This window comes from Grus americana, chromosome 1, assembly GCF_028858705.1.
Source record: "Grus americana isolate bGruAme1 chromosome 1, bGruAme1.mat, whole genome shotgun sequence".
NCBI lineage: Eukaryota > Metazoa > Chordata > Aves > Gruiformes > Gruidae > Grus > Grus americana.
In genome coordinates this window covers 51,182,301-51,237,127 of record NC_072852.1, presented here as the reverse complement: position 1 = coordinate 51,237,127, position 54,827 = coordinate 51,182,301, and the positions used below count along the sequence as shown (strand labels likewise).

At 42.8% G+C, this 54,827-nt stretch overlaps 3 protein-coding genes and 1 long non-coding RNA gene across 12 annotated transcripts in view; 1 reads left to right on the top strand and 3 right to left on the bottom strand.

Annotated features, from left to right (window-relative positions):
* Positions 1-391: 391 nt before the first annotated feature.
* SOCS2 (suppressor of cytokine signaling 2) lies at positions 392-11,456 on the bottom strand. 2 transcript variants are annotated; one of them, XM_054827139.1, is made up of 3 exons: positions 11,271-11,456; positions 9,438-9,733; positions 392-8,482 (listed from the first exon to the last, which is right to left on the bottom strand). In XM_054827139.1, the coding sequence occupies exons 2-3, from the start codon at positions 9,592-9,594 to the stop codon at positions 8,034-8,036; spliced, it is 606 nt and encodes a 201-aa protein (XP_054683114.1). In that variant the 5' UTR covers positions 9,595-9,733; positions 11,271-11,456; the 3' UTR covers positions 392-8,033. The 2 variants fall into 2 exon arrangements, with proteins under 2 accessions (XP_054683114.1, XP_054683105.1); XM_054827130.1 differs by lacking the exon at positions 11,271-11,456 and having other exon boundaries at positions 392-2,034; positions 8,040-8,482; positions 9,438-10,468.
* A 16,414-nt stretch (positions 11,457-27,870) lies between these two features.
* MRPL42 (mitochondrial ribosomal protein L42) lies at positions 27,871-36,890 on the bottom strand. 6 transcript variants are annotated; one of them, XM_054812646.1, is made up of 7 exons: positions 36,745-36,890; positions 36,051-36,247; positions 35,117-35,279; positions 31,609-31,672; positions 30,545-30,629; positions 29,110-29,273; positions 27,871-27,986 (listed from the first exon to the last, which is right to left on the bottom strand). In XM_054812646.1, the coding sequence occupies exons 3-7, from the start codon at positions 35,196-35,198 to the stop codon at positions 27,941-27,943; spliced, it is 441 nt and encodes a 146-aa protein (XP_054668621.1). In that variant the 5' UTR covers positions 35,199-35,279; positions 36,051-36,247; positions 36,745-36,890; the 3' UTR covers positions 27,871-27,940. The 6 variants fall into 6 exon arrangements, with proteins under 6 accessions (XP_054668621.1, XP_054668619.1, XP_054668623.1 ...); XM_054812644.1 differs by having other exon boundaries at positions 35,117-35,275; positions 36,113-36,247; XM_054812648.1 differs by having other exon boundaries at positions 35,117-35,223; positions 36,117-36,247.
* Positions 36,891-43,824: 6,934 nt separating this feature from the next.
* Positions 43,825-48,530, bottom strand: LOC129207619 (uncharacterized). 2 transcript variants are annotated; one of them, XR_008577487.1, is made up of 2 exons: positions 48,446-48,530; positions 43,825-47,310 (listed from the first exon to the last, which is right to left on the bottom strand). It is a non-coding gene; the product is annotated as an uncharacterized LOC129207619 (long non-coding RNA). The 2 variants fall into 2 exon arrangements; XR_008577488.1 differs by having other exon boundaries at positions 48,420-48,514.
* Positions 48,531-48,563: 33 nt separating this feature from the next.
* UBE2N (ubiquitin conjugating enzyme E2 N) overlaps positions 48,564-54,827 on the top strand; it is an 18,934-nt gene continuing 12,670 nt past the window's right edge. Inside the window, exon 1 of one of the 2 annotated variants that reach the window (XM_054828815.1) lies at positions 48,564-48,672. In XM_054828815.1, the coding sequence (XP_054684790.1) occupies positions 48,643-48,672 (30 nt within the window). In that variant the 5' untranslated portion in view covers positions 48,564-48,642. Of the gene's footprint in view, positions 48,673-49,065; positions 49,348-54,827 lie in introns of those variants that run through there. The other variant, XM_054828804.1, reaches the window with a different exon arrangement.

The following is a 54,827-nucleotide window of genomic DNA, read 5'->3' as shown; positions in this document are numbered from 1 at the left end:
AAGCATGGCCCTCCCCAATGCCAACATCCAGCCCTCCCGCACCACCCACTGAAAACCAGGCTGATGCCAAGGCAGGGAAGGTTTTGATATGGAAAGGCTGCCCAACTTGTAGAGCGACCTTAGGTGTGCTGCGCCGGGTGCCGGACAGTGCTTTGGGAGGGGGTGTCACTCGTCAGGTGGCATTTGCTACTCCAAAAGTGGTTCCTTGTCGCTCCTGACAAAAGGTGACTGGCAGGACTGAAGTGCGTCACTGAAGGGGATCAGCCCCTGGGTGCTGCTTAGATTGTTCTGGTACTCTGTCACTTCCCATTCGTTGGAATTATAAGGGCTTTAAATTAAATGCAGTTCGAAGAGAGCAATGAATATAAAATGTAGGCGACATGTCATGAACTTGCTTAAAAGTATTATTTTATTAAAAGGCATGTCCAGCATGTAGGTAAAATACAGCACAGAAAGTTTCAAAACATCTTAAACCGTGGGGTTTGAAGTGACTATGTATTGTCTATTCATTTACATTTATTTCAATAATAAAAGTGTTTATTAGCAGTACTGTAATGAATTAAAATGAATTAATTCTTAATGCTGTTTACTTTGATACAAATCATCTCTAGCCAAAGGTGAATACAGAATAGTTAGAAGAAAAGAAGCAGGCATCAAATGTGAAACTTTTGTATTGTTTCCAGGAAAAAAGAAAAAGAACCTCTGCAATGAATTCTAATAAAAGCCCTGCAATTAATATTTACAAAATGTGACTCAGTATTTCTCAGAATTTTTAGTCCATTTTCTTTAAATATATAAATTAATGTAGTTCTCTGTTTTTGAAGTTCAATTTAAAGCTGCTTTGAGGAGACAGATGAAATACTGCAAGCTTCTAAATATTCATTCCAGACATATGAAACTTTTTTTAAATGTAAAGCAATCATTTTAATAATGTGAGAACAAACAAAGAAAATTCACAAATTAGCATGAAAATCAAGCATTGAGAAATAAGTAAGAGGAATTTAAGATTCAAGTCTAAAACCTTTTCACAAACCCAACTTTTTTTGTTTGCAAATTACAGCATACAAAACGGTTGTCTAGCATTTTAGATAAAAGACTGGAAGGTTGGTTTTATTTAGGAGGAGAATAACTACTGCTTTTTGTAATCTTCTGGGTTTTTTCCCAGGCTTTGAACTGGACAAACTCATATACAGTACCTATATTTTTAAAGGTTCTTACTTCCAGGTTAAGCTTTTCAGGAGCTAGTAATGATTTGTGGAAAGCGTTTACAGGTAGCCTAGCAAGAGATTTGCCACTGCTTATACTTTTTCCATATATCCCATTTTCAAACAAAAAAATACCCTTCTATTAAAAATTAACTTACTCTATTTTGTTCCCTTTCAAAGTGAAACCCACCTGCATGCCTGGTTACAGGGGGCTAGTTAAGCAGCCTGCAGCAGGGACTGCATCCTCCATCAGGGGAGTTAAGAGAGACAGATGAATTTCCAGAAAACAGTTATCTTCTCGCAGGCAGTTTCCCTCGCAGAAAGCATGCGCCTGAAGTGCTTCAGCTCATGAAGGAGCTGCGATGACACTTCCACTGCAATCTAGTTAGACGAGAATCTCACATTCCTAACTTACTGTCTTCTCTCTTCCTAGCAATGAAGCCATTCAAAGATATTAACATCATTGCAACTTAGGTTCATATCAATGTTAATTGAAATATAAGTGACTTTTCACCCCACGCTGATAAAGTACAAAATGTTAAGTCTACTGCCCACTTTACAAACAGGTAAATATAGACTCAGTCTTCTTTAATATTGTCTACCTAAAAGAAAATGAACCAGCTTAAAATCCCATAGACAGCAACAGTCGATCCGCAACTTATTCTGTCCCCCAGACTGTGTCAATAAGCAGCACCCTAAGTAAGAAAAAAGCAAATATATGATGTGTAATACAGGTGTCCAGAACAACCCCTCAAATTTGGAGATTCCCCCTGAGACAAACCAAGGGTATGGAGATTCAGCTGAACGGATCCTATTTCAGGGCTGCAACCTAAAGGGATACAACTAAATTGTAACAAAGCATTTTGAAAAGTGATTTTACAGCCTTCAGATATCAGTCTATAATTCTTGTTATCAAGCCTGATCCAAATAACCTCAATAAAGTCAAAAGAAGAATTTGCACTGGGCTTTGAATCTTTTCCCGCGTTTAATCTACCTCTGCATTTCCTATTTGTTCACCGACTGCACCAAATTGCAATCCTCAGCTATGAAACATCAGCTATGAAACAGTTTGACTGAAAACAAAAGGATTTACTTACATAAACCCTGCCTGCCAGTGAAAGAATAATTAAGGCAGGCACATTGAATTTGGGCGTTTTTTACATGTATTCTGTTCTTTGCAGCACTCAGCACTGAACTTTTCCTGGGTATAATCTGTTTGAACTTTTTCCTATTAAATGCCAGCTTGTTTCTTATCCTAATATAAATAGCTTTTGTTCCTGCATGTTTTTACTTCTTAATATAATAGAAAGTAATGATATTATTTTGGTTCTTCTGTTCCTGGAGAGTTAATGACTCCAACTCTGGAAGCAAAAAAAACTGCAACAAAAAACCACCACAGGTGCAATTTTTTTTTTTTTTTAAATAGGATTTAAGTAGAGTAAAATCCACAATTGATCAGGGAGATTAAACACCATAATTATGGTGATATGTTTTTACATTTCCCTAGATGTTCTCGGAGGCACTGGCTACTTCAAAGCCCTGTAGATAACCCAATTAATAAACACAGTTAATCCCTCCTCCCCCCCCCTTGGCAACCCTGGGACCAGGACAGACTGATTTCGCTATAAGCTTATTTTTTTTCCTGAAATTCAGTTACCTAGCCAGACTTTGTTTACATGTGGTTTCAAATTGTGTGCTGATACTAATTACTCCCCTGGACCTTTAAGCTCTACTAATATGCCTTCCGGTGTCATACTAGTCCTGATGGTTAGTTTTTTGATACACCTTGTGAGAAGTGCCACCTCTCCTAGGAGCTGCAGACTTTTCCATGTTCTTTCCCTTTAGTCCTTTCTCAGACACCAAAAGCCAGACAGCTAATTCCCTCCTCAGCAAGCAGAATAGCTTCTCATCTGGTTTCCTGGTGGTATTTTGCCCAGCTTGTAGCATGCCCTCTGTCCAAGACAACAGATAATGACCAGCAATGGTCGGCACCGATGTCCTTCACAGCCCCTGGCAGCGCCAACACTGCCTCCCACTTCCTTTGACTGATCTTCAGCCCGTTGTAGAAATTACCCAATTTCAGCAATACTGTGGCGAACCACCATTTGTTGTAAAGCGAGCTCAGAGGCTGGTGATCTGAAGTTACGTGTCGGTGGAATGTTGTTTCCAGGCACTTTCAGTCATGCTGAGGGCTTAGCAAAATACTGAGACCTGCTGAAGTTAACACTAACAAAGAAGCGGTTTTCAGGAGCTAGGCTGAGATACCAAAGTAGCTTTCTGTATACAGCACTAACCAGCTCAGACCTTTCAAGTGATTTCTAGTTCTTCTATTTGGAAATTTTATGGTTTATGTACAAAAAGTTTCCTTTATTTCTATTGGGTTTTTTTAAAATAAAATTTCTCCTTTCAACAGAAAAGTTTCTTATAATTACTGAGATTCAGTAATACAACTGTTAGAATGCCTCAAGCTATTACTTCCTCTAGCAGTCAATATGATAACTTAGATTTATTTTAATGACAGCAAAGTCAGCAAAAGTTTTGTTTTACTTTATTTTAAATGACTGTTAGACATGACACCCACATCTAAAGGTATCTCTCTGTTTCCATCATGTGTTGTGGCTTAAAAAGAACAAAGCCTTGACACCACTCAACTTACTTTCTGCTAGATCCTAAGCTTATAGCCAAAGGAAAAATCCATAGGAATTTTATTAGGAATACAAGAAAAAAACTCTTGAATAGAACACATAAGTAAATAAAGCTTTTTTATGATCTTTAACATGGTAATTTACCTACGGGAACACTTTGCTAAGACAGGAGAGATGGCTAAGACACAGGCATTCATGCAACTACAGAACCCTGTCCATAGTATCGTATGCAGATTCTGTTTTCTTAACATAATGAGACTTATTTTAATAAGAGTCTCAGATTCTAGAGCTCCACAGTTTTTAGTGAGTAAGTTCCAGATTGTTTTCAGATATAAAAATAAACCCCTCTCCTCCCATTTTTAGTGAACAATTTTTCCTTCTTGCTAATAATTATATATTGTTTGTCTAGAATGTGGTTACATAAAATATAATTAGGACAATAGTGACAAGGTCAGATTAAAATAAAATTACTTCTCATGCAATGGGCACAGCTGCTTCGTTACATTCCCACTCAACCCACCCATTTTGCACTTGAACCATTTTCCATCTCTGGTGATAATACTAGCAGCAGGGAAATACTCATACAATTAAAATGGAGCTATAGTTCACACTTCTGCTGGGTTTAGTGCTAAATTAAATACACTCATCAATTCCACTTTCATCATTCATCTTGCAAGTTATTTTTTATTGTTTTTTTTCAAGCATCACCTTTTAGGATTGTGGGATTCTCACCTTTCCTTTAATGAAAACAAAGAGGTTTTCAGCAACTAACATTCCAGGTATAAGGTGGAAAATCTGAATCCTCAAGACTCAAAAATTAAAAACCAAACCAACACATGGGATGAAAAAAAAAAAGCTTAGGATTAAAGTCTTTATTATGATATTCAGTTGACTCATGGGCATTGAAACTGTGAAACTGGCTTTACTGAACACTGTACTAGCAATTCAAGATGACATATATCAGTTAGAAGTAATTTTTGGAGTCTGAAGGCCAGCAATTTAAAAGCTAGTGCTGGGAACAAGCCGCAGCAACACCCATAAAGTAAAAAAAACCCAACACCAGAACTTTTTAAAAAATATTTGGACAACATGATCGTGCCTGAAAATTCATGAGGTCTACATGCAAAATTTTTGCACCACTGTAATCATGTGCTATCCTCGGATTTTTTGTACCAGAACAAGTCATTCCTCTGTGCTGCCTTAGAATGAAGCCGAGCTTTCAGCAAGCTATAGCGTGTTTAGTTTTACTAGTGCGATGCATCAACCCTAGGGCTGGCATCCTAATGAGCACAAGAACTATGCTTTCATACAAAGAGGACTAGTTCCCCCTCCAGTCTGTTCAAAATATTGTTCACTGCTTCAAGCACACCACAGCTACAGACCCTACTTTTCCTCACAGTAACTACTACAAATGATACAAAATATAAGTCAGTATGCTCAACATTTAGTGACTTGATTCCACATCACAGTAACTACTCTTGATTATTTACAAGAATGACCACCTTTCGCTTTACTAGCACTCCTTGTCTTCAGCCCGCCACTTGCCCTTGTGCTTTGGAGAACCACTAGCAAGCCCAGCGAGCTGCCCTGCATCTGCCCCGTGTCGTTCCTCAGAGCTTGGCTCTGCCCTGGGGGATACCTGGCCTGTGACTGCTTACAGGAGGCTGCCAGTAAGGAGCCATAAATCATTTCTGATATGCACAACACGACTGTCTCATTGCGCTCCAAAGGTCTTATCTTCTCAGTCTGCTTGTTCCAGCATCAGTATTCGTGATTTTAATTCCCCAGGCCAGGGGCGAGCCTCGAGGGAACTTATTTTAAAGGACCTTAGTATAACATGTTCACCACCGAGACACCAAGCATATCATGGCTAAGTATCACCTTTGCTAAAAATGCCCAGTAGTAGGTTAACGTAGCAGCAGGTTAGAATTTCCTTACTGTAAAAGAAGTTATTCCAAAGAGCAGCTATCTCATCGAAAGTAGAGCTAGACAAGAACTGTAAGAGAAGAGATTCATCAGAATGAAAAGTATTCCCAGGAATATGGTTCTTTCACATGCACTCATTACAGGGAAAGCTCCTCAGCTTCAGGATGGCAGATCCTAGCAAGACAGATGACAAGCACAGAACCACCATGTGATTACGGCACACACCTGGAATAGAAGGAAGAGAAGGAAGACCTCTTCTGGGATGGGAACCAGAGGGTGGTTGCTGTGTTATGTGAAAAACTTCCAACAATCTATGTTTTGGCAGGGCATGGGGAAAAATTTTACATAACAAAAGCTTTTGTTTTGTTTTTCAGGAGAAAACTTCCCCCATTTCTATACTAAAGCTTGCATTAAAAACAGGGAGAGAGAATTGAACTCATGGAGGAGGAGGGAGAAAAGCCACCTTCTCCATAGAGAGAACAACAACATATCAAGTATTTGCTACAGCAAGGGACCATCCCCCTCTGCGCTGGGTTCTTGGTGTCTTCCTTGTCTCGACGGCTGTGCTATTCATTTCTGCCAGCATGTTAATAACAAAACTGCATGCATAACACTGCATATTTTGTTAGATGCAACACAATAAGCTGGTCAGTGCCCCAGAGTTTATGGGAAGGGACAGCATCTTGACAGTGCTACAGAGCAGTTAAGTCACAAGGAAAACAAGATTATTTTATGTCGTTTCTATTTCGGTCTGGGCAGGGCTAGAGTACAGCAAGTCTTGACAACCCTCCTTGTTCAAACACATGTCTATTTGCTTTAATTAAAAAGTAAGCTAGGGAAAGAGTTAAAACTATGAAATTGTTGACTGAGGATGAATCTATGTCCTTGTTTCTCTCTTTACTGCTCTCCTATTACTCTCATCTTGAATATTTATTCTGTTAAATACTTTACATTTAGACTGAGAAATGGGTACTGAAGGTCTCAGTCCCTCCTTCCCATTTGGAGGGCTGTTGTAACAGAAAAAGCAATGTCCTATGCTAATACCTAACTACGGGAATTCAGCAGGCAGCCTCTAAACCACTAATCTGAACATAATCCAGCTATACCTTTGAGCAGCATCACAAAGGCAAAGCAGGGGTATTCATCCTCGCTGATACATATGCATTTATTTGAGTATTAGCTAGAAAATTATATAGGTTCCTAAGATTGCTGTTTCCTGAATAGTAGCAAATCCATACATACAAAGATTGGGAAATCATTGTGCAATTTGATTTACTTTATTGAGTAATAATCTGATCGCTACAATGGTGAATTAGAAGAAAAAAGAAAAAAAAACAAAGGAAAAAAACAAACCAACCCCCTCCAAAAAAACCCCCAAATCCATATGTCCCCACATTTTGGGAAACAAGCTGAAGAAAACATTCTACACTGTAGAAGACAGCTGTAACTGCTGATATCCATGTTCTGACATTGGAACTGAGCAACTGCAAGCCTGCAGTGTACAGTCCCAAAGCCTCAACCAAAAGAGACTTAATAGTAATAACATGGATATATCACCACTGGGAAGATGTTAACATGTTAACAAAGATTCTAGGATACCAATCTGGTATAATCAGCAACATACTGGGTTCCTATGAAAGATGCGGCATTCCTCCTTACGGTCAGCTTTTAGAGAACTTCGAAAAACAATGTTTTAAACTGATTACTTACAGTATTCCTTTGCTTGCAGAAAAGCACAAGAATTATAGTTCAATAAAAACTGAATAGATGATCACTTTTTTGACTGGATTTGATTAGTTGCATAACTTTGGCAAGATTAACACCATGTGATCCAGTTAAGCTTTCGGGATTATACGAACACCAGCACCAAATTAATCTTGGAATCAAACAACTGAGATACTTATGAACTCTCATTCGTCTCTGACCACTTTTGCAGTCTCTCCCGGTCCCACTGCTTCAGGTAGCATTTGATAGTGCAGTATTTTATGCCATTGACACAATCTGAACAGATTCCTGGCTTCTCTCTCCTTGCAAGAATAGCATACCACCTTGTCAAACCCCCGAGGATGCAAACTGGGATTATTCTACATAAAGTCTCCCTTTGTGGCATCTGAAATAAAAACCTTTCCCCTAGAACTGCCACTGTTTTGATAGTGAATTCCATGCTGAGTTGTACAACTGGTTACTCAGTTCTTTGGCTGATTTTAAGAACTGCATTTAAAAGTTACTTTACATTGGAGGCGTTTAGAAAAGATATTTATACCTGGTATTGGTACTCTTTCAAGTACTCTTTTAGTCTTGTTGGTAATGGCAGCTCCCAGATCTGATTTGTACACTTGTTTATAGTTATTCTGCAGCGGTGTTGCAGAGATGGAGCGGACGTATAGAGAGGTTTGTTCAAGTAAAGATGAACTGTTCCATTTGAAGGTGTTTCGGTTCTGTCCTTGCACATAAGAACATAATATTCAATCAAATGCACAACGCTGTCGAACTGTTTAAGTCTAGATCTGACACAAGTGATAGAGTCCAGTCTAAATTTGCCATCTTGATATTCTATACGTAGATTGGTCGGTCCTGCTGATGTTTTTACTGAAATAGTCAGTAGATACTCTGAATGTGAACTGTCCCTAACCAAGAAGGTCCCTTCGGGGGCATCCAGTAATCTCTCTTTGGCTTCAGCAACAGTCATGTTGCCCCAGTACCATCCTGTCAAAAGAGAGAAAGAAGGGGCTTGTTTATTTGCGTTTGTTTGTTTGAAAAGCTGCTCTTTGGCTGTTGTAATAGCCCATTTCCTTTGTTGTTTGAAAGCTAAAGTCCTGCAGGCATTGTAAACTTTTATTTGCTATTTAAATTCATTTGCTTTGCAATGCGTTCCGTTTTGACAGAGCCTTCCAGGTCATTGGGGCTTTTTTTCGTATCTATACATACACACGCACAAACTTCCCTGCAGGTTCTGCGAGGCTAACGCCGAAGCCTCCCACTCCACGGGCCGCCCGTAAGGTAGCAGGGACGCGCCCCGCGGCTCCGCGCTGCGCACACGCCGGGGCGAGCGCTGCGTCCGCCCGGCACACGCTGGCAACCCGCAAAAAGCCCGCTTTTGGTAACTCTAGATAGGCTGTTGTTGAAATGAGCTTTGTCTAGCAATCGGAAGCAGAAAGGGATAAGAAAACAACTTCGGCAGTGCGGCTGCCGTCCTAGCAGGGAGGCGATGAAGACAAAAGCCCTTCCCTCCGTCCGCGGCCAAGTCCCACGTCCTGCGGGGCCGGGCGAGCCGCCGCCACGCCGGCGAGCGGGGCGCAGGTACGCGGGGCCATGAGGATGCGGCAGCCGCCCCGGCCGGCGGCAGCACCCGGCCCTCGCTCGGCCGGCCATCCCGGGCTGCCGCCGGGGCGCGGCGCTGCCGGTGCTTTCGCTTCGACCGCTACAATCCGCGGAAGGTCGGAGCCGCCGCCGCCCCTCGCCTCCGCGGGGCTGCGACCCCGCAGCGCCTGGAGGCGACGGCAAGCGTCGCCCCACCGCCCGCTTCCCCTCTCGGCCCGGCGAGCTCCCCGCCGCCGCACTCCGCCTCTCCCGGGACCGCGGTGCGGCGGCGAGACGGGCACCTAGGCGAGCGCCGCCGCCCCAGGCACTCCCCCCTTCCCGGCTGGCCGCCCGGACTTACCTGCCCGCTGCAGCTCCTCCATGGCTGTGGCCAGCAGCGCCGCCTCACAAGGCTCCTCGGCAACAGCCGCGGGTGCCGCCGCCGCCGCCCCGGGATGTCCTCGGCGCGCCCGGGCGCCCTCCGCGCTCTCCAGGGACTCGGCGGAGCGCAGGGTCATGGGGGGCGGCGGCGGCGGCGGGCGCGGCCCCGCTCGCACGTAGGTCGGGGGTTTCCCGCGGGGAGAGAACTCCGCTTCGCCGCCGCGGTGCTCAGCGCCGCGCCGGGTGCATGGCCCCGGCCCCCGGCCCGGGCGCCGCCTGCGAGCGTAGAGAGAGCGTGGTTAGCGGCGAGCCCCGCAAGAGAAGCTCCCGACACAGCCCATGCGCTTCTGGCGCTCCCGCTTCGGAACTTCCCAGCATCCAGAGGAGGGACCCGAGACGAGAGATCACCTCCCGGCGGAGCGGGGGAGGGACATCTCCTCCCCCCACCCCCCAGCCCGTCCTCGGCGGAGGGGAACCGGGGACGACTCGGAGGCGGCGGCCCGCGAAGGTGGTCTCGCTTTATTGCAAGGGCAGACCCGCTGATGCGCCGCTCCCTCAGCTGGGGTAGGCGAGCCCGGCCGGCAGCGCTGGGAGGGCGTTTAGGGAGGGAGGAGGTCGCGGGGGAGAGCCGACCACGTAAAGGTACGAGTGGGGAGGGGTAACCACGGAGCGGGGCAGGTTCCAGACCCGGTGCTGCCCGGGTTGCACGCTGCCGTGCGTAGGAACGACACGGTACGCCTTTGCAGTAAGGTCATACACGAAGTCGTACCTCTAGGAACGGGAGCCCGCCGTGGGCCGTGCTGCCGGGGTGGGAGCGAGCCTCTCCCGGGCAGCGGCACACCCGAGGGGCTGCGGGGCGGGTGCGCGGGCAGCGCCGGCTGCCGCGGCTCGCTGGCCGCTTGGGTACGGGAAGGGGCAGCGCGGTGGAGGGCGCGATATATTTAGCGGGGGGCAGGAAACGTGCTTTTCCCGTTCTATTAAATACTGATAGTATAAAAAAATATCTTTCCGCTCCGCTGAAGCGAACGGGAGGGACAAAAAGAGCCTCTTGCTCGCCCACCGTCACGCCGGGAGCGACACGAAGTCGAGCAGCGCCAGCGAGGGGGAGCCTAGCCGGCTTGGCCGGGGGCGGGGAGTGGGCTCACGGGGAAGACCGAGACCCCCGCTGGTGCTTGCGAACCGTGCAGAATCTCAGCCTCCAGGTGCGCAGCAGCCGCCAGGTGAGGGGTCATGCCGGGGTGGCTCCTCGCGTCACAAGCTCCGCGGCGGAGCTCAGAAACTTTTCCAAAGTAAACTTTACTGGCAGCTGACAGGTTGCTCTGCCGGGTTTCTATCGCAACATATGCGGGCACATACGCGGCAACCTCCCGGCAAAGCCCATCCCCGTCCCCTTATCCCCCGCGCAGGACCTCCCGCCGCCGGCTCGGGGACCGGGCGCAGGTGCGCCTATCGCCGGAGCGGGCGCGGGGCCGCCGGCCGTAAAGCCCCAGCGCAGGTGGGAGCCGGCTTGCCGGAGCTGGCCCGGGCGCGACCCCTTGTGAAGGAGAAGCGCCGGGACCGCCTGGCCGCCAAGTGCCACGGCCCGCAGGAGCTCGGCGGGGATGGAGGGTTTGCAAGGCGGTGGCAACCAACTGCAGCGGGGCGTCCCCCGGCAGGGACAAGGAGCGCCGGAGCAGCCCGCCTCGGGAGAGCCTGCATTCCCGCCTGTCGGCAGCTCCGTCGCGGGAACCGGGCGGCAGGCTCCCTGCTCTCGAGGAGCGGCAGGGCACCGGGCGCAAGCGGTGGGGGGTACCACGACGACGACGGGACTCACCAGGGCTCGGCGGGATGGGGCTGGGGCCGCCGCTGCCGCCGCCTGGAGGTGGCGCGGTCAGGTTGTTCTCGCTCCCGGCGGCGTTAGGGGGCCGGTGGGGCACGGCACCCGCCGCCGGGGAGAAGCGTCGGGGCTGTGCTCGGGCAGACAGACAGGCTGCCGCTGCCGGAGGAGGATGGTGCTCCTGGGGAAACAACACCCTCCGCTTCCCGTCTCCCCGGCGCGGGCGGTCTGTTCGCCTTTGATTGCGAAGCGAGGGCATCCTCCCCCCGCCGCTCCCCCCTCCCGGGATGGCTACATACAAAGGCTGCTTTCCAGGAACTTTCCAGGAACCGCATCATGTGACAGGACCCGCTCCGGCGCCTCCACTGCGATCGCGGCCAGCCGGGGCCGACGCACCGAGCCGCCGCCCCTTGTCACGCCGGGGCAGCGGTCGCTTAATCCTTCTCCGCGGTTCCCCGCCCGTGTTCCCCTTTTCCCCTAACCTCCGCCCGCGGAGCCGCGGGAGACGCGCGGCGAGCAGGTCAGTGGCCGGGGCCGCTGAGGTACCGACGCACGGGCGGCCGTTGGAGCCCGCCGGCGCGCGGGCCGTGCCTCGCGGGACGGCGCACGCCGCCCCGCGAGGCACGGCCCCGCCGGCCGGCTCCAACGGCCGCCGGCGCGCGGGCCGCGCGGCACCTCCTGAGGTAACCGGACGAACGCGGGAGCGCGGTGTGTCGCCCCCCTCTCCCCCGCGGTGGAGCGGGGGCGACGGGTTAAGGGCGAGGGGCGCTCGGCCTGCCCGGCGCCGTCAGCTTCGGGCACCTGAGCGCGGCGGCGAGGCCCGCCCTCAGGGCCGGGAGCGAGGCGAGCCGGTGCCAGGAGCTCCGTGCCAGCGACTTGCGGCGGCCGAAGCTCCTGGGACACCCCACCCTGGTCTCCACCCCCCTTCACCCTCCGGCGCTAAATACCTCGTTGCTACAAACAGCCATTACCCGCCGATGCGCGCGCCGCTCTCCCCCCCCGCGATTTTTTTTTTAATTTTTTTTTTTTTTTAAATAAACTCGAAGCTGTTTTTCGGCGTAAAGATGACTGATTGCGCCGCGGGTGCTGTTCGGTAACCAGCCGCCTTCCGCCGCTGTCCGGGCGGCCTCAGGCCGATTTTAGAAAGATAAAAAAAGAAATAGGAAAGAAAAGAGGGGAAACAAAGCGATAGTAGCCGTATTAGTCTCACCCCAGCCCCTTGGCAGCAGGTCAGGGCTCTCTGCAAATTGCACGGCCGTGTTTGGGAGGGAGTATTTTTCGGGTTTGACGGGCGAAGGATTAAGGGGTGTCTTTTTAAAGCCCTCAGGAAAACAAAATATAAAATAATACAAATCTCTTTAAAAATCAGGAGGTGGGGGGGAAGCCTTTGTTATCAAAGAGATAAATGAATATGTATGAGGCTGGACGGTCTGGCTGAGGGAGCGGGGCAGCACAAGCACGCCAGTTCCCCTGCACAGAGAAAGCTCCCACAGGGAAGCTTCTGCCTTCGGTCATACTCCCCAGGAACTCCGAAAATTCGACGTTTCTTAAAAAAAAAAAAAAAAGAAAAAGGACCGTGGAGGACAGTTCTTGAAGGCTTTTATAATAGATGTTATTTATAATTTTTAGACATAAGGGAATGGATGAAGAGCATTAGAGTTAATAGTTCTCTTTAACAATAAGTGCTATATGTAGTAATTAAGCAGATTCATCTGAGAAAAAATCTACTTTGTTAAGTGAATTGGTGAATATGGTTTAATCTGTTTGCAATGCCTGGGTGCTTTTGAATTTAATTTATTCAGTTTATGAAAAAAGGTGGTTTTAATCACTGACAGCACCACAGATTTAAAATGAGGTCTGAGGAGCAAACATGGTCTTTCTTACTTAAGCATTCTCAGAAATTGTTTAAAACAATTTAGGTCTTGAAGGTCATTCTTGTTCCTGTTTTTGTCCATGCAGTTCTGATAGCCTCAGATTCAGCCTCCAGTGACTCTTGTGGAATTCTCACTAACTTTTTGTTGGATAGATATGAAGAGGGGGGAGAATATGTCTGTGTCCTTTGAAATTTAGTTGACAGTTCTGCTACCGATTATATGAGATCTTGCATAAAATCTGATTTACTTTTTCAGAATTGCACTGGCTTCACTCAGTTCAGAAGAGCAAAAAAAAAAAAAGGAATACAGATCTACTGTTATTACTAAAATAATTCCTTACATGTATATGCAGACACAGAGCTTTTGCTCAAAATTATGTTATTTTGATACAATAGTGTTCAAATTAGGGCTATTCCTTTAAAGTTCACTAATTCATCTTAGAGAAATGGAATGCATCTTGTCTAGATAGAGAGCTGCTTTTTTTACGGCTTAGCTGTAGTTCTCTTTCCCAATGTTATTTATTAATGGCATTTTTATGTGGATAGTATCTCAAGACTTCCTTTGCTTCTGCTGTTTATTCGTCACTTGAAGTCATAATAATTTGTTTCTAAAACCACAGCTGGCTGCTATAAAGGCAGAGAGAGGAAGACCATGATTTATGCGGTGAACAAGAAACAAGAACAGAATAATGTAATAAATACTTGTTACTTAAAACTTCAGATATTGTTATGAAAAAGGTAGAATAAAAATAGGCAGTATATCAGCAGGATCTTTCCTAAGCAGAGTTCTGTTAATTTTTTTTCATGAGAAGATAATGTCTTTTAAAAATAGTACTAAAGATCTGATAAATTTACAAGAGTAATGAAATTCAAACTTAAAAACTGCAAATCGATCTGTAAATGACACTTTGGTACCTCATAAGAGTACTTTGGTTCACAGTTACCTTTATTCTCTGGTATAAGACTTCCATAAGCACTATAGGCTTGATGGAATAAGTTAGTATTTCACTGTTTCCTTCAAAAATGTTAGTTAGCCGGTTTTCTCCTCTGTGTGCGTGAGTCTTTCACACAGTCACAGGGGAGAAAAAGAATAATTTTAAGTGTAAGAAAAGGTGATTAAATTAAATTACTTTTGGGATTATGGGCCACATGTGGTGCATTAAACTACTTTAAGCTACTTTTTAGCTGCTTTGGCATTAGGATGTATAATACATACTTGGTCTGCCTTAAGTAGTTTACTGTATAAAAAAATAGAGTGGGGTAGGAGAAAGATGAGAAATGGAGAATGAGAAAAGAAGCAGCACGGAGATCTCAGACTCTGAAAACTTAGCTTTCCATCATGTAAACAAAATAAGGTTTTTTAATTTGCCGTGTAACAAACAGTAATTCTTCTAAACAGACTCACTAGTATGAAGAGAAAATTAGTTTATACAAATGGGGATTTAAAATTTGTAAGTACAATTGAAGCCAAGTGCTTTATTTATTTTCAGTCTGTATGTTTTGGGGTAGCAATTCTAGGAAAAATCATGCCTGGATGTATACAGTTATGAATTCTTCTGAGCCAGTTTTAAAGGCGTATCATCCGACTGGAGATGAAAGGCACAAACTTAAGGAGTCTCTGATTTCTTTTCCAGATACTTTCTACCGTGCATGAATGTTTTGATTTGGACAGTATATCATCTATATATTAGATATTTTAAATCGAGATTTATATTAGTAGTGAAAACGTGAACATTAAGAGTTCTCAAAAATCACAAGCAGAATATATTGTTTCTGACTTGTTTTCAAATGTATGTGCTCAAAAAGAGAAGGGGAGGGATGAGTGGATTTATTTTTTATTTTTCCTTTAGGCAAAAATCCCTTTCATGACCAAGGAAGGAGGCAGCAACATTTTTACAATACCGTGAAGTGCCTGTTGCTAGAAATGATTTTCACTTTGTTCCTGAAAAGTATGCCAAATTTACTGGACAGCTAGCACACTGGTTTATTCGTATAATGTGACGTGAGTGGAGGAGGGGGTAATGCATTTTTGGCCCAGCTGGTTTTGCTAAATTTGCTTTGATTTGCTGAAAAGGTTTACTGATTTATTTAGCTAGATTTATCTAGCTACCTGAAAGAATACAAGGGGCCTCTCCTTGCTCTTTGCATCCTTTTTTACCTGAAGATGCAGCACAGTATATCCATTATCCATGACATACCATTTGGTCAGATAAAATCCACTTTAGTTAAAAGGCCAGCTGTTGCTTATCACATATGTTTGTTTATTGACCATACTTTGACAACTGTTTACCCAAACTGACCTAAATAACAATGTATAACTGCCACGGTTCCTCCCTGCCCCATGATTACAGTGGTCAGGCAGCATGTCTGGTTCTTGAGCAAAGAAATATGAACATTGAGCCTTTATCCCAAGCAAATTAGAACAAGTTAATTGTAGCTCCGCACCATGAACAGGGTCCGCAATGCAAGCCCTTAGAGGTTTTCTCACTCAGCAGTCAGGAGGAAGGTTTGCTTATTTCACAAAGAGTTCCTAAAACATAATAAATACAGCAGAGAGAAGACAAGTATTTTCATAAATGGGATCACTCTGCTCTTTCCAGCTACCCGAGGAACAGAATGTTTTGATGAAATAAATTATGATGTATACCAAACAATTTTACTCTTAACCAGCTGCCACCTTATTTCCTGCCATTTTTATCTATTCAGATGTGGTTGCTTTATCTTTCTTGAGAAAATACATTTGGTAAAGGAGAATAATCAAAAATTCAGTGAATAATTTCTATGAAACAGTTGTGTTCTAAAAGAAAACCAGCACTTGTAATTTAAAAGCAAACCATCGAGAAATAGCACTGAGAGGAGTACTTTGAAATAACATCCAGATTATTTTCTTTCAGGGATGGTTGAGAAAAAGAAGGGTCATTTCCTTTAGTTCATTGACTAGGTAGACGGATAATCACCAGCAAGCATGAAACTCGGACCATAAAAAGGTGGCATTTAAATCCTTGTCTTATCTCATCATGTGCTTTATACTTTGCAAAGCTCACGGTAGCATCTAAAGGCCTCAACTGCATTGAGTAAGAGGTTATCTACACATACTTAGGATCTTTAATTAATAACATTAAGTGTAGTGCTTTTATAGTTTCTCTAATTTACTGTTTACCATAATTTTGCTGGACTTGTCAAGGAAAAGTGGAATGTGACGACACAGGGTACTAAGTATAAAAATGGTAATTTATACAGCAGTTTTCACCTTATACCACGTTAACCTTCTTTAAGTGAGCAGAATTCTGTCACTTTGTTATTTTGTGAACTATGTGATTTCACTCTGCCTAGAACTAGCTAAATATTGCTGAAAGTTACCTGAGGATAATTTGTAAATACACATGCTTTGACAGCATTTTCTTCCGTGTCACACTTCCTTTCTATGAACACGCTAGAAAAAAAAAGATGACTGGCAAGAACTGTTTTGATAGCAGTCATTTTAAACAGCTACTAGGAGAATAATTGCTATGGATTTTAATATTCAGATTATAGCATAAGATACTGTGACTGTAATATTTATTTACCTTGTTTGTTGGCTGAGAAAATGTGTATATGCCTGAGAAAGTGCGTATAGGTGTATATATACACATACACCTATACATACACTTGTTCACAACCACGGTCTTTGAAGTTCTGGATTTTTTTGAGAAATATACACTCTTGTCTTTGTTTTAGAAAAATCCTAGAGATAGCACAGCTGAAAGCACTCTGAAATCTTGCATTCTCGTTCTACATGCTGCCAGAAAAAACAAGCCTTTTATGCTTGAGGAGGCTTGAGATGTTTTCTTGCCAGTTATGAGTCCTACTTCTCAAAGCAAAAGAGAGCAAGTAATGTCTGTGAAAAAAGTTTTCGTGACAGACGGCATGCAGGCAGCTCTCCTGTGCTCTGTCAAGCCATAAGTAATTAAAATTCCTTTGTCGGTGAAGAGTCAGTTCTGAAACTAATAAGGAAAATTAAAACAGGTGATGCAGTGGCTATCTCCAAAGGAGAGAGTTTTGAGTGCAAAATAAAATGAAGATGAAGAAGAAACCAGGTTATATGTCTCTGAATAAATGGTCTCTGATCAGAAAAAGATTAATTTTAAATCACTGTTCTAGTTCTTATATTAAAGATGGTTTAATTCACCCAGAGCTATTTGGCCTTGAGGATGAATTCCTACAATTAAGTGTTTATGATTGAAAGTGCTGCCATGGAAAGCAGACAGATGAATATCATTTCAGGAGTACTGTGAATCATTAAATGAGTTGTAGAATCTTTTCCTGGGCATGAGCCGCTTTTAAATTTCTGACTAAGGCTATAATAGACTTCAGCATAAGGCCTGATGTGTTGCTGTATTTAGGAGTTCGAATAACAGGATAATCAACACTTACTAACATGTTAATATAATTTTAAACTTCTTGCAGTTAAATGAAAATATGCTGACCATGGTATGTGTATATGCTGCTCGGATCAAATACCTTTTCCAGATTAGTGCGTTGAGTGTTAGTGTCAGGTAATGAACTTAACCTGCCCCTGACGTATTGGTTTCTTTTGGCTCAAGATAGGCATGGCTGCTTTCCCTGCCTCAGTATAAAGAGAGGCTGGACGTTGAATGTCATACAAACCTGAACAGATGACAAGAAAACAGTGCTAGCTGCCAACTACCTTCTCTCTCTTTATTTATCATGATTAGTGCTTGATTTTTGTCAGGAAGGCTCAAGGCGTCGTCCTGTAACTGGTTGGCATGTAAACTGAAATACAGGCCAGACAGAGACTGGCATTTTTTTGGGCTCAATGGAGGAAACAGACACAAGGCTACTCTTCCTGGTTAGGGAAAGAGCGTTGGTCCACAGCTCGCCTTTTCTTGGCACTGCCTGTCCATTCCCAGGATTGCTTGCCCCTCCTGTAAGCAGTTTTGCTAGGTGTGTGGATATTAAAGCTCAAACAGTAGTAGATAAAATTGGATAGACTGCTTAAGGCAGTTACCATTGCCCCTCATACTGTACCTGAACCATCCTTCCCGTGGCTCTGCCTGCAGCAGGCATGAGAAATTAACTTGTGCATCTCCTCCTAAACAACTTCAGCTTTCAGTTTGGTGTGTTAAAATCAACGCCAGTTTCAGCATGGCTCAAAACTGGAGTTGCTCAGGAACGGCTTCATGAGCTGTTTGGTCATGAGGTGGCAGATTCTGTCATGGGGTGGGGTGAATGGTTGGGGATGAGAGTGGTAACTCCTTCAGCCATCTGATTTTAATCCCTTACCATATGTGACTTGAAGTCCTTAGATGCCCTCTACTGTCATACACCAGAATTAACAGATGGCTCTGTGTAACCAAATTCAGATTTGCTGAAGTTTGTTATTATCTCTCTGTCTTTGTAAATGAATGGGGGAGGGGAAATAATATCCATAATTATTACAAAATATGCAGTGTCTTTTATGAAGTGTGAGTTTGGGCTAGACATGTTTTCTGACTTTCAGTGCCATTGTCCTGTATTTCAAAATTTTAACACTATTTTTAGCATTCTCTTCAGAGCTCCTTTCTCTGATAAATTATCCCTCTGGGAATAAATTTGATCCAGAAAGATGCCTGAGGCACAGCAGAATTTTTCCACAGCATTTCAGGCCACATCATGCTAGATGGAAGGAAGCTGCAAAACCTGCTGCTGTAGATCAGTCTCTGTTCTGGGAAGGAATTAAAGGATGCATTTAGCCATTGGATGTATTGTTTGCGTACGACAGACCAGCAGGCAAGAGTCTATATCTAAAATGGAACAAGAACAAAATTTCTGTCCCATGTTTGCCTGTGTTATGACAGTTTTGTGTGCTGGCAGGCACAAAGCAATCCTAAGTCAAACAGAACTAATCCTGGAGGGAATCACTCTACAGGCTCTAAGATTCAAGTGTTTCCGTGGTACTTGAGCTTTAGTTGCCTTGGTTGTATCAACTCCTTTTCCCTTCTATAAGCAAAACCCAGCAAAACAATCCCACCTTTAATTCCCCAGTGTAGGTTCCTAATGCTGATTTGACTGAGTGGGTTTGGTCCAAATGAAATCAGCAGCCACGTTTTGTGTACATTTTTAAACATGCCTAACCTTTTCTGAGGACAGTCTATTACTGTTCATTCTACTCTAGGTGGTTGCCAGGGATGTTACAGATAGAAGCAGGTACGGTAGGAGGGAGCGCGAACTTTGCAGTGGAAAATGTGACAGTGGGGATCTGCTCCGGGTAAGTGAGAGGGGACATGTAGAGAGGACATGCAGGAGGGCCTCTGCCAGGCTAGTAAAAAGGTAAAGCTTGGGCTCATTGTAGGGGTGAGCTTTCACACTCTGCTTTCTTTTCCTTCCAGCACAGTCCTCCACTTTCAGGCACACTGGTCTAGAATATACTACGTACATTTTTCAGGACCTTTTGTAATTTTTCCAGAACATAATCTCAAACTAACAGAAGTCCATAGCAAAATCTTGTTGTGAATGGGAGCTTTGTTCTGTGAGACTATTTCTGAAAACGCCTGGTTCTCTGTTAGCCATTGCATAAAAGGCTGAAACATGAATTTGTTCATATGCTTTTGTTTTCAGCATGTTCATTGCTTCTAACCCCCGTGCCCCCTTCCTCCAAGAAATACGTGAAGCTCTTTAAGTTGTCCTGGCAAGTGGACTATATATTGTTATGGTGGCAAACCTGTGAAGCTATACCAATTTATACCACCCGACAATGTGGTCAATTGTATATATTTTTACTATATCCATATTTTTCCAATTTCTTCATGTTCTTTCAATGGCTTTTTTTTTTTCTGTCCATCAGGGAGTGGAATCCTGCATCCAGAGAATGTAAATAACAGCTGTTTCCACTCAATTTGCATTTATCTACTTAACACTTCAAAATAGATTATTTCTAGAAGCTTTCACAATCTAGTCAAAATTCCTACTTAGTCAGAGGTACTAGTGAGATGTTAATGAAATCCCTTTGGACTGGCTGATGGAAAAGATGCAGCAGCAACAACAAAATAATTCCCCAAACAAGACTGATCAGTTATGCTTCTGACAGTTATACTTCAACAATCAATTGAAGCATATCTTTTAATCTCCTTGGGCATTTTCAGGATCAGTTCCTTCGGCTGTGCTAAGGGGGTGAGAGTATGCCAGCTAAGGAGATGAATTGTTAAAAAATCTGTGCTGAACTGGTAGTGTATTTCTAGCAAAATTATTTTCTCATATGAATACAGCTGAAAAGGAAAAAAAAAAAACCAAACCCAAAACAACACCTGGCAAGCTATTTAAAGTGAATAGCTTATTTGCCACTGTCACAGATTTTTTAAATAAATAAACCCCTTATGTCCTGCAAATAACTGAAAAACAGCTTGGTTTTTATACCACTATTTTCTTTTGTTGACATTTCACTAGCCATGAAATGGAAACACAGTATTTGTATTTAGTAATGCCTAAATGAAGATTTTAAGAATTATGTCCAATTACTGTTTTTTTCTCCAGAAAACTTTGAAAGCTTTTCACCTCATTATTCTGCTAAATGCCTCAACTTGAACCATTTCTTTAGATTTCTTTGATCCTCGGAAGGTTGAGAGTTACAGAACATTGACATTTAGTGACCTTGGGTACGGTTCATTTACTCCGATGTGGGCTGTTGAAGAAGATGCTTGCTCCTAAATCCAGATTTTGTTTGAAGTTATGGAAATGCACTTTCTTCTCTGCATATTTAATTTTGTTTATCCAGAAGAAAAATCCTTTTATTTTTACATGAGTCTCAACTGTGGCATCTCTTAACTGGATTGGACAATCTTGATGACTCAGGTTGTTTAGAGAGAACAGTAATTACGCATGTCTCGAGAAACCTCATTCAGACTTGGTAGGTCTGAACAGACAAAGACAACCTGAGCTCAGTTTGTCTGTAAAAACAATGTGCATCCCAAGTACCTGATTTCAGAGGGCATGCTTGTATTTCTAAAGTAAGTCCCTGATGCCAAGAGGCTTGGCTTATATTCACTCTAGCTGGGGCTAGTTCCCTTGAGGGCAGGCTCCTATGTTCACATCCCACAGCACTCCTTGAACTCCTTCTCGTGCCCCTATGGACCCAACATGTAATTCTGATTTTTTGTGTATCTTGCAGTTTGAAGTATCTGAAATTATGTGAAACCGTACTGCAGCCTGTGAGAATGGTGCTTTTCTAGCATGAAAGTGAGGGTATGTATGATGTGTTTTGGGAAGCAGTAATGTTTGAGGGTGCAGAGTCAGCTTGAGCAGTTTAGAAGAGCAGTAGGGTAAAGTCCACCAAGACGTGATCCTGGGAGCAGAACTCTCCCTGCAGGGCTGTGCAGCTGTTGATTTAAAGGGGGCAGGCTGGAATGGGGGAAGTAAGGAAGAGGTGTGGGGATCAACAGCTGGAGCTCGCTCCCCAGCCTGCAGCAATAAGGACATGCTCAGAGGGACCCAGCGTATCAGTCTGCTACTGGGGACCACCTCTGGCTCAGGCAAAGTGTAGACCAAGGTATTTTGACTGCATGATAAATGCTTCACTCTTAAAGAAATGTAAGGCTTCTCATGTATCATTTCCACAAAGTCATGAGTTAAAATCTTGGTCGTATTGAAGCAAAACACTCACCAGGTTCCAGCGACTCAAGGTTTTGCCCTCAGTCTGGACAAGGACTGGCTAAGCAGCTTGTAGGTACTAACCACAGCTGCTCTCCATCAGGCCTGCCGCTGCTCTTCTCTTCCCATTGTCACCTTTCAGCCTTACCAGTGGCCTCCTTGGGCTCATTTCACATCTTTGTCTTCAACAAATATGGCCATATAAAGTCAGTAAGTTGTAACCCACACAGCCAACATAGAGCATGTTTAGTTTAGTAGATTTGAACATGCAAATACGTGCTCTAGAATTTCTCTGCCATTTTTCTTATCTCTGCTTATGGTGAACTTGCCATGAATTTTGTTTGCACTGTGCCTTTACTCTGGATAGGAAATCCTTTTTCTTAATCCAGTTCTAAAATTTATGGAACTTGCTGCCACCCTCAGTTTCCCTATCACTAATGCCAGGATTTTAACTGTGTGAAAACTGGTGTGGGGGAAAGGGAGTTGTATAAAGATAGGAGGTATTATTGGAAAATAACAAGTGAACCCACACTTAAACCAATCAGGATTAAAAATGACAAAATATCAAAAAATATGAAAAGGGATGTGAAGCCTTACGCTTCTAACCAATGGTTAACTAATTCGGTGTCAAGAAAAAATTTTCCTGGCGTTAGTGTATTATTCAGTTGAAATCCTCAGCGCATCTTAACTAAAGCAGAAGGTGAAGATCACTGCTGCAGCACAGCTCTGATCCAGTGTAACTCCTATAGGTGTTGACTTCAGAGGAACGCTACTAGCTTATTATTTGTTTGAACAAATGCAACATAAAATTGAATAATGACTAGCAGTATTTAAGAAACATTGATCTTTACATGAAACTATAAAGCTCTGTTTTGTTAGCATTAGCGAAGAGGAAATATGTTTGTATAGTAGGATCATGCTTTAATAGCTTAACCTTTTGCTTAAGTTAATTTTTATTCTATGTGATAATAGTTTAATGCAGTAGCCTAATTTAACAGTCACTTTTCACTGTTCATTTGAATTTTCTGAGATACTTACATGGTTAAGCTTTCATTAGTTTTGGCAGGAGAGATGCTAAAAAACAGCTCTTCCAGAATTCTTTTTCTATGATTATCTCATATTTTGCTGGTAGGGAGATTCTTTTGCTGAGGAATTGTAAACTTTAGTAGCAATCAAAACTGGCCTTATTTAATATGGTAAACTGCCTCTGACCCAAGGCTCTTTTCCATCTTGACAAGCAGAAAAGCTGAATATAAGCACAACTTTTCTGTATTTATTACTTACTTGATTTTTCAGAAAGACCACTTGGCAAAGTTTCTCAGGTCTGTTGGCCATTCCAGCCTCCTGGTGCCTCCAGGTGATGAAAAACTTTGATACATTATTATAATTTCTCATCTACATCATGACACTTAATAACATGGTGCTCCATCCAGGCCATAAACTTTTACTTCTCTAGAAGCCATGCAATGCAAAATTGCTGACCAAATGGCCTGCTTGGTTCATGCAGCTTCCACATGGCTCCTACCTTTGGACATGCAGTGTCCTAAAAGCTGTACTTAAATACAGTTGGACTAACATTCTGTGTAAATGTTTTTCAATTTTTTAGAGAATTCTGTGCAAATTACCCAGGAAGTTGTCATTTTTGTGTTCATTTTTCTAGAAGTACCTAGAGGTAACAGTTGGGATCATGACCTCATGAGAAGAGGTGCTTTAAAGGTACATAAGTAACTATCTTACTTCTCCGGTGACTATACACTGGATGAAACAAAAATATAACAGCTTAAGTATTATCTTTTAGCATTGTAGGGGGTCTTTAAGGAGGTGAGATTAAAATCCTATACACAGTTTATTCAAAATTAAAAATTAAATGTGTGTGAATAACTCTATATAGAAAAGAGAGTTCCTATATATGGACTACATGCTATTGAAGGCTAGCAGAAACAGCAAAAATGTTTTTAACTTAATTTTAAGTGGAGTATTTTTCTTTTACATTTATGCTCTCTTAAATAAATAAAAGGTAAGAGTGCTTTCATTTGCTATGATACAGTAATCTGAATCTCAACTAAGCTTCATCCTCCCTTCACAGATGAGAAGGAAAAAGCACCTCCACAGAACAATGTGTGACATACTCTAGACAATAAAATCTTAAAATAAGATCAACTGCCTTGTGTAGGTACTTTTTTTTTTGTGTCAGTTGACTATAAGGGCAGCCTACAAAGATTAACTCAGGTATAGATGACTAATTAGTAGCTATCTCAATCTTAGAGATGAATCCAGCTTTTATGTATTGTAGGTGCACAATTTGTCTGATGTTTATTCTAGTGAATGGTGGGCCTTAAGTCAATTTTATTATATAGTAGCATTAAACCAAAATATACATCATCTATTACAGAAGAGGAATGCAGTGTGTATTTATTTGATCTCTTCATTATATAACTTGTTACTGGTTTTGAGGATGGAATGAGCACGTGAGGAATTACAGAAGAGCAGATTGGAATAACGGAGAAATGCAGTGTTGGCCTTCAACAGCAATCATTACTGTGACTACAGGAGCAGTGATTTGTTCCGGCACAGCAGAATTTAGGCATGGCAGCTGAAATTCAGACCTATTAAGACAGTAAATGGACCAGAAGGGAACTCTCCTATAGGGCTGAATAACTGGAGGGGTGGGAAGGGAGAGATGGATGAATGGATGGATGGGTGGGTAACTGCTCCCTCCATTATAGTGACAAAGAACAGATGCACAAAGACATGAGCTTTGTGGCAGTTGGGCCCCATTACTGCTCCACTGTTGGCTCATTTTTTATAAAACCGGGAGGGTGGGGCATTTTTTGTTGAAGTGTGAACATACACCTCCGGTACACACCACAAAAGTCACATCACTCAAAGCAAACGGGCAAAAGAACCTGTGACCCTTTGAGTCCAACCACTTTCAAACCTGTGAGGAAGTTCCTTTTTCTTAAGTGCTTACAAATTTAATTAAAGAGCAGGGTTAAATTTGGTTGACAGGGTTAAATTTGATGATACAGCTAAATCCTCTATGGCTTTAGACAAATCGAGTTGTTATTGTGCAAGATTGCCTCCTGGTGGTAGTACCAAGAATCTGCAGAACAACATAATTTGCAGAGAAAAGGCAAAAACCTGCTTTAAAAGCATGCTTCCTTTTTTAATTCCGGTCTAACTAGAGGAAGTGAAAGAATTTTCTTTTCACAAAGACATCAAGATCAATTGAGCTGCGATTTAAATGGTCTGAATTGAGGACAAACATTCTGACACTTGACTGAAGCAGAGTTTTCTAATGGTATGCTAGCAAGCAAAGCCTGAGAAAACTTTTAGTGAGACATTAAAAAAAAAAAAAAGTAAATAAAGCCCAGTAAGATGCACTCAACTGTAATCATCCACAGCAACGAGCCTAGTAAGGTCTGAAAACACTTAATAAGTACTGGATCCAAAGCAAATGGCTAAGTGCCTAAAAGCGGAGACAAAGACACCAGAGCAGACTTAACATTCAGTGAATTCTACGCAACTAAAGTTTTCAATTACGAAGAACAAGAGCAACAGAAAACAGAAATTCCAAACTAACTTTCAAATGGATTATTCTTTTGCGTAGAAGTGGGACAATAATCAAATGGATGGATTTCCAGTTCCAAGTTTTCAAGTGAAGAGAAACAGGTAAAGACAGCTTTATGTAGTTGTTCAAGGCCTAGAAAATTAGGACAGCTTGGAGTTACTGTGAGAGTAGGATTTTAATTAGGTTATGCTTCAAGTGACCCAGGAGAAAGATTTCATATAAGAGGGATTTTTAAATATCAATTTTATCTATTTAGTAACAACATGGCAGAGGGTATGTGTAATGAACACGTGTTTTGGACTCAGTTTCCAGCAACTGGTCAGGAGAGGAAGTACTTTAACGATAGCAGTCCAGCACATCGTAGACTCTCAGCCCTCAAAATGCCTGAAAAGCATCCAAAAATTTTTGGGAAACATTGAGAAATCGAACATTTCTACAGTGATCGTGGCTGTTTGATCATAAACAGGGTTTGACAGGCAAGAGCAGAAAAATGTGAGAACAGAAGGTTTCTGTAAAGCAAAATGTCTTAATAGTATTAGGCAGCAATAAGGGAAAGTATTGGGGAGAAGAACGGGGGGAAATAATTGAAAGTTTAAATTAATCCAAGGATATCTTTTCTTACGCTGGAGTAAAGTCAACCAATGACAAATTAGGTCTCCGCTTTCCAAAAAACAAAGGGGGCTCAATTTTATGCAGTGGAACATAACAAAACACTAAAAATGAGATGTAAGCTGCTCACTTATGGACCAGTATCAGGTATCATGAATTGATGAAAATACTAAAATTTGTTGTACTACAAATTAGTAAAAACTATTTTAAAAGTTACAGGCAGAAAAAAAATGGTTATTTTCATGTGATTGAACTTGCAGAGTAAGCAGCGATCCTTTTCCTAGACACAATAGACATTCCTTCATGATAGCATGTTTGTTATCACACAAGCAACACATCATCTAATATGGAGCCAAAATGACTTGGCTGATGTAGACTTAAACATGGACTGAGATATCTTACAAGCATAACAGAGAATAAGCAAAAGGATTTCATGCTCTGCCACGATAAACCGTTATCAGCTAACTGGCATTCAGATTTAAAAATACATTTTTAACAATAACACCAAGATAAATACTTGAGTAAAATTATCCAGAAGTATTTAAAGGCAGTCTTTTTACACACATCCAACATTGCTTTTTTCACAATTAAAGGAAATTCAAGGAAAAAAGGTTATTTATTAATAACTTTAGAAAAGTAAGTGTTCTTTATGCTAACAATGACCAGGATTAGAGACTTCTAGCAAAATCTGTAGATAACACACGCTGACAAAATGACACTAGACTAACAGAAGAAACAAGAACGTTCCCAGCTTATCCAAGTTGCTTTGGAAAGGAAATACAATCAAAATGTATGACACATATGGGATAATTATTTTCTGATTATTTATTAGGATCTGCTAAGAAGACTTAATGATTAAGTCACTGGGATCTCTGCAGAGGCACTATGTTCCAAGCTAGCCCTTTCTATCAGAAGGCTGATGCCTAAAACTGTAGGCTGGAGTAAAGAATCTCCTTTTCCTGAGGAAAAAAATGCTAGATGACACAGCATGTTATAATAGCAGAATCATTTAAGCACTGCAAAATGTTAAAGCTATGAAGTATAATCCACATTCCTTTAATTTAAAGCATTTTATATAATAAAGGGCCAATCCTTCCCCCTACGTAAGCTAGAAAGAGCTGGGAGTCTTCACCGACTACCTTGCCGAGACCAAGAACTCTTCCTCATTTTAGCCATAGGAAAAGCTGACCATGACCTGAGCTACAGCTACTCCGATTTATAACGAATACAGCATCCTCACTGAATGGTAGTTGGGGTGGGGTTAAAAAACAAAACCAACCCCCCCCCAATGAACCACAACCACACACAAGTTATCTCAGATATTTGGGAATGCTGGGTGATTTAGAAGGGTGAGTTACTATGCCTTGGAAGCCACAATTTAACCAAGTTGGCCAGTTTTCGGTACATGAAAATAGCCTTACATACAATCACTTGGCTGATGTAGGCTTAAACATGGAATCAGATATCTTACAAGCATAACAAGCAGCAAAACTATGTCACTGTTTTCATAAATACCTCATATAATATTTTTCATCAATACTATTTCACTGACACCTCAGTATTCAAGCTGACCTGCATTTCAGTTACTAGATTTCTTAAAAAAAAACCCCAAACCTCAAAATAACACTGAACCCTAACGTGTCCAGTTCTAGACTTCCCATTTTGACATTCTACTTCTATGCATTCACTTTACCAACCATAAGCCTCCGACCGAGTTTAATCGGAGTGCTCCATCACCTGCTACGCCCAGTTCTAAGAGTCACACATTTGCTGACCGCACACGTACAAAAGCCTTCACTGGATCCTTGTTTCAGTAGTGCAGTTCTGCTGGTTTTCTGTCAAACTAGCTGGAGTACGAAATAACAGTCAAATTTAGTTACGCATGTTTTCGTTATAGCACTCACACAGAATTGCCAAACATCTCACTTTCTGTAATTTTTATTTCCAGTACAGATTAATAGCAAAGCACTGATGATCAAGAAGTTATCTTAATTATCTGTCTTTAGGAGGATTAGGATTCTTGCGTCTTCTGTGATACCTGGAAGAAAAAAAGGCTGCAGTGAATGGAAGCTTTGGACAGTCTTTGATTCTTCTGATATTTCCCCCCGCCAGAGAGTGGTCTGGAGGTTACACAAGTAAGTAAAACACAAGATACACAACCATAACCCATCACCATTCGTTAGATGTCATCTCTGTGGTTCCATGGAGTTATGTAATGCTACTCATTTCTATTGCTATATCTGCTACAAGCACACAATAATCCAATCAGTTCTACAGCTGAATAGGTACAAAGGCTGCTGTTTATTCTTAATGCTTTGTGTAAAGTTAATTTTATTACATGGTCAGCTTTTCCTATGGCTAAAATGATTGCTACAGAACAAAGAGACTTGATATTTAAAGGAGTTATGCCAGACTGTACGTTAAATAGTGTAATATTTTGCAGACAAACTAAAAAGAAAACGCTTCACAACAAAAATGATCCCTACTTTCCTCTTAATTGCCCACCCTAAAACAATTAAGATCCTGTTTCATGCTCATTAAAGTGACAAAAGTAGAATGCCATTTGTTTCCAGTGGTATATCTGAATGTCTAAGTTCCTCTTTAAGCTCAATCATGCATATTTGCACCTCTCCTCCTCCTGGCTTTCTGAGTACAAAGCACACCAAGGTGCGCTTTTCACCATTTCACATGAAAACCCTCTACTATCCTTAAGTCCGAGACTCATCCCATTCAGTTTTTGTCTGAAAAGTTTTTAAGGAATAGACAATGCACGTTTCCAAGCTGTATTTGGTTATGTCCATTAGGGTATTTTACATACTAGATTGTCTTATGCTGACTTCACTTACGCAACTCTAATAAATCACCTGAACCAGTAGCTAACTAGATGGTATGAAAAATTCCCACTCTGTGACATATTTTACCAAAAAAAAAAAAAAAAAAAAAAAAGGTTGCAAAGGCTACCAAAGGGCCAGTGTTAAAAAACCCTTATGAAATACAGTCTTCCATTTACACAACACTGCATTTAAGATTTTATGTCGTAGCCCATGTCCTAACAGTATCTGCTCTCACATGACTTACCCTAGGTTGAATCCAGTCTTTATATTATTCCTGTATCTCCTTTTACATCCCAAAGGAATAAACATTGAAAAGAAAATACTTACTGTCCCACAGGATACCAGCGATGTTTTGTTGTGTAAAACATTTTGCTGAGCTCTTCAATTGTAGGACCTGTATTGTTCTGTAGCTCTTTCTTATTCAATCTAGATTTCAAAACTTGATCAAGGGTTTCTTCTTTATTATTCACTGGATCTGGCCGTGGTATGGGCTATAAAAACAGTAGTGTATACATTTTATTTTTCTCCTTTTTTTTGAGAAAAACAAAAAGCCAAGCTACATAGATAGCATGACAATTTACTCTCAACAGCTGAAACCAAAGGAATACAGAAGAATACTTGTAATTTTAAAGGCTGTTTACTGCCCCCCACCCCAAACAAAACCACATCAGTGTGGAGCAGATGTCCAGAAACGTCCAATTACCCCAGGTGCTAGAGCTGACTACCCTGCCCCTAAAATCTGCACTGCTGTCGTCATTATTGCTGATCTCATCCTTACAATTCACTAGCTGAATCAAAGCTTCAGTTCTACTAATACAAAAGTACTCATATTATTCCTATTTAGAAATTTATTCATGGTGATGATCATCATCGCTAAAAAAGCTTTTAGGTGATTTGTACCTTGGAGAAGAATGTCACTTTCTAATTATTTGTGGATCTGCTAAGACAGAGACATTTGTTCTCAACCCAAAACCTAACTACTAGCACCGTTACAAATATTTTTCCTTGTTTTAGTCTTTTACGCCCATTTTTCCTGAGAGACATGCAACTGATAGATTTAAAAATACTGATGTGTAACTTGCTGGCAAGGTGCTACAATGTTTTAAGTTTTCAATGAAGAATTTTCACATTGGGTACTCCAGCAAGATAGCTACTATTTGCAGTATTTTACTAGCACATGAGAACTGGAAATTTAAACAGGAAGCATACACTAAAAAAGTTTATCTAGACTTACTTCTGTCAGTGTGAAGAATACATTGAAAGTACTACTGATAGATAAAAATTCAATATTTATATTTTTTTGTGGTGTTTATGCACCCAGAGTGCTGAATGGACTTTAAAGCTCGAGTTGAAAAGAGCAGCAGCAGCAGTTCTTTATATCTTGTTGCCCAGACTGCTGCATCTGTACCCAGCTGGGAGTGTGAACTATAACCTGCATTTCAAACATCCTCTCTGAGGAGTACACTCATAGACAGATACTAGTTTTCTCTGTAGTGCACAAGTGTTTGAGTGCCTCATTTAATTTTGAGTTACTATATGCTGTGATATCTGAGCATTTCTTACTCTGCAACTTTCCCTCAATTCATCTAAGAATAAGGTCCTGCTCATGGCAGCAGCTATATTCATCGCTTAGTTCACAGACATGCTGATCACATAATAAAAAGGACCTCAGTATTTTAAGTTAAAAAAAGATGTCCTAAAGACTCAAAATTATGAACTACTTATGCCTTTACATGAGTAAGAAATAAAAATGTGTACATACCTTTGTATGCTCATATGGAATCTCAAGCGAAGGGTGGTAGCAGACAATTGTCTTCAAATCTGATGTCACTGCAAGCTCCACTTTGCTATAAAAATAAAAATTAACACTCAAATATATCCCTTACTTTTTTCAGAAATGCTGAGCAACTGAACAACCCAAGTCCCAAAGAAAACCAGATTTGACCTTGCATTTATGAATTCTTAAGAATCTTCTATTAAAAAAAAACCTTATAAAATAAGGGTCACAAATACTTGATCTGAACTTCCTCTTCCTCCCCCCCAGCCATCTTCAATTTTCTTTTTTGGATGGAGAGGAAAAAAGAGCTAAAATAAAATATTAGAGAGAGCTGGAAATATGGGGGGAGGGAGGGAATCTTTAACACTTTGAATAATTACATATAAAACTGTAGCAACACATGGGGGTAATGATCATCAGTGATACCTAGGACATCATGCCTTTATAAGAAATAAGGCACCTACACAAGAAAGAATAGAAAACGAAGCTCTGTTTGGGGTTCCAACTTGTATATTTGGTAAAAGATGATGAGCATGATGAGCAAAAAATCCTACTGAGAGGTTCCTTGAGGGAATAGGACTCTCTTCTCACCTTCCTTCCTTATTAACTTCCATGACACATTACCTTCCTAAAACTTTGTATGACACGGATGCTCTGTTTCTCACTAGATTTGTATCATCTTTTCCAGTTTCTACTCAAGTTTCCCATGCAGCAGCACAAAAATACTTGGACTTTGTCTTAACAAGCGCCAGTGAAAATGACTGCTCTTAGCTACTTTTTGCTCTTCCACAGACAAAACTGCAGGGGTACTGGGGTCATCACCACGTTTGGAATGAGTGCTGCATGATTTTTCATTATGCTTATTTTTTGAAATACTAACTTCACAATCATTACGATCAGAAGCAATACTTTACTTAAAATTATTACATATATCCACAACTGCAGAAGATGTATTTGATAATTTGCCATTATACAACTTCATGACAGAGAAAGTAGCCCTGGAATAAACGTCACATGAAAAGGCCACACATCAAAGCACGTTTAAGTACCAATTGTAGTCTTCAGGGAGAACCGAATATGTAGATTTATGGCAAGCATGATACACAGCTCCATCTGCAAAAAAAAAAAAACCCAAACACATAAAGAACATTAATGTAAAAACAAACAGAGCCATGCCAAATTTAAGAATGTTTACATTTTCATTCAGTTCTAAAGTCTTAATCAGGGATTATAATCACACTCAGTTTTAGATTAACAAAACCCAAATACTGTCTAAATAGAAGTTCCCTTTACTACACAGATTTCTAGTGCAATCAAAAAATACAGTATCTAGGTAGGTAAGGCCTACATTTACCTTTCCAATTGTATTGTTTTCCTAAGAAAAATCACAGTATGAACAAAATACCTATAGGTTTCACCATTAGAGCATATTATTTATACATGCAAAGAACATTACCTTATGACTTAGAGGGAAGATCGTCATTTCATTCATAGCAATATTTATTATAAAAAATTTGTACTTCGCTGGCAGCTGCTATATATGTTATACAAAACACAAAATGATAACATCTTCGCTGCTGTAACACTACAGAACTTCACCCCTTGCCCCAGGTTCCTGTTGCTCCAAGGAAAGCAATTACAAGTAGTAAAGAAGGACAACAGCATCTGCGACTGTCCTAAGTGGGCTGAGAGAAGGGATTATCTCCCTCTACTCAGCACCTGTTAGACCACATCTAGATAATATGGCCAGTTTGGGGCCCTTTAATAAAAGATAAACTAGAATGAGTTCAGCAAAGGCTGGCCAAGATGGTCAGGGGCTGCAGCACCTGCCCTGTGGGGAGAGGCTGAGGGACCAGAGCTGGCTCAGCCTGGAGCAGAGACAGTTTTGGGGAGACCAGCAGCAGCCCCCAGCGACTATGCATGAGGATGGGGGTTACTGAGGAGAGGGAGCCAGTATGTTCACAGCAGTGCACGGTGGCAGGCCATGAAACACCACCTGTACCTTGAAACGAGAGGCTCTGACTGGATATGCAGAGGAACATTTTCCTCGTGAGGACAGCCAACCAGTGGGACTGGGGCCCAGGCAGGGCTGTGCAGTCTCTGTCCTTGGAGAGTTCAAAGACCCAGCTGGACAAAGCCCTGAGCAAGCTGGTGTGATTGCAGAGCTGAGCCTGCTTTCAGCAGGAGGTTGGACCACAGACCACCCAAAGTCCCTTCCAACTGAGGTTTCCCATGGTTCCATTCCCATTTTTTCATAGAATCATTTAGGTTGGAAAAGACTTTATGTTAAAAGGTGTTAAACAGTAACAGTTCCTTATATAGGAACCATACCATAGGCATCTTGCCTTCCACAACCATGTAGGTATGCATGCCTAAGGTGGGCCTGGGAGGTGTCTGCAGTTGACTTCTACTGGCAAACCCCTTCCTTTACTGCCGGAACCCAACAAAAATCCACATGTAAGTTTCTGAGCCCAGTGAAGCCCCCCACAGTGGGGCCTGGTGGGATCCACCTGTCCCAGTGGGGAAAACGCATCTTTGGGTGTAAACTGGCAGGACTGATCGAGAGAGCTTTAAACTAGAACTGATGGGGCAGGGAGATATCACCAGGATTGCAGCAGGTAAGCCAAGGGCTGGCATGGCATCACCAGGGGGTGGCAATGCTAGTGGGAACATTGAGCACGGAGGGTTCAGGAGTGTATCTGAAATGCTTGTACAGCAATGCACGCAGTATGAGAAACAAACAGGATGAACTGGAAGTATTGGTCACCTCCCAGAGCTACAGTATCATTGGTGCTAGTGAGACTTGGTGGAATGAGTCCCACGACTGGAGTGGTGGGATGGTGGCTACAGGCTATTCAGGAGGGATAGGCAGGGCAGGTGGACGTGTCCCACTATACATAAGGGAGAGGTTTGGTTGCATGGCCTTTACAGTTAGTGATGATGTGGTTGAGGGTTAGGGGAACGGAAAACAAAGGAGTTGTTGTAGTGGCTGTCTACTACCGATCGCCCAGCCAGGATGTAAGCACTGATGAGTTATTCTATAGGCAATTAGGAAAAATTTCTGTATCGGTAGCCCTTGTCCTTATGGGAGTTTTCAACTTCCCAAACATCAACTGGAAATATCATCCTGCTGCGATGAGCAGGTCTTGGAAATTCTTGAAGTTTGTAGGAGATAACTTCTTGTCATAGGTACTCAGCTGACTAGGAAAGATGTCCTCCTAGACTTGGCATTTGGGAATACAGAAGGACTCGTGAGGGACGTGATGGTAGGTGGCTGTCTGGGCCACAACAATCATGAAATGATTGAGTTTTAAATTTTCAGTGCAATGAGAAAAAAAGGACAGCAGGGTTGCTACCCTGGACTTCAGGAAAGCAATCTTTAAGCTATTCAGGGAGCTGTTTAGCTGAGTACCCTGGGAACTTGCTTTTGGGGGCTTAGGAGTCCACGAGTGCTGGTCAGTCTTTAAGAGCCACCCTTTAGAAGCACAGGAGCAGGCAATTCCACTGTGTTGTAAATCAATCAAACGGGGCAGAAGACCAGCTTGGCTGAACAGGGATTCAGATTTCCAACTGAAATAGTCTATTCTATTAATCTACCACTTTAAGAACTGAATTACAATCACGAGAACTAAGTCATAGCATGTTCTGAGCCTTCTGTTTTCAAATAAGTCATGAAAAGGTTTCAGCTTTTTTCTGACATGTCATTTTATGTAGACCATCTTTAGTTTTAATACAAATAGGATTCTTCTTGGCTGTTCATAATGAAGGGGGAGAGCATTCAGTGTGTCAAAACTGGGACAGCTGAAAGAACCAAGAAGAAACTTTTGTGTAGCTATTTTCCTCTCAGAAATACTTTACATGTAAAATTCTAAAATTTAAATTTAAATATAGCTAATATATTTAAATATATATTTTATATCTAAAATTCTTAAATTTAGAATTTCTGTTAGCACTTCCATGATTCAGTTTTTCCAATTAAACCATTCTTAGTTATTAAGAAGTTGAGTTCTGGTAAAATATTACTGCAAATAGTTTGTATTTCTTCCCCCTACTTGCCCACTAACCTCTAAAATGTAACACGTCCATCATATTTTCTCAATTCCTGACTTTTCTACCACCTTTATTATCTCCCCTACATCTTTCTATTGACGTCTAAAACACGGACAAAAAAAAAATCTAAGAAATAATATGGCCTGTTTTCACTTGTTGTCTGTTTATGTTAAGTAATGAGATTGTACTGCAGCCTTTTCTCACCACTGCTTGTAAGTCTGAAAAAAATAAATTTAAATCTTCAAATATAATCAGTGGTAAGAGAAGTGGTATTTACAAGCTAATTAATAAATTAGAGGAGCATCATATGTGGGCCATGGAAGCATTAAAAGAAAACAAACAAATCAGGATATGCTTTAGTTATTAGCAGATAACATGAAATATAAGACTTGATTCTGTTCAAATAAAAATTCACTTCCATGCTTCCATTACTTTAAACAGTACAGGAAAGAGGCTCTGAAAGAACAAATTTTAATATAGGACTTCTACAATTTCATCACTACTTACTCTGCAGTGGGGCCTGCTTACAGGTTGCTGCTGAACGCATCCGAAGGAAACTGGACCACGCACTTCTAAGCAATGTTGCCATGCTGATAGCAGACAGGAAACCAGTCCTGGATAAGGTAGAACTCAAATGGACACTGTATCCTTTTTTTCTGCAGAACACTCTCTGAAAAAAAAAAGTTTTATAATTGTTCGGGGTACAAAAGACTAACAATTTAATTTCTTGAATATCTTAAGGATAAATAAAATTTGTGCAGTACAATCCTCATTATCTGTCAGTTGTTTACAAATGTAGAAGTTAAGATACTGGCACCTGCCTCCTTAATAGTCAAATGTGGTACAAGACTATTTAGTGAGAATACTCTTTGAAGGTATGTTATTAACTTCAAAAAAGTTTCCAAGCTTAGGTCTTCTCACAGTTTTTCTACTGGTACTCACCCACCTAAGTTCTGCATCCTTCCTTCTGCACACTCCACAGAATTAGTCCTGAAACATGCTTTTGGTGTTCACAATGTAAATATCATTGCCCAGTATAAAAATAGAAATACTTATAAATAACATCTGCTGTAGTTAATAAACTGTCTAGATGCAGTTGGTTTCATCTACCTGAAAACTATGAAACACCATTCAGAATACCTTAAATATTACCCCAAATTTCACAGAAGCAAAAGGACACATCTTACTTTTTTAAACACCTTTCTTAAACATCTTTTTTTAAACATCTTACTTTTTTAAAGCATCATTATAAGTTAATCTTAAAAGCAATTTTATTTTTTTTCTGTAGACAATGAAAACTTAACTGGAGACAGTTTAAAGATATACTTGTAAAAAAATAAACAAGACCTCTTTGAAACTACATTGTATTTAGCATTCAAGAACATCACCAGAAGCATATATTTTGCAATTTTTATAAGTAATTATCCATCATTTTCTTTACCTGTGGCAAGTGCTGCTGAAGTTAGAGAACACTAACACAGCATCTACAGAGCTGCTCATCACTTGCCTTTGAAAGCTCGTTAACAAGGGTGAGGAGAACACGGCGGATCTGGACGGCCTTGTCGAAGGACGGGGTTCCAGCACCGGCCCGTTCTCGGCCTCACCTCAAGGACAGTTTAACCCGGGACATTCCCATCCCTGAGGGGGCACACAGAAAACCCTTAAAGGTCTGACTGCAACGAGCAGGAACAGAAAACATGACGCTTCTAGGATTAAAGAATATTTAGCTTTAAAAAAAAAAAAAAGTCACTAATCCATCAAAGCAAGCGAGTGCCCGTTATAAAAACGGATCCGCAGGCTATAAAAAAACCCAACAGACAAACAAAAACACCAGAGTGTGAAACACAGCGATTTAACCCCCCTGAAAGCACATAAACTCTCTTCCTATGGCCCGTTTCGGAGGCCTACCTGGCGGTTCCCCTCCATCAGCCGGGCACGCTTTGTCACTAACTACAAAAACGAGGGGGGCAGCGCTGCAGATCGCGACCTTCAGGCGAGGCGGCCCTGCCGTCGCCGGCAGCCCGCGGAGACGAGCGCTTTTCCGGCGCAGACACAACAGACGGCCCCAGCAACCACAGCCATGAGGGGACCCCGGCCTGCCTGCCTGCCTCCAGCCGCGACGGCGGAGCAGTTACCTGTGCGGACGCCGCCGCGTCCCCTCAGCAGCCCGCCGACGGCCACAGCACCGGAAGCAGCACCGAAGACCATTCCGGTTCCTCCGGCAGCTCGCCCCGTGGCACGCCGGGAGACGTAGTGCGGGCGGGCCGGCGGATGGGGCCTACCCCGGACGGGGTGCCCTGCTGCCACCTCCCTCCCTGCCCGCCTCCCTGCCCGCCTCCCTGCCCGCCTCCCTGCCCGCCTCCCTGCCCAGCCTCGGCAACAAACCCTGAGGCGCTTCGGAACGCCGCTGCGGCGCTGGCGAGCTGCCCTTCGGCCGTAGGGGCGGCCGGCAGGGCTGGGTTAGGGGGGAGCGGGCAGACGCCCACCGCTCGTCCCCGCTCTTGGTGCTCCCCGGCGGTCCCGGGGCGGGTTTCGGGGGGCTGCGAGCCGCTCGGGCACCCGCAGCGGGGGCGGGGGAGAGGGAAGGGGGCATTGGGGCACCCCGGCGTTGGTAGCAGCTGTTCCACCGGGGGAGAGGGCGCGAAATAGCCCGCAGCGGGCAGCAGCACCTGCCCGACCCGGGGGGGACGTTTCTTTCTGGGCACAGAATCTCAGAACGGGTTGGGCTGGAGGGGACCCTGAAGATCGTCTAGTTCCACCTCCCCTGCAACATAGCCCCTGTAATCCTTATAGTGTGAAGGGACGCTTCTAACATTATTGGTTATTTCACAAGCTTGTGAGCATAGCCCACTTGCTTTCCAGGTTAAATTACACAACGGCTGCAGCAGCTGGCTCTGTTCGGCCTGCCAAACCTTCGCAGTACCTGCAATATCTTTTCATGGGGAAAGCTGGGGTTTATGCACACAAACTAGCTTCTGCAACAACTGGCACTGCTGATGCTTTTTTCTATTGAACTGGTTGCACATTTCGGGTATTTAAGGCATGCAGAAAACCCACCTGAATGCCCCAGGCATGCTGCTGCTCTGGGGCTACTTGCTTTGCTTCTTTTGGAGATTGAGTCATAAAGCATTTCAAAGACAATGGTATATTTATACAGCATTGATAATACACAAGAAATAGAGACAAAAGTCAGTTATCTGACCTGCTGCTCTAGTACCTGAAATGGCTCTAGCACCATGAGTTTTCACGTGCCCACAAAGCATCTCTAGGTCACATCAGCTGACTGCGTCTCAGTTCCTTTCACAGAATTACTCTTTTGGAGAGTCTTGGATAATTCCTCCTGAAAAGGTTGCAACCTCTGCCAGATATCTGCAAACCATTGCGTCTCTTCTGGTCATTGGCTTTGGTACAGCAATTTCATGTAGGTGACAGTAACAGCCTCACAATTTAAGCAATGTCTAACTTTGTTCTGTAGCTGCAGAGTAGGAGTTACGCATAATTTCCAGAAGTGTAGCAGAAGTGTAGCCAGAGATCACTAGTCAAGAACTGATGATTTCCATTAGCAGTGGCAAATGTTTCTTTTTGGATGTTTTTCCTGACAGTGGAAGATGGAAGACATCCACCCTGGGTGTTCTTGCATTATTAGATTCAGTAAGCCATAGAGACAGGGGGCAGAGCTGGGCCAAAATCTTTTACGTACTACTTGGAGAGATGCAACCAAGGTGGGAAACCACATGCCCATTACAAGAGTCCTCCATGTTTGTGGAGATCAGCTCTCTCCATCGTTCCCATCAAGTTTCTGCATGCAGCTACAGAGGGGCCTGATCTGGGCTCAAGAACCAAACAGGAACAACACAGTTGTACATATCTTCTGCTCGTGACTCCCACAAGGAAATCCTTGTACTAGAATGAGGTCAGCTCGTGGATGAAGAACAGCCTTTTGAAGCTGAATACAAGCGAGACAGTGGTTATACTGATGGACAAGGAAAACACGTTGAGGATTTTAAGCTCAAGGACGGTGTTGACAAAAATAAATAAATGGTTATAAACTGTCTGAAACAAGTGCGGTCTGGATATTGAAAGGAAGGAGTGAAACTGCATTTAAGGAGCGAGCTTGAGGAATATCTTGTCCGTAGGCATAGTGAGGATAAACAGAGTTACTTTAAAGTGAGTCTTGCCGAATTTATGACCAGGAGCAGATTGTGGCAATGGGGGAACTGCTGCTCGGGATTCTGGCCTTTCTCCCGGCTGGCTGCAGTGTGATACACCTGTGTGCAAATGCACCTTGCTGCGGTCCCTGAGCACAGAATGCTGTCATGTGTGCTACGTGTCTGCGTGTGAACCTGTGACACAAGCACATTAACTCTTGTTCTAGTTTTCTAGGAAATATGAAGTAAAATTAAGGCTTCTTTGACCTACCTTGAATGTGCTCATGACTTAGTTGTCATAGCTTCTTTAAAAGATTGCCTAAACTCAGTGTGATGATGACTGTGGTTGACATCTCTGATTCTTAGCTGCCTTTTCAAAAGGATATTGTTCATCCACGCAAGAGACAAAAATCCTTTGCTGTCCAGTGGAAACCTTGAAATTAACTCCCTTCCCAGCTGGAGACCACTGCAAATCACACCTGCTGTTTTCTCCAGCGTAAGAGAGAGCTCTATATTGAGCGGCATCTGTTAGAAAAATCAATTTTTAAAAACTCTCACTAGCCCCTTAGAAAATTGCCCTCTCCATAAAAAATACTAGACCTTGATATGCTTCAGTATATTAGTCATTGCAGTATAAGCCTTCTGTGGCGCTCCTACATTGCTGTTTCCTTTATCAATTTATTTGCTTTTATCAAGACAGTTTTTTTATTCTTCAGTGCCGTATGTATTTTCTGAGGACTGCTTACAGACACATACAGGTATGCGTGCTCTCTCCTCAGACACAAGTTTGAAAAAGTAGAGTTTCTGATGTTACTGATGAATGTGACCAAGTCTTCTAACGGTGGGATTTTATAGGCTGGTGGTATTCAGTTGTGAACAGCTAAGGAGCTAATTCATCAATGAGATTGTAAAGAACAGCAAAAGAAGTTTTTTTGGGTTTTGTTTGTTTTTTTAAATAAATGTTGTACCACCTGCCGGTCTGTACTGTTTGTTTTTCACTATTGTAATTTTTTTTTTCCCATGTAGCAAATGCTACATGGGTCTCTGGGGGGGGAATTTCTGATTCCAGACAGGAGGGCAGCCACTGGGAGGATTACTGGTATCTGGTGCCTGGTGCTACCACATCTTTTGTCTTCTCTTTCACATCACTGCAACAGAGTATCACTTGCAAAGCTCATCAGAAATTGCTAGCAATCTTCTGTTCCTTGTGTGAACTCACGGGGAACACTTGACAGCCCTCTGGAATCTTGATTCACAAAACAGCCATCACTAGATTTTTCAGATTCCCTGATTTTCGCATAATTAGTTTTAAATTAGAGGTAATCTGTGAGTATTTCTGTAATGATTTTATTCTGGAAATGTGTGCTTTTAAAACATCACTGTAATGGCAAATCTTGTAACTTAAATCCTGATTCTAAGAGGTTGCAATTGAAGGTACTGCAGAACTTTAGTTTTATTTTTTAAAAACTAAACCACATCCCCTGTTGAGCTTCCAGGCTATTTTTAGATGGTTTCTATAAAAAGATTTTTTAGGAGACAGTAGATGAGGTCTGCCCCCTCCCTGACACATAATATTCTGCGAGTCTATTCTTAGAAGCATGTTCTGATGGATTACAACTTTCTGGTAGGGAGACGGGAATTGCTTAAGGACAGCTCAGAAGCGTGCCTACGCACTTCTCCAGCATGTCTGGAGATGGGGTTATTAATAACTGCCAACCGCCTTGCTTGCTTCAGCAGGTTGTAGGCAGCAAAGAGGAGAGCTGCTCGCTCTGTATCGGCTCGACAGAAAGGAGGTTGTTCTCGCCATTAACTGCGGGGATACCGTGGAGGCACTAATGGCGATGAGTTGCAAACCTCTCTGAATTCATGTCTTTGAAAACCTGGAAAGTTTTGTTTCTAGGTTGCTCTCTCACTGAAGAAAAACCATCATCTGTTTTTACTCAAATAATCAGTTACAAACTTCTCCAGGAAATACTCTAACTGATAAAACAGTTGCCCTATAATTAGTCAACAAATGCTGTGTAGTAATGAGGGTAGGACTACGCTGGTTGGCTCTGTTTTAGAAGAACAAATTTATAAATCAGAGCTGGCATCTGGATCGGCATGGGTTTTGTGTAGGTAGTTGCACACACGCACCCCGCCCCCCTTGTAAGAAATGGAAAACTGGGACTTGGCTGTTCTAGCTCCTTTGCTGCAGCAGCATATATAGGAAATTGTTTCTTAGTAAAATCATTCAGGCTGCTCATTAGCAAAATGAACATCATAAATATTTGTTTTTTCATAGAAACCAATGTTTCAAAATCTTCCAGGAATAAGCATTCAGTTTCCTTTGCTTTCATTAAATTTGCAGTAGAAAAGGTACTATACAATCATACCTAGAAGTGGAACCGAATTTGTGAATGGATAGGTTTGTTTTATTGCAAAGATGGTTTCTTCACGCCTGAAATAGTGTATCTTAATCTTTGTAAGACTGTTCTATAAATTTAGGATACAAATTTCTAATGAGACAGTTTAGTTTAGTTATGGTCTTAATTCTCAAATCTTCTCAAGTTATGCTGTAGCCAGAGAGATTTCTATGTTTTAAGTCAATCTGTAAACACCCAGAGTAAACGCCAACGCCTACGTCAATAGGCTATCTTCATTCTAGCAGATCTCACACCATCTCATCACTGGTCCATCCGGTTACTGGTAAGGAGTCAAGCTGTGACTGTAAATAACAGATGACACAATTAAAGTGCCTGTAGTGGTCATATGCAGCTGAAATAATTTGTGTTCCTGTTGACTACTGTAGTTCAAGTAAGCCATATTATGCCTCTATTCAAGCAGCCACTTAATGAAAACAAAAAAAAAATCAAAAGTTATTTGCCACAGTGAAGGCTCCTACTCACAGCATCCCATTCTGATGTCCTAAGCTGGTAAAACACATAACTAGTGGGGTTTTTTCTCCTCTCAGTACAATTTCACCCAGTACTGCCAGTTACGATCATGCAGAAATTGTCCAGTGACTCTTACAATTAGTGCTAAGTGAAAAACACTGCACTTCCGTGCCTCAGTTTCCCCACTTGTACATAGGGATCATAATAACTCTTGTAAAATATTCTGGGATTTACTGAAGAATATTTTTAATATAAAATCTAGATGTTACTGTGAGAATTCATTCTGTAGGCATCTGTACACACATCTGTTTTTCTGCAGACTTTCTACAATACTTGACAAAAATATGAAAATGCTTTTATGCAAAATAAAGCATCTGGGGTTTGAAATAGAGTTGTAATTGCAGTAAGACTTTTATAAGATTGCAAAGGGGGGTTAGGAGGAGGAAGTAAGATTAGTCAGCCACAAACTCAGCTGGCCTGGATGCACCCACTCAGTGAGTAACTCGATGACAGCAAAAGCTGTCATAGGAAGATGGTCAGCAGCTGTGTTGAATTGTTCTGGGAGTATTAATTGCATAATTGCAATTATTTATTTACCTTTTCTGCCTGTAGTGACATTATAGAGCACTTGGTTGGTGAATAAGGTGGTTGCCTAACTGTGTTCTCAGAACTGCTGTAATCCCAGTGACGATGTGATGGTTATGGATTTGTGGGAGGAGGATTGTGCTCTCCATCCTGGCCTTCACGTTGGTGTGGTGGGACAAGATCGTATCAGCCAACAGAACAGGTCACTGTTGCAGGAAGGGGTAATCCTGCATCTGTCGCATCTCACTCTGCTTCCTGCTGCTTCTCTTGTGCCAGCTCTGATGCCTCAGTGAGCTGGTCAGAAAGGTAACTCGGCCAAAAAAACCTAAACCCATACCCCAGTAGATATGTTCCAATGGAAGGAGGGGATCAGAAACTTAGGGCAGAGTGCAGGGAAAGGGAGCAGGAGCTCAGTGTTGCCTGCAGCTTCTCCAAAGGCATAAGAAGCATCTGAAGTTGGGTTAATAACGCGTGCATACTACAAGGGGCAACTTCACTCCCACTTCTGTCACTTACCTTTTGTTGTCTCTGGTGCTTGCTAGACCCCGCTGTAAGCCAAATCAATTCACCAGTCCAGCAGAAGACCAGACTAAATGGCTGGTTTTGTGCCAAGTTAGTGAATCAGCTTGGCAGAATCTGACAAGCCCCAGGAGTGAACGGTGGGGGAAGTGCTATGCATGAGGAAGGAGGGTAGGAGTGAGATGGGAAGGGGAAGTAAGAAATCTTCTTTTTGACAGATTGACTCAGCCGTCTGGTATAACTTGATCTCAAATATGTGGCTTCACACTATCCCTAATGCAGTGAACTAGAGACAGTCCACTTCTCACACACTCAGGTACAGGCTCCAGTCCCCCTTCTTGTGCCAGACCCGCACAGCTGCGTGACTGCCTGTGGTTCACATCAGCTCACTGTTCACCCAGGAACTCTTCACGCTTTTAATCAGCTCGTCTTCTGTGAGATCATGAGGTGAGCCGAGGGAGCAGCGGTGTGTGGCAGAGGAGGAGGGCAGGAGCCCTCTTTAGCAGCAATGCAAATATAAAGTGGCATAACCCGGCCATGAAACTACACCTAAATAACCGCCGCGGACACAGGCCTTGCAGGAGCTGGGCTGTAGGAATGAACTCCAATTTAAATGGGGACTACAGGTGACACCAGTCTGACCCAAATTTCCTCTGAAATGCAAATATAAATGTTGCTTTATAAAAGCCAACGAGCAGCAACTGTAGCATGACAAGATTGCTTTTCTAAAGTGAACCTGTGTTTTCAGGCGCTCTGAATTCGGGAGCAAAGCATCAGGGAGCAGCACGGGCAGCACTGCTCCCTCAGGGCAGGTGAGCTGGGAGCCGAAGGCACCCCGACACAAAGCTGTAGAGTCAAAATAGCAGCTAACAAAGCCTTTACTGATCTAAGGGCAGTACAACCATCCAGAGTCCTGTCTGAAATCCTTCAACTGTTTATCAGCATATATCTGACAAAATACAGGCATATAATATTCCCAGGTTTCCTCACATTCTGCCTGAGGTGCAGGGTTTATTTCAGGATATGAACGGAGCAAACAGTAAGCAATCACAACTGCTAAGACAGCATCAGACAGAACTCCAGGCAATGAGCCTAATGAAAAATTTCAATTTAATTTGAACAAAAATATAAATCTAAATTACTTCCAAATACATTGCATCTAAATCTTACAGCCTAGCAAAAGAAAAATACCAGATAGAGTCAGGGAGGGCAGCTGTCTAAATAAGGATGCATGACTTCATTAATTACAATACTTGGGATGAAAGCAGAATGTTTTTTCCCATCAAACCTTTATTTAAAAAAAAAAAAAATTGCTTAAACCCTCTACAAGTTTTGACAAAGTATACATGTAGCACTGTGGAAAGCTAGTTTTTCTGGATCCATTTTCTCTTCTCTACTTTTCTCCTCTCTGTCCCCCTCCCATGCTCTCCAAAAAACTTTTAGGTTTTTATCTAGGTGGTTTTAATGGCATTGTCTTATGTTTAATGGTATATGTGGCTTTGAAAAACTGTATGAATAAAGAGTCCCTGTGCCATACTTCTCAAAATAAATAATCTAGCAGAGAAAAATAAATACATTTTAGCGACAGCCTTGAACTCCAGAGCACAAGTGCTGAAGTACTGTTCTACCCAGGGAAGCGGAAAGCAGAAGCATGCTAGGCCGGATCACCCGTGGTGCTTCTCCAAGGATGTCTTCCAAGACACGTGCCAAATGGAGGATATGCACACAGAGCGGTGCAGGCTGCGGTCCAGAACCCAGTTACAGTGGCAATAATGGCCAAGTGGAAAATCCTGAAGGACAGGAGTGAACACTGGAAGGTCATTGGGTTGGGGAAGCACCTGGAAGATGCAAGAATCTCCATGGGGTGTGGCTAGCTTGAGGAGACAAAGCTCCTCTGGCACTTAGGTGTCTTGTTCCAGCTCTGATTCAGAGGATTAAGTTGCCTCCTTTGGGAATTTGAGAATGCTATAAAAGAAGGACAATTTTTATTATAGCTTCTCCTGGAAGATATCCCTTGGTACAGAGGGAGCACAAAGAAGCCAAGTCTAAAGCCAGGGTTCTGGAGTAGCCAGTTTGGATGGCTTTTCCAGCACCTATAGGGATACTCAGGGATTTCTGCAGCAGTCCTTGTAGGAGCTAGAATGACTTAGGGGAACAACCTAAATCTTTATAGATATGACAACAGAAAACAATGGTTTTGTTCACTGCCATCTCCTGAGCAAGGAGACTTCAAAAGCGTCTTCCTAAGAGGAGCCAGAAAGAGAGGTGTCATGAAAACTGCAGCTTTCCCAGGATGTGGCAGGCCACTTGCTGAGCAACAAAAACTGTCAAAACATAATAGTTTGCCAGACCGACTTGCTGCAACTTCAGACTGAAGCAAGATTCCTGGTCTACAACACCTGAAAGAGGATGTTGAATGCAACATTCATGAACGTTTGTTTGAGCCAACTATGCTCCACTCTGTTGTTGCATCTCACAGACACAGCACAAGGTTCACAGAACAGAAGTTCCAGCCCTTTCAAGAAACTGAGTGGCATTTTACTTGCATTGAGCCTAAAAGCATCTTTTAGCTGTGTTTTCTTCCACTTGTGCCAGTTCTTTAATGATATTCCGAGAGAAGGGTAAAATTAAAACAAACAAACAACAGAGTAGGAGAAGGCAGAAACAAAGAAAAAGAATTCTGCAAGCAGTGTAACAAAATGCATTGGTTTCCAATTACTTTGGTCTTGAGGATATGGCCCAGTGAAGGTTCTTTGATGTCTAATAAAGTGTTGAAGTCATGGAGTCCTCCTCCTAGTGGGATTACCAGCAACATTTTTTTTCTTTTGTCTTCCTACTTTCATAAAATTCACAAGGAATTGCTATCTTTCACAAGGAATTGCTTCACCTCTCCAGCTGTATCTTCATATTTGTTTGATGCTGGCAAGGGCATACAAGGGTTACTAGCATAGGACAGAAGGGTGAAAAGAGATCATTTGGTTTAGGGACCATTTCTGGTCTTGGTCCCTAAGCTGCCTATTGTATTATGTGAAATTTATACAACACGGAGAGAACAATTTTAAAAATAACCTAAATATTTGCATTTTTTCTACATATGTCAATATACCTGCTAACTCAAAATGAAGGCTCCCAGTTATTACTGGGTGTCATAGCAACATGATTACAAATATTTTCAGTTATTCACAAAGTTTCAAGATTATATGAATGGCAATTTCCTCTTTTCACTAACCTTCTACCCTGTTGTTTTTTTCTTGACTCCCTAAGTAAAGTTCACTGTAACCCCATTCCTCAAAACCAATTAAATTCTCTGCCCCACCTGCACACTGCTCAGTGGTAAGCAGTTATTTATACGCAGGTCTGCACTGCATTGTGATCATCACTAGATGTTGTTAATTCATTTATACCAACCTCACTGCTCTCCCAAGTGACAGACAACTTGAGAAGGCATTACTGTATTTACACCTTGTAAAATTTACTGCAAAGTAAGCCTTCATTTGTGAGGATCTGAGTTCTAGAAACGGGCACTAAATATGGCCTGAAAATTCTTCCAATTGAACAAGGATTGTTTGAGAGCAATTTTAGGACCACACAGGTTCTAACTGCCGCGTATGACCCCAGGCCTGAGGTTTACATTTGCCCATACAAAGAACATCTCGAATACTCTACTTTTCATTTAGACTTTTTGTTCCTGCCAAAGGGATGGGAATCTGCGCTGTAGTAATTTGGAAAGGCTTTGCATCTCTGTGTGTGATCTCACCTATCTGAGAAAGAAAACCCTAAAAAACCCAAAGCAACTAACTAGTAAATCACCAAGACTGCCACCAGCAGAATCAAACAGTGAGACACTGTGCATCCTTAGGAGAACCCTAGCAGCCCAGATTATAATTGTTTATTCTAAGGTACCAGATGTGCTATACTTCATTATCTGTGAAGCTAGAGAAAAAGAGGCTGACATGCAGCTAATAAACACATTATCTTAGAAGGGTTTTTCTCCACCTTAACAACTTTTTTTTTCCTAGAAATCAGCATTTCACCTTTTTTAGGTTAGATGGCAAGTACTGTGAAGGTGCTGAGTACACAAAAGTATCTACTCAGTCTTGTTTAGTCGTAGCAACAGGTTGTAATAATTAAGTAAAAAGAAAAATCCATGATTAAGGAATAGTTGTGTGTGTAACTAGCAAGACCAGATTTTGCTGAAGGACCACATCTAAACACGGACGTTTCACATGCTCATGTACGCAAATGAACTCACCCATCTCCTCTGCTTAATGAGGGGGTGTTATCGATGAATGCTTTAAGCCCCAATTCTGCAAACATGTTTTCATGCACCTCTCTTGGTGCACGTCACTTCATTGTTGATTTGACTGACTTCAGAGAAAGTTACATTCTGAAAGTTAGGAGAGGAATTGAGTGCTTAAGGGGCTGAGGATGGACACAAGAGTTCACAGAGATTTTGGGTTTTCATGAATTGGCACGAAGTTTGGCATTACTGGTGTCTTCAACAGCTGGGGATATCAAATAGCGTAGAACAACTTTGTACTTGGTAGTTGCCTTCTATAGTGCCAATGGCTTCCTGAGGAGGATAGAGAAGGAAAACTAGGTAAGTTTTTGAGAAGTATTGTAGGGAGGGTGAAGGAAGGAGGCACACCCCTTTTCCAGCACATGCTTCATGTTATCATAACCATCATGTAACAGTATAAATGCTTAAATTTTAGGATACAGAACATGTTTGTAGTATCTATGATAGGAGTGTTTCAGAAATTACACAGTCCAGATTTACCAGTGTCAGAGAACTTTCCATTCTACCAGAGCGTATAGAAATTATGTAGATTATCTAGTTTTTAAACTAGAAGAAAACACTTGACTGGGAATCGTATGTACACAGGGTCCTATTCCTGGCTGTGCTGCTAGCCTGCTTGGTAACCTATGGTGAATTGCTTTGTCTTTCTGTGCTTTTATTTCCCATCAATCACGGTGCGCAGTGCTAGATGTTTCTATTACTATGCAGCTGCAGTAGTGTCCTAGGATGCTTGTGTGATAATTGTACTCTAACTTCTACAATATTTCTTTCTGCTAAAAAAGAAGGGTCACCAACCAGGTGTTACTAAGACAAAGATGCTCTAAGATCTTTGTGACAGGTTTAGCAACACTCACACTGCCTAAAATGAGGCAATGGTACATGTTGTAGCACTGCGGTGCACAAGACGACAAGACACACTGATGACATCCTAATTCAGTGTTGCGTGATGACTCCCCACACTTATTACAAAGGGCCTGCCTTTGCAGACACCCGGAGACCATCACGCAGGGGGCGAATCAGAGGGACCGTAAGCAGCGCCGGCATCTGGGCTCTGCCAGCTCGTACCGGGGTGGCGTAGGAGGCCGCTGCCCCCGGCGTTGCCTGCTTCTCCCACAGGACTTGGAGAACTGACGGCCCCCCCAGGCCCGCAGCCTTGCTGCCCCGACCCATTTTAGATTGGGGCAACCCGCTGCCCTACGAGGAGGGGCGGCGGGGGGTTCGTCCCGCCACCCGCGGTCGGGGCCGTGCGGCCTCAGGCAGAAGGCGGTGCGGGCGGCGGCACCCCCTGGCCCTCCTGCCGCCTCACGGCCCCCCTCGGTTCCTCCTCCCCACCCCCAGCACCCTCTCCACCGCGCTTGTGCCCACAGACAGCCCAGGGATACCCGTTCAGCCGAGGCGGCCACCCTACCCCCGGAGAGCCCCGCAGCAGAGGCACCAGCTGCCGGCGAGCGGCCATTCGGGCGCAGGGCGGGCGGGCGCGGCCTACATTGCCCAGCATCCCGCGCCGAGGGCGGTGCCACCGGAAACGTAGCGCGGGCTACTTCCGGCTGTGCGCGAGCCCCGAGCGGTAGGCGAGCCCGCGAGCCCGCATCCCGACGAGACAAGATGGCCGGGCTGCCCCGCAGGATCATCAAGGTACCCCCCGCTCTCCCCGCCGCCGCGCCGTGTGCGGGGCTCCGGGGGCGGCCGGGCCGGGTCCCGCGCGGCGGGCAGGGAAGGGCTGGGCCGGGCGCCGCTTCCGGTGCTGGGGAGCAGGGCCGCGCGGGGGCAGGGCCGCTCCCAGGCCTGTTCCTTCCCCTGCCGGGCGGGGGGCGACCCGCTGCCGGGGGAGCGAGTGGGGGCGGAGGGCCATGCCGGGCCTGGCCTCCCCACTGCTTCCCGCCGGTGGCGGCTGTGCGGCCGCCCGCGGGGGTTCCCGGGCCTGGCAGCGGCGTGTGCGGGCGGGCGGGCGGGAGGGGCCGGGCCCTCCTGGCAGGCCGGGGGCGGCGGGCGGGAGCGGGCCCGCGCCTATCACGGTAACGGCCCGAGCGGCGGCGACGCCTTATGGCCGCCGGTACTGCCGTGCGTCGGGTGCCAGCGCATCCTTTCCGGGGCCCGGAGCTTGAAAGGCACCGCGCGCACCCCCCACCCCTTTCCGCCGGCGGTGCGGCTCCTCGCCTGGCCCCGGCTCCCCGGCACAGCTCTCGCCGTGTTTGGGCCGGGAGTCGCGGCAGGCGCGGTGCTCGGGTTCCTCCTCCTGTGCGAGAAGGGACAAAACACAGCGAGTACTTAAACCTGGGCTTGAGCTGTATGTCGGGGGCATCCGTACCGGTACGTGCTAGGCCAGCCTGGTTACTTACAGGCATGCTCTGCGCGGTCGGCCCATACGGTACTGGCGTCTCTGTGCAGGCGGTTCAGTGTCTTGCTTTCACTTTGATTTACCAAGCTTTGTAAGGGCTCTCAACTTTGGGGTACTTTCAACTGACACTCCGAGAGCAATTTCAGCTTAAGACTTGAATAATTTGGAGTCGCTCAGCAGAGATACAGGTAGCTGCATTGCAATGCCCGTGAGTCTTTTTGATAGCTTGGTCCTATAGCTAGTACGGATGTTTGTGCTGGGCTGCTGTCTCCCACTTGATGTGCAGTGATGTAAATTGAAGCCCTTAGGTTTGTGGCCACTCCCTTTACAAAAGTTACTGAGTGATTCTAGTAAGGTTTGTTAGCCTTCATAGGAAATAACAGCACCTTTGTTACTTGTGGAAGTGAACAAATGTCACAAATAATTTATAACACTGTGAAGCTTTCTTGGTTGAGTACACAGTGCTGGCGACTGTTGTAAAACACCTGAACATAGAATATGCCAATTAGCGGATGAAAAAGTAAAACTAGCTTTTCTCTAAGAAGCCAAACTATCTAATAGGTGACGGAGGAGACAAGGTAAAAATAAGGCAGGAATAGTGTTTATCTTGTGTGAAACAGACTAAACCATGATTACTGCTCGAATTGTAAACAGTAAAAATAACAAAGACAAATCTTATGGAATGAGTTTGACACTCGTCCAGCTGCCTTAGTGCACAGCATGTAAAGCTGAATATATTTCAGTTGTGAGAGGGAACACTGATTCATAATACGGTGGAGCTGGCATTCATCACAGATGTAGGAGCTCAGTCATAAGGCTGGTGTCCGTGTGAAATTTTTTCAATAGCTCTTGACAATTCCCCTGAATAAAATCAAGACGCGCACCCACTTGTAAGCTGGTGCATAAATTTCCTTCTTGATGCATTTGTTTTTTTCATACTTTTCTATAAAAAACCTGGAGCAATTCATACGGCTCACTTCAAAGATGTGATGGCATGGGAATGTTTCTTCTCCTGGAGAGGGGAGGTGGAAGGCAGCAGTAGAAAGACCTAGAAACTCCAGATTTCCTCTGGAGGATCCCCCTTAGAGTTTTTGGGATTATTATCTTTTGCAGGGTGGTGTGTACGGTGGATTGTGTCTTTCCATATGTGCATTATAAGTTGTCTGCAGCCAGTCTAGAGCTTTTAAGTCTTGGATTGGTAGTGTTAGATGACCAACTCTTTAGCTTCTGCGCTGTGCATGCATTAGGTTGCCGGATGTACGTATGGTGCAGGACTTGAATCTGACTAGTTATTACAGATGCAAAAACATGCAAAGTCATATTGTGAAATATCGCAGCTGCAGAGGTGCAGACCTAGAGATATGCCTGCTTGAGTCTTCAGGAGTCTCAAGTGATAATTGTTTTGACCTTTTCCATCCTGCCAGTCTTGATGTTCAATTTCCTATTGCTGGTTGCCTTAGGGGGAGAGGAAAGAGTGAACTCTGCTACTACTGAGAATTTGAAAGATCAGGAAAGGAAATGGAAGAGAGAGAGAGGTAGGAAGTAAAAGAGCTAAAGAAAGGTGAAATAAATCCAATAACAAGAAGATCCAATTTTCTTTATGCACAGTAGTAAATGTGATGATAAATAGCTTTAGGTTACTGTTAGGAAAAGACCTTCTCCTTTTGGTCCACATGCTCTCTTTGTGTTGTCATCTGAGGGAGACCAGCGATGGCTGACTGGGGATAGGAGTGCATGTTTGGACTGTAATGAAGAACAGAGTCTAGCTAACTGCTCGAAATGCAGTTGGCGTTCCTCGTCTTGACCGACTGCTGGCAGATGGCCTGGCTCTCAGGTTGACTAGCGGCCCTGTACTCCTCAGCCTGCTTCTTTGCTATGTGCAGGCTGTCATCTGGCCCAGTAGGAGAGCAGTAGCTTTCCTTCTCTCAGCAGAGAACTCTATTTATATTTCCAGTACTTTCCCAAATTCAATTAAAAGGTGACAGTATAGGTGTCGCAAAGCAGTTGTTAGAGAAGATTCAGAATTACTCCTGGTTTGCAGTCCTCAGATTACATAGAAACACAGACTTTAAACAAGTGTGTGTGGGTAATGATCTGTGAGCTCAAGAGATTACTTGCTTTAGAGTTATGACTTAGCGTTAGCACATCACGCTTGGTGAGTAGAAAAATGATGATATAGTTTTGAATCTTTAAAGATATAATCAGAATTTGAAAACCTTCTATCTTTTGAATAGAGAAGAGATATTTTTATTTTCTTCGGTAGTTCAAAACCAGGGGTCCTCTGAGAATCACTTTGACAAGAAAATCTATTAATGTAAGATAAAATAAAAATGCAGTATGGCACATTTACATATATGTGTGGTTTTGATGCTGTGAACTTTTTTCCTACTGCACAGTATTAAAAAGTGAGCCTTTGCAATATACACCATAAATAAGCTCAGCGATTTTTACTTTCAAGCACTTATTATGCCAGTTCTCTCCAGTGTTGCAAAGTCACGTAGCTCCAGTCGAGGAAGGAGTTGAATTGCATCTGATTTTTTTTTTTTCTTTGGCTGACATTCAAACCACCTCATTGCTGTGTCAAGTGCAGTTGGTATATCTGAATGGGATGGGCAATGCTGCCTTGTGTCATCCTTTCAAATAGTTTTTCTTCTTTCTGCTGTTTTCACTGCTGCAACGATCTCATCATTCATGATTTGATGTCCAGATTTGTGTTGACTGTGTGGCCAGTTGTTAGTAGCACTTCTGTTACAATCATTGCAGCTGCTCATATTGCAAAGTAACTATCTGAAGCAGTATTTGAGACTTCTTCAATTTTTTTTTTATTAAATTATCAGTGTTAAATTACTGAGGCTTTGATTTCTTCCCATGCATGGTAGTGTGTTATTGTCTGAGATACTCCTTCCTTGCTGTTTACTGTGAGAAGCTATTTTCACATTGCTGCCAGTGAGCTCCTGCTTGCAGTATTTTTGAGAATCTGGGTAACATTTGGACTGCTGAGTTATAAAATGTTGCCTCAAAGTATAAAATTTCTGGAAGGTTTTATGGAGTTTCTCACGTGTGTGTGGTGATGGGCACTTACAGCATTCTATATTAAAGGTCAGTATAATCAGCTTTATATATTTTTTTAAAATATGAATCAGGTATTTAGTCTGCAACTCATGAAACTTTCTAGTTCTTCTTAAACAGTATTACTGGCAGTCAGCTTGAAGTTTCTCACTTTGTCTTGGAAGCTATGGGTTTCTGGGGCGTGGAAATTTGTATCCACATGAAAGTCGCTATTACTTTTTGATTTCTCTGACTTTTTCAGCCTTTTTTTTATTTCCTGGATAAAAAAATTAAATAAAAAAGACCGGAGGTAAGCTTAATACCTTTTTGTTGTATTTTCCATTTGTTTGGATGGTGGTTAGGCATAGAAAACATTACTTCTGGACAGTGCTGTTCCTTGGCATTGATCAGAGAAGCTTTCTAAGTACTGATGCTAATGTTTTTTTTATCACTCTGCACACAACTGTTTTATTCTGTACTTGTCTGTTATGTTTACACAGCTTTCAGTGTATCATCAAAATTTGTTCTATGTAATAGTACAAAACAAAACCTCATTTTGATAGTTAGGTGTGACTGGTGGGTTAATAGTGAGAATCAAGTGGAAAATTTTGCCATAGATGGCATTTGGACAAAAGCTCTGTATGAATTATTGTTTGCTTTAATGACACTTTGATAGTTAACTCTGCACTGTGTATTAACGCAATGCTCTAATGCAAATATGTTCTGTCAGTATAACTACAGGAACGGCTTACGCTATTAGCTTAGTGAATTTTATTTACACCTCACTTTACTATAGCTGGAGATGCACCGTGGAAAGCTTGATCTGTGCTAGTACATAGATAATCCTCTAGGAATTTGCATAGGATCTCGGCTTCACAGTTCCAAAATCCTGTAATCTGCTGTGGAAAATTTGAGAATGAGGTCATTCTCAGTGGAGATGCTGACCTTAAAAACGCCCCTCTTCACATTACGGTTGTTTGGTAACAAGGTCTTCCTCCAAGAGTGGGTAGATTCTGGATTTATTTTTTTTTTTCTGGGAAGGTGCTGTTACCTGCAGTATATTTACTTTCGTCTCACTGTAAGTGACTTTGCAGTGGTTAAAGTTGTTTGGGGGCGATGAGAACTGGAGAACCAGAAGCGCGTGAGGGAAGATAGCAAGCAATCCAGAATTCATGTTGCTTGCTTAACAGAGATGTAACTTCAAGTTGCTGGACAACTGTCCATAGATTGAGTACTAGTTAATTGTTTCTAAATCTACTGTTCCACTGTTCGTTCTTTTTTTACAGCCAATGCCTTTGACATGTTGACATGCAGAACATTTTCTAGCTTTTTTTTGGGGGGAGGGGGGTAGATACAGTTGGGGCTGGTGATGGGGTCGAGGAACCTGCAGGGTGGTGGAGGCATTAGTGTACAGAGACGTTTGCCCAGTAATAAGTCCAGGAAGCAGAGGCTTGTGGGATGCAGACACTTGGAGATTATATGGCAAGTTAGAGAAGAATTCATGTGGAGGCCAGCTACTGGAAACCACAAGTGCAGCCTTCTGTTTATGATGTTTGACATTTGCTTTACAGTTTAATGGGCTTTATTGCTAATTCTTTTTTTCCTAAAAGGCAGGCATAATTTTCAGAAGACTTACTCCAATGTAGTTGTTTTACAGTGATATAATTTTAATCTAAACATTTTGAAATCTCTCTGACAATATGATATCTGCTTAGGTAACCAATGCATTTTCAGTAATGCTGGTTATAGCCAGTTCTTTACACAATTGTAGCTAATGAATTGATAGACCATGGAAGAATTTGTGCCAAAATGTGATATGCTGTTATAAAAAGTTTTTGAATTAAGTCTTTGTGGTTTTCTGAGTCAGCTTTATCCTTATACATAGAAGACAGTTTTGACTGATAAACTTCACTTTCTCCTACTGCCTCCCCCTCAAAAATCAAAGCAAAAACATGCATGTGGTTTACCTTCTTGTGTGCAATTTATCAGTTCTTGGTGAAGGAGATCAGTGTGATCTTCCCCTTAGACCACTCTGACAGAACAGGAAAGAATTGTCATTTGGCAAGTAATTACAACTTGTCTACATGCCAATATGCTGCTTTAAGTTTTACCCTATGCAGCTAAAACCTTTAGTTTCTATTTCATATCCTGAAATTAATCCAAACTATTAGATGTAGTTGGAACATAATGGCACCGGTAGCTGACAAGGATTTCCTGCAATCAGAATAAAAATATGAAACAAGTGTATGCTGTATGTAGTGTGAAAAGAAATGCTGAAGTTGATGGTGTACTTCTGTGGTGTTTGCAGATAGCCAGCACCAGGTGGAAAAGTTACCACCTAGTTAAGTTAGATTAACCAGAAGTTCTCAAGGTGATTTAGCCTGTAGTTCGCGTTGAGCAGCCT

What these genes read in the sequence shown, in the direction of transcription:
- SOCS2 (XM_054827130.1), bottom strand. Translation starts at nt 9,594, where the DNA reads ATGACCCTGCGCTCCGCCGAGTCCCTGGAGAGCGCGGAGGGCGCCCGG. An exon ending in GGAGGAGCTGCAGCGGGCAG is followed by an intron (nt 8,483 to 9,437) that starts GTAAGTCCGGGC and finishes CTCTTTTGACAG; the next exon opens with GATGGTACTGGGGCAACATG.
- MRPL42 (XM_054812643.1), bottom strand. An exon ending in CTCCCTGAAGACTACAATTG is followed by an intron (nt 30,630 to 31,608) that starts GTACTTAAACGT and finishes TTATTTTTATAG; the next exon opens with CAAAGTGGAGCTTGCAGTGA. An exon ending in TTCCATATGAGCATACAAAG is followed by an intron (nt 29,274 to 30,544) that starts GTATGTACACAT and finishes CTGTTTTTATAG; the next exon opens with CCCATACCACGGCCAGATCC.